This window comes from Lissotriton helveticus, chromosome 11 (genome assembly GCF_964261635.1).
Source record: "Lissotriton helveticus chromosome 11, aLisHel1.1, whole genome shotgun sequence".
NCBI lineage: Eukaryota > Metazoa > Chordata > Amphibia > Caudata > Salamandridae > Lissotriton > Lissotriton helveticus.
The window spans coordinates 425,718,316-425,790,404 of record NC_136072.1 but is presented as its reverse complement, the minus strand read 5'-3'; positions in this window follow the sequence as shown (position 1 = coordinate 425,790,404).

Sequence of the window (72,089 nt, the reverse complement as noted above, 5' to 3'; positions counted from 1 at the left end):
TTTGTGCTTTTCAAAGCACAACGTGACAGGCACCGGGGGGTACCATAGGTATCCCCCATGTGCACCCCCCACCCCGTAACGGGCCCCCGCAAGAGATTCCCACATGCCTTTCGGAAAGGCATGTTCCTGCCCACATCTTAATATGGCTGGCGGTGTCTAACAGACACTGCCACCACATTGAACCCTTTTCCCCCCGGTCGACTTGTCAACCGGGCGGAAAAGCGGCAGACGATCTTTTTGTCCACCGCGGACCCCCCAGCCATAGTAATGTGGCGGGGGGTCTTTGCAGCAGGGATGGTGGTCGCATTGCCCCCGCCGGGCCGGCGGTGGCCATCCGCCCGCCATCCTAATGGGGCCCCAAGAGTGTTCAGCTAAAGTGAGTAAAACATGCATTTCAGACTGAGTGATGCAATGGAATACGTTTCTGTTGGACTTGGCCCTTTTCCCCCAAATGTTTCGCTTTTCGCCCCCCTAATTTAAGGATGTCTCCCCCATGGTAAAGGTTACTGTATAGGCCATGTGTGGTGTGAGACGCCATGTTAATGTACCTGTCCTGGTGGGTAGGACGTCTGGAATCAGTGTCCCCCGGAATTGACTTCCAGGGGTACTACTCCAGGTAGGAGGGTGTGGAACTCTGGGAGGGGGTACAGGGGGAGGGAGGACTCGCCCCTGTCATCGGTTAAACCTGAGGGTTTCGACTCCAGGTTGGGAAGAGAGTGGTGTTCTGAGGGTGTCCCGCGGAGAAGGAGAGGGCGGAACCCCAGAAGGAGAGGTAGGGGGAGGAGAGCCTCGCCCCTGGTGACTGGTCAGCCTGAGGGTTCGGACCCCAGGTTGGAGGACCGGTGGCAGTTTGGAGCTGCAAGGAGGAGAAGGAGAGTGTTAAAAGGGTACTAAGGGCCTGGGGCTACTGCCCCCCACTCTGTGAGAGATCAAGGGCCAGAGACTTCTGGAAGGCCTAGAGGCCAGTCCTGGCCACATCCCGCTAGAGAGCTTCAGTGGGATGGTTTGGTTGGTGAAGGGAGGGTTGAGCGAGGAAACAATCGGGTTCCAGAGTGGAGAAGAAACTGCACGTGCTCCTGTAGTTGCGGGCCTGCGTCCACCTTTTTTCGCCCCAAGCATGGAAGCCCAGCAAGGCATTGATTGGTCTACCCTGGCTTTAGGCTTGGGGGGAGACGTGTTGGACTTGGCCCTTTTCCCCAAAATGTTTTGCTCCCCCCCTGATTTAATGATGTCTCCCCCATGGTAAAGGTTACTGTATAGGCCATGTGTGGTGTGAAACGCCATGTTAATGTGATAATGTGATGCAACGGTGTGCACTTATTCCCCCCCATTGTGTAAAATGTACCCTGATGGAATGCTGCACTTAAAATGGATGCCATGGCTGTGCGTTGTGCCACCTGACTGCAGTAGGTTAGCGGTCTAGATGTTAGGTACCCAGCCACCCCTGAATTTGGAGGGAAAGCCTGGCACCCAGGTTGATCTACTCCTCCCCCTGAGCCAGTTTAAACCAGTTCCCCAGAGAATTCCAGAAGCTTCTGGCACTGTCTAGTAGGTGGGGTGAGTGTCATATAAGTAAGGGGGATATGCCACCATGTGCTGAGACAGAGCTGGGACAGGAACGTGAGGGGACCTGCTGCCAGGGGATACCGCCACTTGGGCCTGTGTGCTGGACCCTGCACCCATCTAGCACCCCTCTACTGTCCCCAGGGCTAGTGGAAGCCCTACTGCAGGAGTTCAGGCTGCTGTGTAGGAGGAGGGCCACGCTACAGTGGAGGATGGTGGAAGCCTACCGCCCTGTTTTGATGAGTCCTCACTAACTGTTGACCTGGCCCGGTAGTGCCTGCTGCTCTGGCCCCGGCCCCCTGAAGAAGGAGGGCCCCCTAGGTCCCTGAGGGTGGTGGGACCTGGCGCCACACAAGCGCTGCGCCTAAAAGCACCTGGAAGGGAAGGAGCGCCCTGGACTGGACCCCCCAGGAGGTGAGAAGTATTACCCTGGGGCCCCTGGGGCTTGCTACTGGGACTGTCTGCCCCCTAAGCACCATAATCCTAAAGCGCTGTGCCTAGAAGAAGCGCTGTGTGTCTGGAAGCACTATCCAGCCTAGGACTGTGCCCTTGAAAGCGCTGGCCCGCAGGAGACTGCCTGGTGTCCCCAGAGCGCCGCCACCAAGACTGCTCTGCTGTGTGCCTGCCAATCGCTATAATCTTGGAAGCGCTCGGCCCACAAAGCGCTGTGGGGCCCAAAGAGAAACTGTGAGCTTAAAAGCGCCGCGGGTGCCTACCCTGCGTTTTGGCGCTCTTGGACTACGTAACACCGTCGCGGATGCCTACCCCGCGTTTTGAATAAGTTAGGAGTGGGTGCCCACCCCTCAGAATTGCCGCCTAAACTCACCGCGCGGCCCGGGGCCCGGAAGAGGGAGAAACCTTGCCGCCATCACCGCCGCGCTGAGGGGAGAAGGGGCGCCACTGGAGATCGCTGCTGCAGCCCCTGTGGGAAGGGGAGGGGTGCGGTGGTATCGAAGAAATGCCGCACCAGGCCCCGGAGCGTTCTACGAGGCCGACGTCATCAGCTGTACCAAGAGGCAGGTGCGGCCCCATTGGTTCCTCGGGACGCGCCTACCCGGAGCCGCCCTCTGATTGGCTCTGGCGCCCGGCCCTCGGGAAGCTGCACAGCCATTGGCTGGAGCTGCCCCGCCTCCCTCAGGCCACATCCCTATTGGATCCCGGGCCGAGGTAGAGCCGGACGGCCCAGGGCCGCCCGGAACACCAGCGAAGGGGGCTCCCAGGAGAGGGAGAGCCCCCATCCACCCCCAGACCTGCCGGAAGACGCCAGCGGAGTCCCGTGGGCTGGAACCTGAAGCCCGGATGGAGGAGCCCGGTGAGTGGGGCCGTATGGGGGACTGCCAGAGGCTTATGAGGAGCTGTCAGAGGGAGAGGGCAACAGGGCACACAGCCGGTGCTCACCCCCCTTTTGTGTCCGTGTGTTTTTCCATCTGCCCCACCTGATAGTGGGCAGCTGCAACGCGCTACCTCTGTTGCCTTTGGAGCCCAAAAGTCAACCCATTGCCCAGCGAGTTAAGGGGTGATGTTCCCATCGTGACTCGGATGTGGGAGCTGCATGCTTGAAAAGTTCCCCTGAGGTTCGACGTCCGTAGCCTGCCCCATGATTTAGGTATATGCCTGAGGTTAATGCTGGGTGCTTAATGTCTCTTTTTGAAGGAGACGCTAATGTAAGTCACACTGTGCGTTATGCCTAATGCCTTATTTTCAGGTGGGATGCCTGCTAATATGTGCCTACTGATGCTCCTGGGCCCCAATATCAGTTCTGTCTAAGGATTCAGGATTTATGTCTACCGAAGTTCTATGCCTAATGTGTTCCTGTTACCCTTCTAGGCCTAATGTGCCAGGCTCATGGTAATGTTGCCCCTGCACCAGTGTGCCTAATGTTGATGTCATGTTTATGCGCACCGTGTTGCTGGCCTAAGGAGTTTATGCATAATGGGTTTTCATGCCTAGTGTTTCTTTCTCTCACATTGGTGTTGCTGATGTTTCATGTCAATTGCTAACACCTTGTCTTTATTTCAGCCCTGGAAACTAACGGACTTACCTTTTTTTTTCTTTTTCCTATTACCCCTGTAAATAATCCCCCTGGTATACATTGCCCTGGCGCCCGTTGGTGCCGCATTGTGATTACTGTGTCTTACTTTTGCAAGTTGGACCTAATACAATAGTTATTAGTTTTCATCCAAAGTGGTGTCATGTCTCTTTTGTGGTGTGCCTGGTGTGTCATCTGTGGGTACTGCATGGATGCTTCATACATGTCCTCAGGAGTTTGGCCTGCCCGCTCTGCTCCATGCTACCTCCCGTAGAATTGGTAACCCCATTTCTTACAGTTTCCAATTGTAGTGGGAAGTTAAGCACAGAAATACATGCAGAGATTACAATGAAATGTCCTTTAGTTTTAGGATGGCTGTGACTAATATACTGATGTTGCTTTTTGTGACACGGGGCCAGCTACTTCTATCTTATTCATTCATAGATCGAGTTTGAGACATACCTAATCCGTCTTAGTGACTCTATGCTGGTCAGCTTTATTTAATTTATTATTAACTTGAGTATCAACTGAGCATGTTAATGCATTTATTATCCATTCCAAGTGCTTCCAAACTTCCAAGAAATCATTAATACCTTGTCCAATTTGTATATTAAGTAGTGAATCTTAAGATTGTCACGTGTGGCAGCCTGGATCCAAAGCTCCATGCGTGTGCAAAATTTACAAATTCCACACATTTCAGAAGTGTTGACATTTCTGACAGTTTTACTGTGGGAACTGGCTCTTGCAGAAAATGGGTAAAGGTATACTGGTTTGAGAAGAATATGTCATGAAAGTGATATTTTCTACTTGAACTAGTTTTGTTACCACTATCGGGCCGCACAATCAATTTTCACATAATATGTCACCAAGTGACTGTTGTGAAATCTCAACAATTTTTGCAAAATCTTCCATTTAACATAATTTTTGTGAAATTTAGCAGCTAATCCATTAGGTTTTTTAAGAGTAATTGAGACGCAACACGACTCCAGATTGGTCACTCATATGATTTTAGTTTAAATTGCCCTAAATTGTATACTTTTTCTTTTGATCAAATTCTTGTTACGAAAGATCGAAGGATAGTGTATAACTGGATAACTATAGTGGAAACCCCAAACTGTGAAATGGTTCAGACTTTTAGCATAAAATACGAATTTGTAAGTGAGGCCTTTACTGGATTATGTAAACTGCAGGGACTAAATTTAATGAATTCACATTTCTGAATAGATAAAAGGTGAGCAGCACATCCCCCAATTCAGAAAACCGGGATATCCTCTAAATAAATGTATAGAAGTAAAAAAAACTGCTTCCTGGTCGGCAGTTAATGGAAGCAGATAAGAGAGCTGAAGCAGCGTTCCAATCTCTTTATTTTAAAGAGCGTTGATGCAGGACTCACAGAATCAATTTACTAGGGTTATACTTGTTGCCATTTAAAACATGTATACCATACAATATGTTTTTAATTATGCAATTTCCAATACATATTTTCTTACTTAAAAAATACAACTCAAAATGAGTGTGAGGGGTTAACTTCATATGAACGTTAATAGGTAACATACCAATGAATAAAGACTAGTTCAACCCATTTACAATGTTGTAATTGTGTAATACACTTGAATAAAGCGTATCTTATTTGAGATGGTTTGGCTTGGGTAGGAGGCAGCTCCCCTCGACGGCGGCACATCGCCACTGCCAGCGAGGACAAAGACATCTAATCGACAGCAGTGCTGCTCGATTATGATGCATCGCCTACATCCAGTGTTGCACAGCGAAGACACATCTCCGAGTGCACGGCTCAACAACGACGCATCACCTACGAATCCTAAGGACCAGAACCAATGCATCGCCTCCCTGCTCCACGTATCTTGCCCTCGATGCATCCTGCGACCAAGGTACTTTCTCAGCGGGACAAGGTTAGTCCCTGTATCCGACCCATGCTCCATGATGATTGGCCTGAACTTTTGAATTCACCTCGGTCAAGTGTGCCTAGATAGCTCTGGTTGTCGCATTATGCTTTTAAGCATCATATATCAAGATATTATTTAAAAATAAATAACTCCGGTTTTACTTATTACATTTTTGTAATTTTGGTCTTGTTTGTTTCAATAAATTAAGCGATATCGTTCTATCTAGGTGTGCACAGGTTAATTTATGGTGTGTATCTGACTTACCCTTACTAGGATTAGTGTCTTTACTTGGACAGCGTACATACCTCTGCCAACTAGAGACCCAATTCTAACAATGGGAATGGAGAAAGTTATAATTTTCAGATCAAGTTGTCAATTTCTTTTCAAGTGCTGCTAGGAAAGCTTTGAAGATCGAAAAGTTTTCACTTCTGAAAGGAGAGTGTTTTTTTTGTTGTTGAGGAAGTTAAGGGCACCAATTTTTTGGAGTGATAAAAAGAGGAAGTTGATACTGTAAAAGAGAGATATGTTTTATAGGTGTCACAAGTTAGAGGAGAGATGCGGTGGCAAGCAGCATGGATGCCATGAGAGTCATATACTTTTTTGGATGAGGGACAATGAGGATGAAGCAAAAGTATTTTTAGAGTACAAGAACTTTTGATTTTACTAAATGTACATTTATAGTATTCTTACTTATAAAGTAAGGGCTTTCTGCCATCCACTTCATCCATTAATCTGCTATTGTTTCATTCACATATTTCTTGCATCCACCGCAGCATACAGCTTGGGCAAGGGGCCAGCCCACCTTGTCCACTGGGTGACAGCAATGTGAGTATAAGCATTCAGCTCATTTACTATCAGCTTCCATATTCATAAGGAGCAAATGCAGGCATGCAAACAATTTATTTCTGCAGTCACAATCGACGTGTCACAGATCAGCCTGACAGCGAGCTCATGTTTGCGTGTTGGTGAGATCACTAAAAAGTCTGCAGACTTCCCCAGCACAGCAGCATAATTGTAGTTTTAGTTATTGTGCTCAACACAGAGTGGCTTCTAAGGGATGTTCCACTGACGAAAGCTATCCCAGCTGTACAAAGTCACTTCCAACCTACAAGCTCAACTCCAAGAAGGATATACAAAACAGTATAGCACAAGCATGGTGCAAGGACAATAAAGTGATTTCTATGAGCATCTGATTAGATTAATTGAATTGAATTGAATTGAATTGAATAGGGAGCATCCTGGCGCTATCCAGTTAAGGTCATGCAGGCCAGAGAAAGTTGGAACCTATATAAGAGAATGACAGACTTCGTCTGGTATACCAAAGATCCGGGAAACATCCTTTTCAACGCAACTTTTACCACGCAGTGCCTTTACGACGCAACTATTACAACGCATGTCATTACAACGCATTGCACTGGGGGGCACTCTAGGATAGGGAATGGATTTAATTTACTATCCAACACCTTCCCTACTATCCACGGGGACTGGAGTTGGAATAGTAAATTAAACTATTCACTATCCAGCACCCCTTAACGCTATGCGTTGTAACAGCATGCATTGTAAAAACTGCGATGTAAAGGCATGCGTGGTAAAAGCATGCATTGTAATGTCATACATCTCAAAGATACAGGTCTTTAAAGCCTTCTTGAACTGTTTTTCTGTTTCGAGGCATCTCAGTTTGTCTGGCATAAGGTTCCAGGCTTTGGTTCCTAAAACTGTTACTGATGTCTCTCCCCGGGTTTTGTATCTATAGCAGGGGGTTTGGAGGAGATGCGCTGAAGAACATCTGAAGGTTCTAGTTGTAGTATAAGGGGTAAATCTGTCTGACAGGTAGGTTGGACCCTGTTTGTGTGCTGCTCTGAAAGTGATTAGGAGGATTTTGAATACAATTCTCTTATGTAAAGGGAGCCAATAGAGAGATTTCAGAGCGCTCGAAGCGGAGGACCTACGCGGAAGTTTCAGGACCAGACGGGCTGCTGCATGCTGGACCACCTGTAATCTCTTCAATGTTGATTTATTGATCCCTGCCAGAAGACTGTTACAATAGTCTAAGCGTGAGAGAATCAATACCACAGTCACTGTTTTCCTAGCCGTTTTCCTAGCCGTAGGAGTTTTGATTAAACCAAAACAAGTCCCTGCCACTTTTAGTACATGAGGTTTAAAATAAAGGGGAGCATCAAATAGTACTCTCAGATTTTTTGCCACGTCAACAGTAACAGGGAGAGCTATAACATCATCCAGCCAACAGTCCCTGGGTTGACGTGGTCAGATACATTTTTTAATCCTTTTTTGCACTGCAGATTGTGATTTCACCAGAATCACAAGTTCCGCTGACATTGGGACTCGAATCTGGCTCCCCAGCAGTAGTGGTAGGTGGTGGGAGTAGCTGCCGGGCGGTGACGTGGGGAGGGGCAGGGGCAGGGTGGGGGTGGTAATCTATGGATGACGGAGGATTACAGGTAAGTAAACATATAAATAAATAAAACTAATGTTGTTGCGCGCACTGCATCCCCAAATGCAATGCAGTGCACGCAACGAAATTCGTTTTATTTATTTATATGTTTACTTACCTGTAATCCTGCATAATCCATAGATTACTACCCCCCAACCTGCCCCTCCCCTCGTCACCGCCCGGCAGCTACTCCCACCACCGACCACTACTGCTCCCCAGTTCTCAAGTGCAGAGTTCTGACTGTTAAGCCACATGTCCTCCCTGACATGTTATACTATTTCTGTCCTTCAAGTGCCACATTCTGCATGCTCATTCCGCACTGTAATGTTCTCTCATCACGCCCCATCAGCCTCCTTCTGCCTCCATTTCTTTGAACCCTAGGTGGAAGCAACATGATTGGCTTTAAATCCGTTCTACTCTTACTTCTGCTAGTCCTCAGAGTCTCCACAAATGTTGTTTTTGCCCTTCCCTTGGGCACCACCCATCTCCAGCACCATTGTTTTCTCCTTAATAGATTATTTGTTATAGGTCTCGCCTGCCAACAGCGTATACACCGTCGCTGGAAGGGGTATTATTTACTATAAGGGCTTTGAAGCCATTGCTCACCATTCATTCTCAGCCTTGTCACTTTTCTTTGCTGCCTCACAATTGGCAAGTACTTGCTGGGTGTCAATTCTTTTTCTTTCAGTGAAGCATGGACCAAGAACGCATTGATTCATCTTAATTAGTGTCCATCCGCTGCTCTCGCTGTGATTGAGATACTATTTCTTCTTCTCCTCCAACCCCCCCTTGAGCGTGGTGCTTTTTCTCCCTCGCACCCACACCTTCTCCGTGTTGCTTTTTCCCATCCCACCATGACCCGCATACCAACATCTGAGACAGTCGTCATAGAGACACCCAATTTTCAACTCTGGAATATCTTTGGTTTAAATCTTTGAAAGTCTGTTCTATTTGCCTCTTTTCACAACAAGTTGATTACTACTAAAATTCTCTATAATGATGTACCACTGAGCAGGTCTGCTGCTACTCCTGTTTGGAAAAGGTTTTTAACATTTCTAACCCCACAAGGCCATTCCACACTGCTCCACGCAATGCCACTTCATTCAATGCCACTCCACTCAACTCAATGCCACAACACTCAATTAAGTGCCTCTCCACGCCACACAATGCCACACAATGCCTCTCCATGTCGCACAAAGCCTCGCCACACCCCACAATGCATTCCAATCCACTCCACATTACTCTCCGTGGCACTCCATTCCACATCACACAATGCCGTTCTATTCCATGACAAACAATGCCACTCCACGCCACACAATGTCACTCCATTTCACATTGCACAATGCCACTCCACGCTATGTAACAAAATACCGTTCCACTCCACACAACACTGCTCCACTCCACTCAAAGCCATTCCATTGCACACAAACAATGCCACTCCACTTAAGGCCACACCACTCCATCTCTCTCCATTATACTCCACAAAATGCCACTCAACTCAATGCCACTCCACACCATACAATGTCACTCCACTTCATTCCAATCTGAGCCACACAATGCCACTCCATGCCACACAATGCCACTTCACAGTAATTGTATTTATATAGTTATTACTCCCCCTGATGAGGCACTGAAGTGCTTGGCAGAATCCCACTCCACTAAATGCCACTCCAAGCCCCACAATGTCACTCCACGCCACACAATGCCATTCCACTCAATAACACTCCCCTCCAATCAATGCCACTCCACTCAATGCGACTGCTCGCCACACAATACCTCTGCAGTACACGCCACAGAATCCCACTGGACGCCACTCCACCAAAGCCAATAGATTCTCACATAGGCGAGGCCTAATGGTTTTGTCAATGCTTGCTTGTTTTGCTCTCCTGGAGTGAGGTCTGTATGATAGGTAACCTTTAAGTTCTGAAACGTGGCTGATATGATGGGCAGGGAGACCAAGCACTTTCAAATAGAATTTCATTTTTCTGTTTTCTACGTTCACTGAAACAAGATACAACTCATCAGAGGTGAAGAGAAAGCAATCATGATTTCATCTGGATAGCATCTACATGGGTGATAACTTTTCATTTCTCATCTGATGCAAAGAGAAAACATTTAACTTGTCTATCAGATGGCACTATGCTTGTTCTGCATAATTTTGTGCACTTACACTTCAGAAGCAGTTGGAAGCTCCACGTCTGCCAGTGAAATAGGAAGCTGCATATGTATGGGAAGTGTGGCTCAATGGTTAGAGCGGCAGACCCTGATGCAGTAGTCTGGCCGGGAACAGGGTTCAATTCCCGCCTCGGCGGGTCTCGGGCTCAATTTCATCGGACCTGATAATTCTCGCCTCAGTGCCTATTCTAATCATGAGTCCCACTTTGCACCTCTGGGCAATAGCTTGCTTAATCTCTACAATGGCCCCAACAACGCTGAGGATGCCTAACTTCACCTTGGGGGTGCCCAGGAGTGGGCTCCTGACAGGGAAAGGCCAGGAAGGGTTCCTCGGCATTATATACCCCCTCCCCTGTCTAGTGTGTGTCATCAGCCTGGGCTGAGACAGCTTCCCAGGCACACATACAGACAGTTTTTGAGCTGCTGTAGAGTTGGCTGGTCTGGCATCCGAGTACTTCATAGGTCTTCAAAAGACTTGTTGACAAGGCCTTGTTGGTTTTTTACCCCTTCTTAGAGCCCTGCATTTCCACTCTGCCTATTGCTGGAAGAAGTAGCCCTCACGCCGGACATTTTTAGTCCCCCCCCCAGAAATTTGGCTCTAGTTGTGCCTCTGGGTGTAACAGTATGAGAGTGCACATGTGAGAGCATGTGTACAGTTCATAATGCAAGAGTGAGTGAGTGCCACTGTGTACATCAGCGAATGTGTAAGAGCCTCAGTGCTCAGTAGAGTAAACAGGTGTGGGGCCATGTGTGTGGTCCACGCATATGTGTTTATTTTAGAGACCACACATTTTGTTTCTGAATGCTTATGCAAGCATGCTCATGCAAGTGGTGCAAATGCATGAACAAGAATGAGCAAATGTGCACTTCCATGCTCACACCTTCACGCATGTATTAGCATGCATGTACATATATATCTGTGTGTATGCAATCCATTTCTTAAGTATCTGCACATGCATGAGTGCCTGTGCGAGCTTGTTCATGTACAGCTGCGGCCCGTGGAGGGAGTTGCGGTGGGGCAGGCAGGCGGGCGGGGGAGGAGCAGGGTGGGGGGTGATAAACCCCGGAATCTGGATGATAGCAGGTAAGTAAACATTTAAATTAAGAAAACGAATTTCGTAGCGCGCCTTGCGTCGCAAAATGCGATGCAGGGCACGGAACGAAATTCGTTTTATTAATTTAATTATTTACTTACCTGCAATCATCCAGATTCCGGTGTTTATCACACCCCACCCTGCCCCTCCCCCGCCCCGCCTGTCTGTCCCACCGCAACTCCGTCCACGGGCCGCGGCTGTTCATGTACATATACAATCAAACAGGTGTGTATCACCACTTGTGTGTGCGTGTGCATTCTAAACCTAATGTTTTTGTAAATGTCCATGTCTGTATTTGCATAGATTATGCAGATATGTCTGAGTCCATCTAATTTATAGCATACTTGGTTTTAAGGTTTTAGCTATGACCTTTTCGTTTTTCTAAACTTGTGTGTGCAATATAATTACTATAGGGACTTTCAGCTGTCAATCTTTATCATGTGGCTTTTTGTTGTGTGATTCAAATATTTATTCGCCCACTACAGTATACAACACAAGCAGGGGCGGCTCCTTCGTTATGGCAGAGGAGCGTTGCCCTACTGCTGGAACCAGCAAACGCATGTAAAATAAAATGATCATAAGGCAATACATAAAACTGCTTTATCATTTCATTTTACAATGGGGCTGCAGCTGAGAGTTGAGGGTGGGTCAATCTTATGAGGGACAGCAGCAGGAGGAGTGGTGAGCACAGGGCACTGCAAGTGCACATGTCGGTTTGGCTGGCCGTCTTAGGGCGGCCAAATCAACACAAACACTTGGATATCTCCAGGCTGTTGCTTGGAGATATCAGCAGGTCTCATGAGCACAGGCGCCCACTGCCTGCTGGAGCGTGAAACCCAATCCCGGCGTTTCTCTCATGCTGGGTAATACCAGCATGAGAGCAGCGTTTGGATTGGCGCAAGGGAGTCTGGGAGCCTGTGTGTGCATCGTCAGGAGCTGAAGAGGCAGCGAGGTTATGGGTGGCAGGCTGCAGGTAAGTTTTAATTTTATGTTTTTTTGCCTCCAGCACTGCCCCATTACTTTTCCCTGCTAGCAGCCACCTCTGAACACAAGGAAATAGGTCAGCCCTTTTCAGCCAGTGGCTAACTTCACTGTGAGTAATGGATTTTTGCTGTTTCATAAATGTGGAATATAAAATCTCTGCTTTTAAACCAAAATAATCAGAAAGTACAGTAAAATGAATCTTTGGATAATTTCTCAAATACAATTCTTGAGTGAGAATGCCTCTTCCACAAAACTCTTGTAAAGGGCTTGGTTTTTGTGCTCACTTAAAGAAATGTGGGGATGGTATTGCACTTGTAAGGGTCGCTGCTAGCTTACCAGTACCATACCGCAGACAAGAGATAATATAGTTTGTACTGAACAATATATGGGACAAAGTATCCCCGCCATACATTAGGTGTTAAATTTCGCAGTACAGGTTCTGTATAGATTCTGCATGTCACAAAAGAAAATGAATACAACGTGCTAATCGCCCCTCGCCCCCTGCCATGTAGGCTGGTTCCTAGTAAACACACCAAGTCCGTAGTTGGTCTTCACAGCGTAGTCTTTATTAATTTAAGTTACACCCACTTTAAACGTTGACTCACTGTCTGTCAACCCTTGACCAACTTTATTATTTATTGCACAGCAAACACACGCATAGTAAAACAGAAGGCTTATACATTTTAGCCATGGGCTGGATATTTGTATTTACATTCCTGGATCTTCCAGAAGCACATTGCCGCGGGCTGTGCCAGCAGGCCACAACCAAGATACCCTGTTCTCTATTCTGTGCTGACAGCCCACTGGCCACCAGAGCAGCAGGTAGATTCACAAACTGCTTATAACAAGCGCCAGCTTCTCGGGTAGGGCCAGAGAGTCCAGGGCCACCAGCAGGTCAGCCCCCTCTTCAGCCAGCCCGGATCCCCCACTAGACTGCACGCCTTGTTCTGGGGCCAAGCAGCCGCCGCCAAACGGAGTCCCTGTCATTACTCTTGCCCAGGATCCCGCCTAACCGAACACTATTCTTAGGGGTGGGTGACTTTTGCGATGCTTCGATCTGTTTAACCCAAGGCTTGAGGACGAAAGAGGGCTTCCCCTTCCTGTCCTGAGAATTTAAATCCCCCGGCAGTCCGGGGTCTCCCGCGCCCCCCGTGTGATGCTCTTCCGGGGAATCCCTGCACTGCCCTCGTCCGGGTTACTTGACCCAAAAGAGCCCCTGACCTGGCTCCTGCCCGTGATGCCACTAAAAGCACCACACTCCCTAGGTGGGGTGGTGCTCGTCAAGAGCAAGACACCAAGGTTTTTTAGCAGTTTGAGGGAGGGGTGATAGTGTGACTGTATTATAAAAAAAATACTTGCTGCTGTACATTAAAGGTATATTGCAAGTCACCTTAGAGATCGATGAGAAATGAGGCAGACTTACTTTATAAGGTCATGGAACTCTGAGTTGACTTGCAATAGCCTTTTAATGTACAGCAGAGAGCATATTATTTTTATAATACCTAGTCAAACCTTCACCCTTCCCACAAACTGCTCAAATCTTTTATGTCTCACTCGTTCGTGTTTATTTCAGACTAAAGAATCTGTACAGAACCTGTTCTATGAAATCTAACACACCAAAAGGCAGTTAGTGTTGTTTGCCAAAAGTTATTAGTATGAGTTTGTAACAGGGCGAGGCTGAGTGACAACGAGGGGTGGTGGACTCCGGGAAATGACCCCGTACTGCCTCCTTCGTTACAGACGGACTCCTGGTATTCAGATCAGGACGGACTCGAAGAAGAGGGACACAGCGCCTTTAACTGGGAATACACGGAGGAGGAGGACACACCTTCGGCATACGTCAGGGACGCCAGATTGGATAAACCCCAGGAAGTGATGGACATCACCCCGGAGGAGAAGGCGAGGAGCGTTGTTGGAGAGCGGAAGACCAAAGTGCCGAGCCACGAAGAAGTGCACCGAGGAGCCGGAGAAGCGACCCACGGAGAGCCAGGAGGCCAACGACCCGTGAGCCGCCGTGCCACTCTCCCGGGGGAGGAGCGTGGCTATCCCAGGTACGGGAGCGGATGGCGGCTTGGGTGGGAAAGCGTGTGTAAATAGTGTACAATAACCCCGTGTTTGTTCTTCCTCGTCTCCCCAACCTCTCGTTTCCATTTCCCCGCGTTTACCCCTCACTGTCTGTAAGAACCGCCACACTTCACACTTGTATAGCTGTACTTGTTCACCGGTGATTCCCTCCAGTCACTACACACGGTCCCAAGGGAATACCCCAGTACACAGTAGAACTAACGGCTCCCTCTCTGTTGGTCTTCCTTTGCATGGGTCACCGGAGCCAAGAGACTTACCACATCGACCAGACCAGAGCTTGAAGGTCCCATACCGACAAACCGGAAAGACGAACAGTCCAACACCCGAACGCCAAAACGGATCCCAGTCAGTTTGCAAAGGAAAGGCTCACCTTTAGAACCAGAAGAACTTTGATGTTACAATCGAGACGTTTGATTCCAATAAAACCTTCTTTACCCCCTCGACCCGGTGTTACTCTCGTTCCTGACCCGCAGCCTGGTATAGCAGTCACCCCAGAACCCCAAGCCCAGGTTACAGAGTTTCATGTAAATCAGATTTTAAAAAACATTGCGTTGAAACATAGAGAGGTTCGATTTTTCCTGTGATTACATATAGTGCGGACATAAACATGTTGCCATAAATATATCTCCTATCTTGTGAATGCTTTTCGTTTTAGAAAAACATATTAGAAGAAAGAAAGGCCAGTCCCCATTTTCCTTCTTTAAATTGTGGATGCCCAGTGATTTTGCTTCTGGCGCCAAAAGCGAGGCTTGTGATGACAGAACTCAATTGTAATAATATATTACAATTGAGTGGCTGCGACATTTCTTTATTAAAAGCGACTAGACACATCGCAAGTCGTCTACAATATGGAAATTAGAGACTAGACACATCATACGTCGTCTATAATACGGAAATTAGAGACGGCCTTTTAAATTTTATTTTTTTTATTTTAGAGGACCCCTGTAGGAAGGTGGATACCTGACTATGGTTACCCCAGATTTTTTGCCTTGTGTTTTGCTGGTTTTCTACTTAGTTGGCCTGGGATCCTGCAAATCAGGGCCCCAGGCTATCTGCTCTCTCTTTAAATGGACTCCATGTACTATAGGTACATCACCAATTTGGTACTGGACACCTTATCAGCCCCTGTACAATGCACTATAGGTGCCCAGGGCATAGGTGCATCCAAGGCCTACCAGGGGCTGCAGCATATCTTTTGACACCCCTGGCTGGTACTTAAATCGACACAACTGGCTGTTCCCACAGCTGGGGCAAGGTGGTGTACTCACCCTTTGCTTAGATATAGTATACCTATGTCTAAACCTATATCTGGACACATAGACACCTATAAGTCACTCCTATGGCAGGCCTTTACAATCCTGGAGGCAGAGTGCTTGGTTTTATGTGAGATGGTGCTCTAGCATGAGCTGAGACTGTATGCAGTGTTGGAACCACTTCCTTAATGCTGTTCCAGTGATACTGCCATACCATATACTCTTAAGTGCATTATAATCCTTGCGGTTAATGCTAACTTTGGTTTGGCTTTATCAAAACATGTCATGTTTGGTGTCATACACTTTGGAATACTACCCCCTCGCCAGTCCTGGTGATGGGAATAGCATCCCAGCCATCTAGAGGGAGAAGACATGTTACTTTACTCAAAACGCGGTTAATTCTAACCAGAGCATAGCATCACAAAATGGATGCTGCTGCCACAGACACATGTCTGACCTCCTGCTGCTGACCGAAACTTGGCTGGGGAGGTCTGGACAAAGGGTTTCCTGTCACAGGGAGGTGTCACACCACCCCAGACAGGAGATAGTGGATTGTAGCAGGGAGGGTTGAAAGAAACTAGACACTGCCTGAGGCGCACAAGGTGCCCCAGGCAAAATCCAGTCAAACCGGTTCTGGGGAACTCCAGCCCCAGTACTGGCACGAAACTGGACAAAGGGAAAGGGGTGTAACCACCCCCTTCCTGGGTCCCACCCATAGGAGGGACCTAGCAGGTAATCCAGCCCCTTGATTTGGAATAAAGGTAGGAGCTGTGCAGATGCACATCAGATTATCCTGACTGAAACTTATGAAATGAAACTCTGGACCCTTCGACATCCCACTCGATGTGGTAGACTGAAGAATCTCCCTTGTGGTCAAGGAGTGACCACCCTGTGCAAAAAGGCACCATCCAGCACCTTGATGTTTGCTTTGTTGCAGTTCCCGCCAGAACTCAAGCAACAGAGATTGACCAGACCCAGTGTGCCTGCCTTCTAACAGCCCGATGCACAGTTCCGGCAGAGCTGAGACCCGTGAAGGTGACCTGAAGCATGGGGCCGGCCATCTTGGAAAAACTACAAAGCGCTGACCGTGCAGCATCCAAGGCTCACTCGAAGCTGTGCATTGGATTTTGAGTACCGCCAGCCCTGAGCAGCTTTTGCACCGAAGCTCACCCCTCCACACTCCTCGAGTGCTGCGTGGGGCCCTTTTACATTTTCCTGCTTGACGCATTGGTCCGGTTGCTTGCCCATTGGCTAGTGGCCCCAGTACCGACGACCCTTTGAATTTGCTTTGCTAGTCTGGTTGCTCTAGACTGGCCCTCGCTCCCCTGAAAAGGAGCACTCGCTCAGACCTTGCTGGTCCGAGTAAGAAGCCATCTTTGAATCCTGCGTGGGTTGCATTTGCCAAGGCCTATTGACTCCGATCTTGAAGCCGACACAACCGACAGCGAGAACCTTTGTGGGACAGATCGTGATTCACTCCAGGACATCATCGGTGCCCCAGAGACCACGTGGCAGCGGAGACAAGCTTCACAACAAGCACCTGATTGCGCCCAACATTGCCTGGTTTCTTCCTGGTTCCTTCCTGGTCACTGGCTAGTGACCCAGACTCTGTCCCCTCTGCTTTCAGGTACTCTACATCTTCGATCCACCCTTGGATCACACCGGACACTTCTCTTCTGGACGCCTGCAGCATCTTCATCTCCAGGCACCATAGATCTTCGTGACGAAACCCGACACATCTTTGCACCTGTGCACCCGCTCCCTGTGGGTGAGGTAGCTCTTGAACGCCGGTGCTCCTGTAGTGGTTTACACCTCTAGTGTCTAAGTCTAAAGTTTTGTCCTTCTAGTCCAGTCGGAAGACTCTTAAAACTGTAACTCGATAACTTTTACGCACCATTGACTTTGCATTGGTGCATGCGTGTGCTTTCTGCACTGCACCCGAATCCCGCGGGCTACTCCCGTCCTAACTGCTGTTAGTCCAGTGTAGTCCCAGCGATTCCCAAGGCCCTAGGCCTTACCCCATATCAATTAGTGATTGTTATACCACTTTTTTGATATATGGTTTGAGTGGCCACCGGCCTCATCCATAACTGTGCAACTTGTATATGTTATACTGTGCTTTTGTTTAAACGCTTGTGCTTCACTGCTCATAAAGAGTAGTGGGGATTATTCTGAGAATAAATACATATATTTTTATAATATATAACTTGTGTGGTGTCCTTTCATTTGATATTACAGGATTGCATATGGTAAAACAGCTGGCTTCACATGTCCTCTTGAGTTAAGCCTTTAGGCTGCTTAGTCCATGCTACCTCTAGGATAGCTTGTCTTTAACGTTGACTTACAACCTCCACCATAAGGAATTGTTTGGACTGATATAAGGTGCCCCCAGAATTGGAGACATCATACATCAGGCCAACTTCTCACATTGGTGAATAGCGGTACAGATTTGAGCTTGCTGTTGTTTTACCTTTGCAATCTTTTATCAAATTGAAAGATCACATTAAGTACCATAGGTACATATAAACAAAGCTTAGCATATTTAAGTTCTACTGAACTTACTAGTTGTAGGTAGAAGGGCTTAGCACACCCTGACTACAACTCACTAGCAAGGAACAGTAGGAAAACACTTAGTGTTAAGTAAGTGCATCACTTACACCTCACTAGAGTCATGTCTGGCATAGGTGAAGCTCAGAGCTCTCTACCTGTGGTTGTTGACCATCCACAGGCAACCTCAGACTATGACAAATTCAGCCATAGGGACTTGAGTGCCTTGTGCACTGCAAGGAGGCTGAAAAAGGGTCACAACCCTACCATTCCTATCCTGATAGCCATCCTGGAGAAGGATGATCTTGAGAAAGGCAGAATAGTCCCCTCAGGGTCAGGAGAAGGAGTGAATCCCCCAGATCCTGAGCACACCTCCCCAAAAGTAGAAAATGAGGAGGCAGACCCTGAATCAGAAGGTGAAGAGTCAGATCATGATCAGAGGGGAAACCAGGTACCAGTTGCAAGGCTTAGCCAAGCCAACTTGGTCCTACATGGGAATGGAGAAGGACACTTCTCCAGACCCAATAGCAGAATTCTCCCAGGCAATAGAAGAGAGAGAACTCCTTCCAGGGATTCTCACATTTCTAGTGCCTCAAGAGAATCTCAGAGGGGAATGACTTCTCCTCAGAGGAAAGTGCATAAGGCCAGGATGAGAGCTGTTAAACTCCAAATAGAGCGGGAGGAAGTAGCCCTGGCCCAAGCTAGACTTGCTTTAGCAAGAGAACAGAGATTGAGTGGGGAGACTCCCACTGGTGGCAGCAATATCCCAAAGGATAAAGACAGGTCCTATGACCATAGAAACCTGAGTAAGATTGTGCCCCCCTACAGAGATGGGGATGATATCCACAAATGGATAACTGCTCTGGAGAGGGCCTGCATGGTACAGCAGGTCCCCCAAGAACAGTGGGCAGCAATCTTGTGGCTCTCCTTTTCTGAGAAAGGGAGAGATAAGCTCCTCACAGTTAGATCTGAGGATGCTAAAAACTATACAGTCCTGAAGAGTGCTCTCATTGATGGGTTTGGCTTAACCACTGAGCAATACAGGTTGTTGTTCAGGGATACCCAAAAAGCACAGACTCAGGACTGGACTGCTTTTGTAGATTGTGCTACTAAGGCTCTGGAAGGTTGGCTACATGGCAGCAAAGTACGTGACTATACAGGATTGTATAATTTGATTATGAGGGAGCAGATCCTAAGTAATTGTCAGAACCAGCTTTTACACCAGCACCTCGTGGACTCAGATCTGACCTCTCCACAAGAATTTGGTAAGAGGGCAGACAAATGGGTCAGAACCAGGATTAGGCCTACGAATCAGGGTAATGACCAAAAGAAGGATATTTCCAAGGCTCAAGAGAAGGGTGGGGATAAATCTAAAGAAAAGTCTCCCACAGTGCCCCAAAACTCTAAGGGTGGGGGTGGGTCCCAAAACACTTCGTCTGACCAGAAGAAACCTTATTGCCAAGTCTGTAAACAGCCTGGCCACTGGAAAACTGATAGCAGTTGTCCCAGGAATAACAATAAGGAAAACATACCTCCAAGTAAAGCTCCAACATCTCCTATTACTATTAGTAGTAATCGCCCAGGTGGTGGGAGCACCCCCAAGAATTTGGGTGGGTTTACTTTTGGAACTCAGGTGGATTCTGGCCTAACCAGGTCCCCTAATACAGATACTCTTGTCTATGAAAATGGCATGGGGTTTGCCAACTTCACTGATTGACCAAACACGTTGAGCAAGTATAGACAGGAGCCCATCATCAATGGTCAAAAAGTTGAGGCCTACAGAGACACAGGGGCTAGTATCACTATGGTGACTGAGAATCTAGTCCCCTCAAGGCAACTTTTACCTGGTGCCACATATCAGGCGACTAACATTGATGGAGTGCAGAAAAATAATCTCATGGCAGTAGTAAATCTCAGCTGGGGAGGTGTCACTGGCCCAAAGAGAGTGGCAGTGTCAGCAAACTTGCCTGTAGATTGTCTACTTGGGAATGATTTGGAAATCTCAGCCTGGGCTGAGGTTGAACAAGAAACCCATTCTAAAATGGTAAATGTCCATGGAAAGGTTAGTGGGGCTGTGATGGCTACAGCCCCAATCCAAGATGTCCTTCCTGAAAAGGTTGGTAGGGCTGTGCAAGACTCAGCCCCATCTTCAGCAGAATCCCTTCCTGAACAGGTTAGCGGAGCTGTTATGGTAGCAGCCCATACCCACACTGAGTCCCTTCCTGAAAAAGGTTGGTGGGGCTGTGATGGCCACAGCCCAAACTCAAACTGATTCATGTGTTGTGAAGCCTGAAACTATGGATCACTCCACACAAACAGAGAGCATTGAGGAGGAAGACAAATCTCCCTCCCACCAGACATTAGGAAAAGATCAGTCTCCTCAGGGAACGGATCTTACCCCTTGTGAAGAAACTGCCCCAGAGGTAGTCAGGCCTAGCCTGGCAGAGCCACTGATGTCAGTGGGCCCTTACAAGGTGGGACCCAGTCTGGAGCAGGTAACCAGCCCCTCTCTACCCTGCCTCAGTCAGCCCAGGGCTGCAGAGGTCAAGGAGGTCAGTGAGCCCCAAAGGGCCCCCTGTCAAATAAAACACCCCCATCAGCAGATTAGGGCCACCAAAGCTATCAGCCCTAGCAAGGTAAAAACGTTAAGAATACCTGAGGGATCCCCCTTACCATTAGTTAGGGACCTCCCCCAGATGGACACTGTTGGGCACAGCCAAACCTGGGACCACAAGGCCTCAAACCTGACCTGTCCCTCCAGTAAGCCAACCAAAGGGACCCAGCCTACAGCTGTAGGCAGCCAGAGGTTGACCCTGAGAGCACAGTGCAACTCAGTCATGGAAAGAAAGGCAGGAGGAAGTTGAGCCCTACATTAGTGGAGCCTCACTTCAGTACTCCATCTCAACACCAGCCTTTTACTTTGCCAAAACACACCACAGGTAGTGATTCCCTATGGTAGAGACCCTCTGATACCCTTAGGGTGAGGGATTGCTTAGTGGACCATGAAACAGGGGATAACCATGCTAGTGCAGGCACTTCCTTATATGGCCACTTAGGCAATATAGGCTTACCTGGTCAAGGATAGCCTTACCTCCTTTCGTTTGGGGGGGCTATGTAGAAGGTGGATACCTGACTATGGTTACCCCAGATTTGTTGCCTTGTGTTTAGCTGGTTTTCGACTTAGTTGGCCTGGGATCCTGCAAATCAGGGCCCCAGGCTATCTGCTCTCTTTAAATGGACTCCATGTACTATAGGTACATCACCAATTTGGTACTGGACACCTTATCAGCCCCTGTACAGTGCACTATAGGTGCCCACGGTATAGATGCATCCAAGGCCTACCAGGGGCTGCAGCATATCTTTTGCCACCCCTGGCTGGTACTTAAATCGACACAACTGACTGTTCCCACAGCTGGGGCAAGGTGGTGTACTCACCCCTTGCTTAGATATAGTATACCTATGTCTAAACCTATATCTGGACACATAGACACCTATAAGTCACTCCTATGGCAGGCCTTTACAATCCTGGAGGCAGAGTGCTTGGTTTTATGTGAGATGGTGCTCTAGCATGAGCTGAGCCTGTCTGCAGTGTTGGAACCACTTCCTTAATGCTGTTCCAGTGATACTGCCATACCATATACTCTTAAGTGCATTATAATCCTTACGGTTAATGCTAACTTTGGTTTGGCTTAATCAAAACATGTTGTGTTTGGTGTCATACACTTTGGAATACTACCCCCTCGCCAGTCCTGGTGATGGGGATAGCATCCCACCCTTCTAGAGTGAGAAGACATGTTACTTTACTCAAAACACGGTTAATCCTAACCAGAGCCCCAGCAATCCAAAATGGATGCTGCTGCCACAGACACATGTCTGACCTCCTGCTGCTGACCGAAACTTGGCTGGGGAGGCCTGGACAAAGGGTTTCTTGTCACAGGGAGGTGTCACACCACCCCAGACAGGAGATAGTGGTTTGTAGCAGGGAGGGTTGAAAGAAACTAGACACTGCCTGGGGCGCACAAGGTGTCCCAGGCAAAATCCAGTCAAACCGGTTCTGGGGCACTCCAGCCCTAGTCCTGGCGTGAAACTGGACAAAGGGAAAGGGGTGTAACCACCCCCTTCCTGGGTCCCACCCATAGGAGGGACCTAGCAGGTAATCCAGCCCCTTGATTTGGAATAAAGGTAGGAGCTGTGCAGATGCACATCAGATTATCCTGACTGAAACTTATGAAATGAAACTCTGGACCCATCGACATCCCACTCGATGTGGAAGACTGAAGAATCTCCCTTGTGGTCAAGGAGTGACCACCCTGTGCAAACAGGCACCATCCAGCACCTCGACGTTTGCTTTGTTGCAGTTCCCGCCGGAACTCGAGCAACAGAGATCAACAAGACCCAGCGTTCCTGCCTTCTAACAGCCCGATCCACAGTCCCTGAAGAGCTGAGACCCGTGGAGGCGACCTGAAGCGTGGGGCTGGCCATCTTGGAAAAACTACAAAGCACTGACCGTGCAGCATCCAAGGCTTCCTCGAAGCTGTGCATTGGAGTTTGAGAAGCTCCAGCCCCGAGCAGTTTTTGCACCGAAGCTCACTCCTCCACACTCCTCGAGTGCTGCGTGGGGCCCTTTTGCATTTTCCTGCTCGATGCATTGGTCCGGTCGCTTGCCTGTTGGCTAGTGGCCCCAGTACCGACGACCCTTTGAATTTGCTCTGCTAGTCTGGTTGCTCCAGAATGGCCCTCGCTCCCCTGAAAAGGAGCACTCGCTCAGACCTTGCTGGTCTGAGTAAGAAGCCATCTTTGAATCCTGCATGGGTTGCATTTTCCAAGGCCTGTTGACTCCGATCTTGAAGCCGACACCGCCGATAGCGAGAGCATTTGTTGGACAGCTCGTGATTCACTCCAGGACATCCTCGGTGCCCCAGAGACCATGTGGCAGTAGAGACAAGCTTCACGACAAGCACCTGATTGCGCCCAACATTGCCTGGTTCCTTCCTGGTTCCTTCCTGGTCACTGGCTAGTGACCCAGACTTTGTCCCCTCTGCTTTCAGGTACTCTACATCTTCGATCCACCCTTGGATCACACCGGACACTTCTCTTCTGGACGCCTGCAGCATCTTCATCTCCAGGCACCATAGATCTTCGTGACGAAACCCGACACATCTTTGCACCTGTGCACCCGCTTCCTGTGGGTGAGGTAACTCTTGAACGCCGGTGCTCCTGTAGTGGTTTACACCTCTAGTGTCTTAGTCTAAAGTTTTGTCCTTCTAGTCCAGTCGGAAGACTCTTAAAACTGTAACTCGATAACTTTTACGCACCATTGACTTTGCATTTGTGCATGCATGTGCTTTCTTCACTGCCCCCGAATCCCGCGGGCTACTCCCGTCCTAACTGCTGTTAGTCCAGTGTAGTCCCAGCGATTCCCAAGGCCCTAGGCCTTACCCCTGATCGATTAGTGATTGTTATACCACTTTTTTGATATATGGTTTGAGTGGCCACCGGCCTCATCCATAACTGTGCAACTTGTATATGTTATACTGTGCTTTTGTTTAAACGCTTGTGCTTCACTGCTCATAAAGAGTAGTGGGGATTATTCTGGGAATAAATACATATATTTTTATAATATATAACTTGTGTGGTGTCCTTTCATTTGATATTACAGGATTGCATATGGTGAAACAGCTGGCTTCACATGTCCTCTTGAGTTAAGCCTTTAGGCTGCTTAGTCCATGCTACCTCTAGGATAGCTTGTCTTTAAGGTTGACTTACAACCTCCACCATAAGGAATTGTTTGGACTGATATAAGGTGCCCGCAGAATTGGAGACATCATACATCAGGCCAACTTCTCACATCCCCATATTAGGGTGACCAACCGTCCGTAAATTTCACGGACAGTCCGTAATTTCGGCCGTCTGTCCGTTGTCCGTGAAGGATTCTTTAACAGACGCCATTTGTCCGTCATTTTAACAGTGCACCGGTTGCCTCACCCTAAAGCCCCTTTTGTATCGCTTTGTTCGCCCTAAGTGTGGCAGGGTATGCTCAGACTTGAGTCCCTTGCTCACTTGGCCACTGGATTCAAGATAGCCTGGCTGATGAGGATTATGAATCCGAAACCGGTCCCAGGATGCTTGTTTCCGTTCCATGGAAGACATGGCTTGGCAGTTCGGGCTGGACTGTTCCCATGAGGCACAGGGTCAGACTGATTTGTATATAGCCATGTCTGAAATGGGGTGGCTGAGTGGGCTATAGAATGGTGATGGATTAAACCCAGAACAGTTGACTGGGGGTGAGTGTTTGATTTGCTCAAACTCTCCGTCCATCATCCCCTTTTGTATCACCCTAAAGCCGGCTCAGCTTGCACCCACCTCCCTTCTTCACTCCGATGCTGCACCAAAGCTCCTCAGATACTTAGCAGCATTGGAGCGTCACAGCGGGATGGCAACCCTCACACCTCCAGCCCTTGATGACCTGTTAAGAGGTGCTTCGAAGGTGACTGAGAGGGAGGGGTTGCAGGTTCAGGAGCAGCGACATCTATTCACATGCAAACAGCGCTGAATGCATCATGTCTCTGCTATTTAGAGGGGGCTCACACATTCCATTTCTACCCAGGGCCCCAGACATCCTAGACTCAGCCAGATTACACCCCTGATTACACTGAGGCAGCATGTGCTTCTCTACACCGAGCTTAATTACTGTCACTAAATTGTAAGCAAACCTCGGTTCTTCAAACATGCAGTCTATAATGTAATACAATAAAGAAATGGCACAATCACACCCACACTGATTAACAAAGTATGGAGAACAATCGGTTCAATCAGTTCTCTTAGAGTATCTCCTGTAAGTACTGTACATCACAGTGGGGGATGGCATTTTGGACAGAGAGCCTGTCTTCTCGTTGTCTTGTGCAGGAGGGGGCGAGGAGCCCAAGATGATACTAGAATACTGCATGCCCACCCCTGTGCCCACCCTGGTGGATCCTGTTCCCTCTCCTGTGATGGCTCCTGCCCTTCCCTCAGTGATGGCTCCTGTCCCCCCCATGTGGTGGCTCCAGTCCACCCCCCGCTGTGATGGCTCCTGTCCCCCCATGTTGTGGCTCCAGTCCACTCCCGCCTGTGATGGCTCTTGTCCCCCCCTGTGGTGGATCCTGTCTCCGCCCTGGGTGGCTTCTGTCCCAGTACTGGAACGGCCCCTGCAGCGAGGGTGAAGTTCTTGATGGGCCTCTTCTCAAAAGGGCTCAGCTCAAAATTAATATGGAAAGGTGGGCGAGTAAGTAAGTGAAAGGATGGGTGAATGGCTGGATGAATTAGTGAAAGGGTGAATGGATGAATGAAAGATTAAATAAATGGATAATGCGAGAGGATGGATGGATTGATGAGTGAGGGGAAGGATGGAGAGAAAATGTAAATAGCTGGATGTATGGGTGGAAGGGTAACTGGATGATGGATGAGGGGAAGGATGATGATGGATAAGGAGAAGGATGGATGGATGGGATGGATGGATGGGTGAGGGGAAGGATGGATGATGGATGAAAGGAAGGATGGATGAGGGGAAGGATGGATGGATGAGGGGAAGGATGGTTGGATGAGGGGAAGGATGGATGGATGAGGGGATGGATGGATGGATGAGGGAATGGATGGAGGGGAAGGATGGATGGATGGGTGGGTGGGTGAAAGGATGGATGGATAGATGATGAGAGGAAGGATGGATGGATGGATGATGAGGGGGTGGGTGAAAGGATGGATGATGAGGGGAAGGGTGGATGGATGGATGATGAGGGGAAGGGTGGATGGATGGATGACGAGGGGGTGGGTGAAAGGATGGATGGATGGATGATGAGGGAATGGATGGTAGATGAGGGGGTGGGTGAAAGGATGGATGGATGATGAGGGGAAGGATGGATGGATGATGAGGGGAAGGATGGATGGATGATGAGTGGGTGGGTAGAAGGATGGATGGATGGATGATGAGGGAAAAGGATGGATGGATGATGAGGGAAAAGGATGGATGATGATGAGGGGAAGGATGGGTGGATGATGAGGGGAAGGACGGATGGATGATGAGGGGAAGGACGGATGAATGGATGGATGATGGATGGGTGAAAGGATGGATGGATGGAGAGTGGGTGGGTGAAAGGATGGATGGATGATGAGTGGGTGGGTGAAAGGATGGATGGATGAGTGGGTGGGTGGATGGTGGGTGGGTGAAAGGATTTATCTGTGGATTGGATGGTGGGTGGGTGAAAGGATGGATGAGTGGGTGGGTGGATGGTGGGTGAGTGGATGGTTGCGTGGATGATGGGTGGGTAGGTGGATGAGTGAAATGATGGACGGATTGATGGATTGATAAGTGCAAGGGTGAATGAATGGGAGTATGAGTGAAAGGGTGGATGTAAGGATGGATGAGTGAGTGAAAGGGAGGGTAGATGGACAAAAGGATGAATAGATGTGGGAAGGAGTGAAATGGTAGATGGATGAATGATAGGGTCAATGGATGGATTCATGAGTGGATGAGTAGATGGATGGATGGGTGGGTGGATAGATGGATGGAAGGAAGGATGGCTAAGTGAAAGGGTCGATGGAGAGAGAAAGGGAGGATGGATGGATGACTAAAAGAGTGGATGGGTGGAAGGATTAGTAAGTGAAAGGATGGCTGAATTGGTGAAAGGGTAAATGGCTGAATGGATGAGTGAATTGATGGATGGGATGAAGAGTGGATGGATAAGTCTACAGATGGATAGGGTGAAAGGGTGGATGGATGGATGGATGGATAATGGAGGATGAGTGAAAGGATGGATGAGGGGATGGATGAAGGATGGATGAGTGAAATGATGGATGGAAGGATACATGATGGATAGGTTTGCAAATGGTTGGATATGTTTGGAAATGGCTGGGCTTACTTATATACGATTGCGCGACCTCTGTTGTGTCTGTAAAACGTACCTATTGTCCTGAAGTTTTGTCCTGAATTTTGACCTCTTGTCCTCAATTTGTGTCCTGAATTTTGACCCTTTGTCCTGAATTTTTACACTCACCGTACTGAATTTGCACCAATGCCAGTTGGTCACCCTACCCCATATATTGTATCTAAATTGTCATAATTCGTATGCCTCTCAGGACAAGGGCAGACAGTCTTACAAAGGGAATCATTGAAAGTGTTTTAAGGGTCCCTATCCTAATGTTTTTGACAACAATCCTCTCAGGCCCCAGCGTGGGTATGACAACGCGATACGTGGGTTCGCCACTTCCGCCACGTGAGTGGTGCTAATGATGCCGCTGATCAGCCTGGAGTGAAGGCCGTAGTTATGACATCAGCGTCACTTCCGTAATAGGTACAGTCAGGCGCTGCCCTCCGGCCTGAAGTGTGAGGTGCAGGCTCTAATGAAGACGCCTCTCGGAGTGAATGCTTTGGACGCTAATGTGCAGTGATGAGGACGCAAGGCAGTGAAAGGGTTTCTGCGCGGTGCCACTCTCGAGAAGAAATGCTGGTTGCGAGCAGCCCCTGGGCTGTGAAATGCACCGGTCGTGCCTGCTGAATACAGAGTAGCGCGGGGCTGCCTCCAGCGCCCGTCAGCACTTAGAAGAGATCCATCTCTCGCTGAGAAAATGGAGGGCGGCTGACGGCCAGCAGCGAAAGGGGGTTTTAGGATCAGAGAATCGTCTTGCTTCGCATCATCTGGGTTTTATTGGGATAGGTCGTTCCCAGCCCCGTAGAATCGCCACCTTTCTTAGAAAAAATATACAGCCTTTTGTATTCGTTTTGCTGCTCTGGGACAGCCAGGAGCTGGTAGCTGTAAAATCATTTGTAAGGTGGGAATTATTTCTCTGTTTGCTCCAGTAATCATTCTGAAATGGATTTAGACGGTTTTCAAATCATTTTTAAATGATTTCTTTATAGGTTTATTGTTTGAGGTTTATGTTTCAGGAGGATGAAAATACAGAATTTCACTCTTTTTGCCAGAGTTTTTACAGGCTTGGACCAGGCAGGAACTAATGAAAGTCAAGGTGGAAACCTTACTCTTCGAACGAAATTGTCCACTCACAATAAGAGCGTATTTTGTGCCTTGTAATGAGTAGAATCTTTTCAAAGCTCCACTCCACAGGATGCTGTGCCAAAGAAATTTAGCATGAAACTTCGCTTTATATGGAATTCAATCAGATGACTGCTTTGCAGGGCCACAGTAGAAAAACGGTGTTATTGTTTTTAAGAGAACGGGGTTAACATTAAGTTTGCACGAGTGTGTTGCCACGCATGACGTGCATACTCCTGTGGCTCACAAATTACCTTTTCCAAAAACATACTTTCAAGGGAACATTCGTGTGATTGTCATTACATGAAGCAAACGTCAAGGTATACCCTTTCCACTACTAGGCCAGCAGCACCTACAATGCCCCCTGTTGAATGCATGCCATTAGCAATCCCTTTTGGCTTCCCTGGACATTTCATACATTCAGCGGCCCCTATGGGGCACTGCTGCTTCAATAACCTAAAAATGTATTAGTCAAATATATGCTTGACTGTTCTCTCCCTCTACCCCCTCTCCCCTTCCTTTGCTACCAATAAGTACAGTACAGGTCCAAGGCCGAACTGGGAATGCAACCCAGCCCTGGCACTTGAGACGGACCGGCCGTGGGAGGTGTGGGGGGTGCGAGTGGGAAACACTGCTGCTGCTTTTGGTACAGGGGGCCGATATTGCAGCACTGCTGCAAAACCGGCCCCCTGTACCAAAACTGGCCCCCACCCTTCCGGCCCACTGGGAAAATGCTCGGTGCGGCCAGCCTGGCCCTGTATAAACCACCGGCTGTGCTCTACACACTATATAACATGAAAACGCACAGCTAGCCTCTGGCTCTCTTCTTCAAGGATATTTATGCAATCTATCTGAAAACCACTGGAAATACCGCACTGTCTACGATTCTTCTCTATGCAGATTTCACCTGGTAAGACCTGATGAAATCGGAGCAGGGAAAATGGTCTGGAAAGAGCGACATCTGCAGCAATCGTGTGCTGAAACTCCCAGGTTATCCCTTCACCTCTGAAGCACAGTACCGCTCAGTGGCATTACTACACCTTCCGTATCAATATTTTTTCCAGTATTATTACTGCCCAGAAATATCATAATATCTCAGAAAGAGGATTTTCACTAGTTTTATGTTTGATAATGTGCCACATACATATGGGTAGTTGCGACTCTATGTATAAATGTACTGTCACATCTCCGTCTCTAAACTGTTAGCTTTTTTGCCCCACCTTCAAAATGTGTTCCATTCCCCAACTTCCTCTATCCACAGCCTTCCAGTGCGAGTCCCATTGTCATTGGACTCGCTCTAGGCCTGAATCACAAAGGCAAACGTACACCTTTGTGTAAGGTTTCTCTTTTTCGGCATTCACAAACAGGACCGGCTTTAGGGAATTACGTCCAGAGTGGCTGCACTGGGCGCTGACCTCGGTGGGGGCGCTGTGTTTAGCAAAAACATATGACTGGAGAGATGGGCACTTTTGCCTGGTGGTAGTGAGAGAATCCTAGGAGGCGGTCTTGGGGCATGGGGGCCCCAAAAATGATTGTTGCACTGAGCGCCACCAGCGCTAATGCCACCCTGTTTACAAGACTGCAATTTCATAGTAAGTTTAGAATTGCTGAATCACTGCTGTCAGGGCGGAGAACTCTGCACATAAAACGACCAGTCAGGCCTTTTAATTTGTGGAGTTCTCCGCCCGACTGCCAAGTTGCTGAAGTCGTAAACTTCAGTTTTAAGTTTACGACTTCAGCAACTTGGCAGTCGGGCGGAGAACTCCACAAATTGCAGTTTTGTGAATGCTGAAAACACAAAAGTGTGCTTTTACTTTTGTGAATCAGGCCCTCTGTGTCCATCAGATGAATGCATTTTGACAACCGAGACGAGTGATTAGAAACAGCATTGTCAAAAAACAGTATAATGATGCGAAGAAATACCAGTAAAATGGCACCAACACAAGAACGGTCCCCATAACGAGGTTCCTTAAGTCATTTTCCTAGGGTATCAGGAGATGAATCACAGATGACTATTAGTGAAATAGACATCCACCTGTCAATCATAGTGAATTATGGGTGACAAGTATTTGAGGATACATTACTATTTCAGTGATATTACTGGGAACAATTTCACAATGCCAGTTTTGTCCCATCAGACCCAAGTTGACCGTCTAAATTTATTTTGTTCATTCTATCTTCAAATTCATGCATCACTGTATGAAAGCATGTTTTGGGTTCCAATTCACATATTACAAGTATAGTTTTATCAATAGTTGGTGATACCAACAGTAGCTCATCTTGGGTTAAAGAAAAGTTTCCGATGCAAAAATTCACTAGTTGGATAATCTTAACTGCAATACTGAAATGAGACACTAGGGGCAACATTTACTACTTCGTGCAACGCAGTGAGGCAATAAATTATGCTTTGCTGCAGTGCACAAAAATGAAAAACAGACTAGAGCCATATCCACTAAGAATGGATTGATGCTGGTGCACAAACAGGATACTTTGTGCAACACAGTTTTTGCACCATGGTGCAGAGGTGAATCTGCGCTGCCTAGAATAGGATTTATACTGGAATTATTATTCTTTTTTTGCTACTTCCTATGCTTAGACAAACTCAGGAGAATCCCCTGTATTGGATATGTGATATGCACCACGTGCAGGATTAACACATTTAAAAAAAAAAAAAGAAAGAACCACATTTCCCTTTTTTTTCACCTGTCTCAAGAAGGCGTTAGTTTTTTGCACAAAGCCCGCTCTGACTATTTTAATCGTTTAAGCTTTACATCAAAAGATATGGGTATTTGAGCTGATACTCCCCAGTAACGGCCCATTGACACACAGCAACACAAGAAGCACAAATGGTATTTTTGAGCTGGGAAAATGGCACCTTTCAAGGGTAAACCTCCTTTTGCTTTGGATAGTAAATATACTTTCAAAGACTTTAAGTCCTTTGTGTCACGTTGCACAGGTGCAAAGACTTAATGGTTCTGGGACAAGATGTCCAGAATGTGTGGCCTTGGGCTGGAACATACCCAGAGGTACATTAAGCTGTCTAATTAACTGACTGCTGTCTCATTTTTAGTTTGTCATTTTTCCTAACCTAGATCCACATTTCAAATGAAGCCCTTGCAACAAGAACCCATACCCCCACCTACCTGAAGGCTGGCTGATCATGCACTTTAGGGACATGGGCATCTTCCTCTTATCCAAAATCATTGCTAGGACAAAAACATGTCGATAGTCTTATCTGTTATCTATCCTTTATGCAAAGGTAATGGAAGAATAATTTCCTGTGCTACAAAAGATTTTTCTTCTACTTTGTGGATGCACTAGTGGGTGGCAGAAGGGTCTGGCACGGGTAGCAATAAGTGGTGGCTGCTGGGTAAGGGGGGCCTTGTTGACATGAATAAATGTGTCTGCCCATTGGATAATGATGACCCTGGATCATTGGTGCTCATCCTTGGCTTCATTTGTTACTGATCTATTAGGGCCTGGGCAGTAGCTGCACATAAGCACTTTACAGCTTCCCCTCATGAGACTCATTAGCAAGTGAAGGGCAGTACTCTAGTGGTCAGCTTAGCCAATAACTCCTTTGCACGTGCACACAGCATGTAGTCCAAAGATACTTGAATCACTGGCCTCATTCTATATATACTATACCTGTAAAAGCATAGTGTTTCACAACTGCTAAGCGCCAGGATACCCTCCTGGATGATACTGCGCTCTACACATTTACCTAATATAGCATAACATAAGTAATGGGCAGTGCGAGCATCAGGCTGCTCTGGAACCTAGACCTCCTTTGATCATCCATCCTCTACTAATTGCCAGTGAAGGTGGGGTCCTAGTGCTTAATTTGAGCTGGTGCTTTCTGGTGCTCAGGACCAGCATTTAATTGTTTTCCGGTGCTAGGCACCAGAACCTAATTGTCAACACCATACTTAGAACAGTCTACCACATGGTGGCGCTGCTCATCAAATTTAGAGATGAGCAGAACAACGGTTAATTAGAAATACAATATACATTAAAATTGCTAATGCCTGCCTCCCCAGCCATTCCTTTAGCTTTGGGGACCTGGAATAATCTGAACTTCCGCGTTTCCATGTGAGAGAGATGGTTAGTAGTTGCTTTAACAGCAATTACAAGGACGCTGGCTGGTGCAAGCTGCAGTGGCCTCCTGGTCAGAGCCCTGACACTTAATATTTTACAAATTAAGCACCGCGGGGTCCTAGGTAGAACAAACAGAACCAGTCAATCATGATATCTTCCACCTATCCTTGCCGCCATGCCTGCTGCAGGCGTTCATCAAAGAGAGATGAGGGCAGTAAGATTACCTGCAGTGCTAGCGGTCCTAGGAAGGTAAGTTAGGAGTTTGGCGATAAGTCTCAGTGTCTATTTCCATGCATGTGTGCACGTTTGTAAATAAATATGTGTGTGATTCCTCATATATGTGTGAATAGATGTGAGAGAGTATACACGTGTGTTTTTGGGGCGACTTGTCAAAAATCTATCTAAGTTTGGAACAAGCTGAGATCATGATAACACAAGGTAATGAGGGTGCTTGCTCTATGCAGAGATAAAGGCTCTCTAGAGAAGAGCTTAGATATAAACAAGAGAGCACCTGGAAGTTGGGACGGGAGCAGTACAGAAGCAGCCTGGAACAGGCAGAAAATAGGGAACTGGATGCCTGTAGGGGAAACTACGAAGCTAACACAAGTACAAAAAGGAAGCTAAAAGTAGGGAAAAATAGACACTACCAACAATTATAGTTGCCTGCTCCTCAAACGTGATCTCTCTGTGAGGTGAAAAGGATCTTACAAGAAGGCAAATAGCAGATTAAGCTCACAGAGTTCAGGGAGACTCCCAGCAGCTTTTATATAGAATGAGCAGTGGCTGATTCTCTGTGACAAAGGCACAAACCTTGAAGTCTAAATGGCACCATAGGAAGCAATGAAAATCAGGATCATCATATAAACACACACGATGACTAAAGAGAACAGTGGAAGATACATAGAAACAGGAAGTGGGCTCAGGGAAAATCTGGACTGGAGTATGGGTGAGGAACAGGACTGGAATACACAAAACTGAAATACAATGGAAACCGGCACACAAACTAAAATAGGACAGGTATATGCAGTCACAACAAGAATACAGAACTACAAGACAAGGAATCTGCATATAGAAGACAGGCCTGGAGGTGTACAGTCAGAACAAGGCAAACACAAGAACAAAGAGGCAAGATAAACAGGAGAAAGGCAACAGACACAATAACTAACCAGAATATTAACATGAATTCGAACAACAATGAAAACAGAAATCAAAAGGAAAACCTGGTGTATAGTAGCAGGATCAGCAGAGTTCAAGGAGGCTCAGCAGCAAGGCCAGTTGAGAGCCGCTGCACTCTAGGGTCATCAGTCAGAAATAGCAGGAGGCTTAGGGGAGGAGCACGTGTGCAGAGAGAGAGCCAGATGCAAGGACTCAATCAGGTGTAAGGAATCAGGGAACAACCAATGAGGAGACAGCAAAACTGGGACTTGTCATGGAAAAGATGAGGGAAACCAGCAGACACAAGATAGGACACAGGAAATCTAGAAACAGAGTATGGGTTGGAGCCAAGAGAGAGAAACAGACCAAAAGTCAGGTATAAAGAGGTTAAAAATAGAGAATAGAATACCAACACCACTAGTACCTGATCAGGGCAGGGTTTGGAGACAGAAAGGACCTCAGGGACCATGAGGTATCAAGAAGGAAGTGCAGAAGCCTGGACTGGAATATGAAGTGGATATGGGAATGTAGGGTGTTGAAGTGTATACAATCCTATTTAGGGGTAAAGGCAGAACACCAGGGGCCTTCGTGAACGCCACCTCGTGGCCAGATGGTAAAATCCTAACATGACTGGGGGTGGATTCTGGAGTAATTGGGGTGTAGTGCGATAGTGAAGGATTAAACCTGGTCAAGTAATGACCATAAGAGACATTTGGTGTACATTCTTTGTGCCATTCTAGTCATGACTGGGATGATATTGAACCATTTCTGACATAGACTTAGTATTTTTGGTTACATTCTAGCTACTCCTGACATAATACGAGCTCATTCTTGCTCTATTTTGGAATTTTGTGACAAGATTTTCTTTACCCCTGGCATAAAAATGGGCCATGCTTGACAGTGTGTCAATTCATGACAACATTCTGGCTCTCCCACAAAAAATTGCGGCAAATCATTGATATGTGCTTTTTCTTGACAACATGCTGGACATACCTACCATAAATGTCCCCTACTTTAAGTCTATTGAGGACATTCCAGACCACGTTCTGCATGTCACTGAATAATGTGGTGTTTTTTTTACATATTTTAGGTATTCTTCACAACATTCTGTCTTCCATTTGGCTAACATTAGAATATCTTTGACATATTCTTAAGAATCCCTGATAATATTCTTCTAGTTATCCCTGGCTAAATGGATGGCTATCCCTGGTGTCATGCGGGCATCCCTAACAACATATTAGCTATGCCGAGAATAATTGTGCCCTACCCTTGACAAAGTGCTGCCAGTCTTTGCAACTTTCTATCTATCCTTAGCATAATGGTTTTCATCTCTTGCATATTGTAGGAACTCTTGACATAACTTAGGTTAATAATTGCTAAATTATGGTCCTATTACAATAGGTCAGAACATTTACTTATCGTGGCCTGTCACTGTAAAATTTTGACAATTGTTAGACGGGGACCCTGAGGGTCGGCCGGATACCGAGGGAGAGATCCCCGAGGGGGGCCGTCTCCGGCGATCGTACAGACAAGTACCCTCCCTCCCCACAAACAGGCACCACACCAAGTCGAGTTCAAGGCTTTATATAAGGTTCTTAAGGCAAGGATATCAGCGATACAGGATAACTTGGACCCGGGGGTCCTCTCACTTCTAGTCTCTGTAGGGAAAGGGGGTAGCGGGACAGTCTTAGTACCGGATCGGTACAGGTGGTGGTAAAAGGTGAGCTCACAATCCTCGAGCTGGAGGGTCTGTGGATCGGGCCGCGGCAGCGCCAGCAGGCCAAGGTGATAGTCTCATAAAGCAGGGGGCCGCGGCAGCGCCAGCAGGCCAAGATGGTTTCACGAGGCAGAGGGCCGCGGCAGCGCCAGCAGGCCAAGACGATGGTTTCACGAGGCAGAGGGCCGCGGCAGCGCCAGCAGGCCAAGATGGTTTCACGAGGCAGAGGGCCGCGGCAGCGCCAGCAGGCCAAGACGATGGTTTCACGAGGCAGAGGGCCGCGGCAGCGCCAGCAGGCCAAGACGATGGTTTCACGAGGCAGAGGGCCGCGGCAGCGCCAGCAGGCCAAGATGGTTTCACGAGGCAGAGGGCCGCGGCAGCGCCAGCAGGCCAAGACGATGGTTTCACGAGGCAGAGGGCCGCGGCAGCGCCAGCAGGCCAAGACGATGGTTTCACGAGGCAGAGGGCCGCGGCAGCGCCAGCAGGCCAAGTCACGGATGAGTTCTTCTCGGGTCTCTCGACTCCAGGATACAACTGCCTTCCTGGTCTGGCACTGCCCCAGTTATAGGTCTGGTCCCCTTTGATGTCCGGACCCTCGCGCCTGGGGGCCGGGAGGTCCGGGATGAGGGAGTCCAGACACCCAGCAGGGGGGTGGAGCCAGCGCCCAGGCGGCCTGGGGTGATCGACACCTGGCGGAGGAGAGCCGTTGACGATTCCTTCTCCCATTGACTCGCCAAGTGGTCACTCTGCCTCCTGGGGGGAGGTTGGTGCCTCGATGTCGGGCCCGGCCGGGCCCAGGGTGAGGGTCGAGTTGAGGCCACGCGGCCTCGTGCTGCAGCGCCCCAAGATGGCGGCCGGGTCGATGTCGTGGGGTAGATGGTGACCCGGGCCAGCGGGGTCCGGAGCTGGTGTCTTGTAGTGGAGGGATTGCAGGGTACTTCGGGTGGTCGTTGGTGGACTCTGGCTGGGGATGCAGGGAGAGCCAGGGTCCTGGTCCCATTGCGGGGAGGGGGTACAGCTCGAACATGCGGCCTGTCCAACATGCGTCCCCCCCAGCTGAAGGCGGGGAGAGTCAGCCATCTTCCTGGGGACTCTCCTCGCTGAGGCGGAAAAAGCGTGACAGGCCGTCGGCGTTGGCGTGGTCCTGGCCTGGACGATGTTCCACCGTGAAGTCCATCGCCTGCAGGGAGATGGACCAGCGCAACAGCTTCGGGTTCTCCCCCCGCATTTGCATCAGCCATTGCAGGGGTCGGTGGTCTGTTTGCACCCGGAAGTGGGTGCCGAAGAGGTATGGCCGGAGCTTCTTGAGTGCCCAGACTACGGCGAAGGCCTCCCTCTCAATGGTGCTCCAGCGCTGTTCTCGGGGCAAGAGGCGTCTGCTGATGAAGACCACCGGATGGTCGACCCCTTCGGCGTTGAGTTGGGAGAGGACGGCCCCCACACCATGATCGGAGGCGTCCGTCTGCACAATGAATTCCCGGCTGTAGTCTGGAGCCTGGAGCACGGGGGCCGTGCACATGGCGGTCTTTAGCTTCTCGAAGGCTGATTGGCAGCCCGGGGTCCAGTTGACGGTTTTGGGGCTCTTTTTGGAGGTGAGCTCTGTGAGGGGCCCCACGATGCTGCCATAGTCCTTCACGAACCGCCGGTAGTATCCGGTGAGCCCCAGGAAGGCCCGGACCTCTGTTTGGCTCGTAGGGGGTTGCCAGGCCTGGATGGCAGCAATCTTGAGTTGGAGAGGGGCCACCAGCCCGCTTCCCACTTGGTGTCCCAGGTAGGTCACGGACCCTTGGCCAACTTGGCACTTGCTGGCCTTGATGGTGAGCCCGGCTTGCCGGAGGGCGAGTAGAACCTCCCGCAGGTGGCGGAGGTGGTCGGTCCACTGGTGGCTGTACACAGCAATGTCGTCCAGGTAGGCGGCGCTGAAGTCTTCCAGGCCCGCCAGTACCTGGTTTACCAGCCGTTGGAACGTTGCCGGGGCGTTTTTCATGCCGAAGGGCATGACTTTAAAGTGGTAGTGCCCGTCTGGGGTAGAGAAGGCGGATCGTTCTTGGGCCCTAGGGGTGAGGCCGATCTGCCAGTAGCCCGCTGTTAAGTCGAAGATGCTCAGGTAGCGGGCGGCCCCCATCCGGTCAATTAGCTCGTCTGCCCGGGGGATGGGATGAGCGTCGGTCCGGGTAACTGCATTCAGCCCTCGATAGTCCACGCAGAACCGGAGCTCAGGGGCAACGCCCGGGGCAGCTGCCTTGGGAACCAGGACGACTGGGCTCGCCCAGGGACTGTCTGAGGGTTCGATCACTCCTAGGGTCAGCATCTTGGACACCTCGGTCTGGATGCAGGCTCGTACCCGGTCTGGTACGCGGTATGCTCGGTGTCGAATAGGAGGGCTGTCCCCGGTGTCCACATCGTGGAGGCACCAGGGGGTGACTCCGGGGGTGAGGGAGAACAGGGAGGCGAACTGCCTCAGGAGCGTTTGGCAGTCTTGGCGTTGCTCCGGGGACAGGGCCTCGGAGAGCTGGACCCCTTCCACTGAGCCATCCTGCTCGAAGGCCCTCAGTAAGTCCGGAAGGGGTTCGGAGTCTTCTTCTGTCCCAGTATCGGTAGCCATTAGGAGGCTGAGTTCGGATCGCACAAAATGGGGTTTGAGCCTGTTGGCATGGAGGACCCGTAGGGGGTTCCGGGCAGTCTCCATGTCGATTAAATAGGTGACGGGCCCCTTGCGTTCGATTACCTTGAAGGGCCCGGACCATCTGTCTTGGAGGGCACAGGGCTCAACCGGGGACATCACCCAGACCTGTTGTCCAGGTTCGAACTCAATGGAGGACGTGTGCTGATCGTACCACCTCTTCATGTCCTCCTGACTGGCCTCGAGGTTGGCTTTGGCGGTGTCTCGGAACCGCCGGGTCTGGTTGCGGAGAGCCAGGAGATACCGGTAGATGTCCGGGGGCGTTTTCTGGGGAGGCTGCTCCCAACCTTCCTTGACTAGGCTGAGGGGGCCCCGGACGGGGTGTCCGTACAGTAGTTCAAAGGGGCTGAAGCCGAGGGACTTCTGCGGGACCTCCCGATAGGCAAACAGGAGGCATGGCAGCAGTACGTCCCACTGGCGTCGAAGGGGTTCTTCTAGACCCATAATCATCCCCTTGAGGGTGCGGTTGAATCTCTCGACCAGTCCGTTTCCTTGCGGGTGATAGGGGGTCGTGAATTTGTAGGTGACCCCGCATTGCTGCCAGAGGGACTTCATATATCTGGAGATAAAGTTCGTGCCCCTGTCACTGACGACCTCCCGGGGGAACCCCACCCGGGAGAAGATCCCCATCAGGGCCCGGCCCACCACGGGGGCCGTCACAGTCCGAAGAGGGATGGCCTCGGGATAGCGGGTGGCGTGGTCTACTAGGACCAGGATGAACCGGTGTCCTTGGGCTGTTCGAGGGTCGAGGGGCCCCACAATGTCTATTCCCACTCGTTCAAACGGGGTGGTGACGACAGGAAAGGGTTGTAATGGTGCTTTGATTTTTCGGCCACTTTTTCCGCTGGCCTGGCAGGTGGGGCAGGCCTTGCAGTGGTTGGTGACATCCTTCCGCATGTGGGGCCAGAAAAAATGGGTCACCAGGCGGTCGTAGGTTTTATCCTGCCCCAGGTGTCCGGCAAGGGGGACATCGTGGGCTAAGTTCAGGAGGAAGTCTCGGAAGCGAAGGGGCACCACCAGCACCCGACTGGCCCCTAGTTCTGCAACTTTCTGCTCGCTGTAGAGCAGGTCTTGGTCCCAGTAGATCCAGTGGGCCCCCGAGGTATCCCCGGTGCTCTGGGCCAGGGCTTGCTGCCGGAGTCCTTCGAGAGAAGGACAGGTTTGTTGCTCGGCCCGGAATTGTTCCTGCGTGGGGCCTCCCTCCTGCCGCCATTGTGCCAGGTCAGGGACGTCCCGAAGCTGGTCGGGTCCTTCTTCGGTTTGGGTCAAGGGAATGGCTTCTGGGGCGGCCTCCTCTGGGATGAGCGCGGGAGGAGGTTCTGGCCACTCGGGCTCTTCTGGGCTGGGGACCGCGCGGGCGGTCATGGACCGGGTCGTGACGCAGACCCATTCGGGGAGGCCAAGCATCCCCAGGTGCTCCCTCCGTTCGACAGCTGCCCAGGGAGAGCTTTCAAGGTCGTTTCCTAGGAGGCAGTCCACGGGGGCATCATCGCGGACAGTTACTTTTAGCATCCCTGTTACTCCTCCCCACTCGAAGGGGACGCAGGCCATGTGGCATAGGCTTTCGGAGTTGTCGGCTGATCGAACAGGGCAAAGAATGTTCGGCAAGATTTGGTCTGGAGTGACGAGGTGGCGTCGGACCGCCGTTACACTGGCCCCGGTGTCGCGGAGGGCTTCCGCCCGGCGGCCATTGATGTTGACCCATTGACCGTACTTCTGTGTGTTGGCGGGAAGGGGGGCCCGCGGAATCATGTCTCTCTCCCCTAAGCAGACCAGTGCCATGGCGGCGGGTGCCCATTCAGAGGGATCGGTCTCGTACTCCTCTTGGTCTTCCGGGATTATTTCTTCCCCTAGGGCCGCCGCTGCAACTTGGCGGGGAGTAGTGTTCGGATTCTTTGGGCAGTTGGGATCACTGGCGTAGTGGCCGGGTCGCTGGCACCTGTGGCACGTAATGTTGGCCCGGAAACCGGCCCGGACGGCAGGGCTTCCCCGGCCAACCGGGGTCGAGGGGTTTCTGAGGGGTGACGAGGGGCCGGGGTCTCTCCCCCGACCCTGACTTCCTCCTCCCCCTCGGGGGCGATACGATCTGGATACTTCGCTGGGTGCGCTCCGGCCAACTCGGGTGCTTTCCCACCGGTCGGCTTCGGCGGCGAGTTGTCGAGGGTCGGTTAGCTTGCTGTCCAGGAGGTGTTGCCGGAGCTCCACGAAGCAGTTGTTCGACAGGTGTTCCCATACGATAAGGTCAAAGAGTTGGTCGTAGGTGGTTACTTTGTTGCCCTTGATCCACCCCTCGAAGGCTCGGCTAAAAAAGTTCACGTACTCCACCCAAGTTGTACCCGGAATCCGTTTGCAGTCGCGGAACCGTTGGCGGTACATCTCAGGTGTGAGCCCGTATCGAGTGAGGAGGGCGGCCTTCATGTGGTCGTAGGAGGTCATCAGCTGGTCCGGGAGTTGCAGCAGGGCGTCCCGCCCTTCGTTGACAAACCTCCCCCATAATCCGGCTCCCCAATCGCTTCGGGGAATCCGGTGGGAGGTCATTGCCACCTCATAGGCTTTAAACCACTGCTGGATATCATCGTTCTTGTGGTATTCCCGGATGACATCTTTGGGGATGTGAACCTTGGGTTCGGTCGAGGCAGCCGGGGTCGGTCGTTCGGGGAGCCCGAGGTCTTTATTCTGTTTCTGAATCTCCAGTGCTTTGAGATTGCGCTCATGTTCGTATTCTAGTCTCTTTTCCTCTAGCTCCCTCTGTCTTTGCTTGTCTTCCCGCTCTTCCCTGAGTCGTAAGTGTTCCAGGGTTATTTTTTGTTCTGCCAGCTTGAGTTCCCCATCCAAGCGAAGTCGGGCAAGTTCTAATTCGTGGAGTCTGGTTTTTTCTCTTTCTCGGATCTCTTCCAGGGAGAGATCCGTTCTTTCTTTAGTTGGTGCGGGGCTCGTTTCGGTTGTTTGTGTTCGGGGTACGGCCGTACCCGTTTCTGCCCAAGCTTCTAGGGCTCGTTTGAAGTCTTCCTTTGTGCTAAGACCTGTGGTTGGAAGTCCAAGTTCTATGCAATATTGCTTCAGTTCCCGGTGGTTGTAGTCTTCCAATTTTTCCATCTGAAATTTTTCCGTTGTTCCGCTCTCTATTGACATGGTTGTTGTGTGTGGTGGGGCGAGTGACTTTCTGTACGATTATGCGTAGGTTCGGATCCCGTCGCTGGCCACCAATGTTAGACGGGGACCCTGAGGGTCGGCCGGATACCGAGGGAGAGATCCCCGAGGGGGGCCGTCTCCGGCGATCGTACAGACAAGTACCCTCCCTCCCCACAAACAGGCACCACACCAAGTCGAGTTCAAGGCTTTATATAAGGTTCTTAAGGCAAGGATATCAGCGATACAGGATAACTTGGACCCGGGGGTCCTCTCACTTCTAGTCTCTGTAGGGAAAGGGGGTAGCGGGACAGTCTTAGTACCGGATCGGTACAGGTGGTGGTAAAAGGTGAGCTCACAATCCTCGAGCTGGAGGGTCTGTGGATCGGGCCGCGGCAGCGCCAGCAGGCCAAGGTGATAGTCTCATAAAGCAGGGGGCCGCGGCAGCGCCAGCAGGCCAAGATGGTTTCACGAGGCAGAGGGCCGCGGCAGCGCCAGCAAGCCAAGACGATGGTTTCACGAGGCAGAGGGCCGCGGCAGCGCCAGCAGGCCAAGATGGTTTCACGAGGCAGAGGGCCGCGGCAGCGCCAGCAGGCCAAGACGATGGTTTCACGAGGCAGAGGGCCGCGGCAGCGCCAGCAGGCCAAGACGATGGTTTCACGAGGCAGAGGGCCGCGGCAGCGCCAGCAGGCCAAGATGGTTTCACGAGGCAGAGGGCCGCGGCAGCGCCAGCAGGCCAAGACGATGGTTTCACGAGGCAGAGGGCCGCGGCAGCGCCAGCAGGCCAAGACGATGGTTTCACGAGGCAGAGGGCCGCGGCAGCGCCAGCAGGCCAAGTCACGGATGAGTTCTTCTCGGGTCTCTCGACTCCAGGATACAACTGCCTTCCTGGTCTGGCACTGCCCCAGTTATAGGTCTGGTCCCCTTTGATGTCCGGACCCTCGCGCCTGGGGGCCGGGAGGTCCGGGATGAGGGAGTCCAGACACCCAGCAGGGGGGTGGAGCCAGCGCCCAGGCGGCCTGGGGTGATCGACACCTGGCGGAGGAGAGCCGTTGACGATTCCTTCTCCCATTGACTCGCCAAGTGGTCACTCTGCCTCCTGGGGGGAGGTTGGTGCCTCGATGTCGGGCCCGGCCGGGCCCAGGGTGAGGGTCGAGTTGAGGCCACGCGGCCTCGTGCTGCAGCGCCCCAAGATGGCGGTCGGGTCGATGTCGTGGGGTAGATGGTGACCCGGGCCAGCGGGGTCCGGAGCTGGTGTCTTGTAGTGGAGGGATTGCAGGGTACTTCGGGTGGTCGTTGGTGGACTCTGGCTGGGGATGCAGGGAGAGCCAGGGTCCTGGTCCCATTGCGGGGAGGGGGTACAGCTCGAACATGCGGCCTGTCCAACAACAATCTTTGGCAATATAGTGGTAAAAATGCCTGTCCCAGTAAGGAGTTTTACATCAATATTTAAGAGTGAGATTGGTCAATAATATGTGCATTGAGAGGGATCCTTCCCTAGCTTGTGAATGACAGTTACAGCTCCTTCACACATGGTGTCAGTGAGGCAGACAGTTTGCTCTGTCATTAAAGAGGCACACTAGTATTGGTGCTAGTTTAGAGGAGTAGATCTTGTAAAAATTACTATTTTACCCCTTCTGGCCTCAGAGCTTTCCTAAATTTAAGTTTTACTATGGCTGTTATTACTTTCTCTGCAGATATAGGGTCATTCAATGATTGTTACCAAGCTTGAGGGATGAGCCATCTGACATGGTGTTCCAGATATTGGGAGACCTCAGCTTGGTTCCCACTGCTTTTTGAGGTATAGGTGCTGGTACAAGTCAGAGAAAGCAAGAGGATGAATCTTCTTAAACTGATGTCTCCTCTGAAGTTGTTACCTTATGGACTCATTCGTGGGGGAAGTATGGCCCTTAGTTGCCTTGAGAGCAATCTTCCCACTTTCTTTTTTGTGTGTTTATTATTGAAAGATATAATCCAGACTGGGGAGCAAAACAGGTTAAATACCAAAAATTCAATACATATAAAGAAAAGTAACAAGGTGATCAATCTCTAAATTAGACAAAGAAAGGGAAGCATTGTGGAAGTAGGTAGAATCTAAACACCCATGTTGTCGCCAGCAAGTGTTTCACCTATCCAAATAAAAAATAACTTTATTCTGAATCTTTTTTATCGATCCATAAAAGTACATAGTTTAAAAACGTCTTACAATAAGATTTTGTATTTCTTCCATGATACCATACATTACAGCTTAAAAACTCAGGCCATATTATCAAGCAAGGGCGATACATTATCGCCGCTTTTATCGGCAGGAAACTGCTGCTAAAGCGGTGATAATGGGCTTGATAATATGCACTTGTGAATTCCCATAGAAGCCCAGGTTCTGGTGTTAACCTGGGCTTCTATGGGACTTCTCAAGTGCATATTATCAAGCCCATTATCGCCACTTTAGCGTCAGTTTCCTGCCGATAAAAGCGGTGATAATGTATCACCCATGCTTGATAATATGGCCCCTCGTTCCATAGGTTATTAAAACCCATCATTCAAAATTATCTTTCTCATAATTAAGATATAATCAACCAAAGATCATCATTCAGTCATCTTCATAGACTAGATTATCCAGTAGTACTAGAGGTTTCCTTCTTCTAATAGCTAGGTTATATATCCAATCAAGAAGGAATGTCCCCACGAAGAATGGACAATATAAAAGTGTCCAACTTCAATGTGTATTTCCTAGAAAAAAACCTATTATTTAACGGACAGCACGCCACCAATTGGGCGGGAAAGGCAAAGGTACAAGGTTTGGCGTTATACTTCTCCAATTCGCATTCGAGCTACAAGGTGTTATCACCGACACTAATATTTGAAGGAGACCAAAGTACAAACATTAATCATAAAATACAATGAATAAAAGAAGATAGATGATTCCCACACTATGCGTTTTATAAAACTCTGTTACAATTTATTTTGATACAAAAACAATTTTACATCATCACAATATTTAAAAACATGTCATACAATTTTTAAAAAATTTCATGTTACATTAAAAACACTAAAGAATCAAAAAAGTCGACGCGGCGTTTCGGTATTCTGGTGGTAGACCTTCTTCAGGACTGATTCTTATTCCAGTAGGATTTCTTATGACTACTGGGCACTGCTTTATGCTTTGCAAAAGGAATCCTGAAGGCTTCGGAATAATAGACCTGCCCCCGGTTTCTCTACACACTTCTTAATTTGTGGTGTCACTTATTTAAAGACGAAATATTCGCAACCCTTTGAGTTGTCGTTTATATTATTCCATCTTCTGCTGAGCAAGTATCTCTCTGCTCTGTCTTAGGTTATACATGTTTCAGGGTATTTGACCACCAGGAGGAGCCACCGTTCTATTGGTCGTGGTTGCCGTATTATTGGCTATTCGATTTGGGAGACGGCTATCTCTTCATTAAGCCCCATTAATTCACGGTCGGTCCGTTTTCAATTTGGTCCGTTCCGCGATCATTAAGTCGGCCTCCCCGCTCCTCGGTTCCTGGCAGCCCGTCCTTGCTCCTTACGTCCGGGATCTTCCGAAACGAGAAAAAATAGCCAATAATACGGCAACCACGACCAATAGAACGGTGGCTCCTCCTGGTGGTCAAATACCCTGAAACATGTATAACCTAAGACAGAGCAGAGAGATACTTGCTCAGCAGAAGATGGAATAATATAAACGACAACTCAAAGGGTTGCGAATATTTCGTCTTTAAATAAGTGACACCACAAATTAAGAAGTGTGTAGAGAAACCAGGGGCAGGTCTATTATTCCGAAGCCTTCAGGATTCCTTTTGCAAAGCATAAAGCAGTGCCCAGTAGTCATAAGAAATCCTACTGGAATAAGAATCAGTCCTGAAGAAGGTCTACCACCAGAATACCGAAACGCCGCGTCGACTTTTTTGATTCTTTAGTGTTTTTAATGTAACATGAAATTTTAAAAAAATTGTATGACATGTTTTTAAATATTGTGATGATGTAAAATTATTTTTGTATCAAATAAATTGTAACAGAGTTTTATAAAACGCATAGTGTGGGAATCATCTATCTTCTTTTATTCATTGTATTTTATGATTAATGTTTGTACTTTGGTCTCCTTCAAATATTAGTGTCGGTGATAACACCTTGTAGCTCGAATGCGAATTGGAGAAGTATAACGCCAAACCTTGTACCTTTGCCTTTCCCGCCCAATTGGTGGCGTGCTGTCCGTTAAATAATAGGTTTTTTCTAGGAAATACACATTGAAGTTGGACACTTTTATATTGTCCATTCTTCGTGGGGACATTCCTTCTTGATTTGCTAACTTTCCCGCCAGTCCCCAATAAGTCTGTGTGGGGTCCTCCTTCTTTTTATAGGTTATATATCCTGCAGGAGTTCGACATACTAGTTAATTATCAAGGGTGCATATGAAATTCATGGCATCCTTATAAAACAAGACTTTCTTTGACATAAAAGTTGGTTGTAAAAATGTTCGTCTGATATCTCAATAAAACCCCCAGAACAGCTTGAATTGCATCGTGGACTAAGTGGTTGTGCCATCACATGGGCATCTGTAGATTATTTTCAGCCATTTTTCGTGTTTTGGGAATGCCACCAGTTCATGAATTGTGCCCAGTCAAGTAAAATCTATCTCGGGTATTAGTAACTTTGACTGGGTATTCGGGTAGACCAGACAACATTATACTAGTCATGTATTTTGACACTCTTATTTTTTTCTCTTCTATACTGGCTCTATCTTGAATTTGTGGTAAGGGGACTCGGGCCAGAGTACCTGCTTGTTTCTGAGAAGTGCCGGTACTCTCCAATTAAAAGTATAGCATTTCTCTTGAGAAGTGCTGGTACTCTCCTTTACATAAAAAAGTGCCAGTACTCCGTACCGGATAGTACTGGCCCATTTAAAGCAGTGAGTCCAGTGGCACATTATTCCTGGCAGATCGGGCTGGACTGTTCCCGGAGGCGCGCCTGAGGCAAGCCCGTCTGCGCCCGTCCGCGCCTGGACCGCGCCAAGTGCCAGAACCCCTGGACCCCGCGAACACCATGACGCCAGACGCCGATACGACGCCAGTCACTCTTCGCTCTCAATGCCAGCCGAGACCACCGCTGCCCTTATCAGCAGCAGACTGGACTACGGCAACGCACTCTACGCAGGAATCCCGGCCAAACACCTGCAACGACTACCACGTTTCCAAAACGCTGCCGCCCGACTGATCCTCAACATCCACCGTCGCAGCCACATCACCCCCACCTCAGAGACCTACACAGGCTCCCTGTCAACGAGAGGATCACCTTCAAGCTCCTCATCCACGCACACAAAGCTCTCCACAACACCGATCCAGCCTACCTGAACAGCAGACTCAGCTTCCACACCCCCACCCGCCAGCTCCGCTCCGCCAGCCTCGCCCTCGCCACCACCCCCCGCATACAACGAACGACCTCCGGCGGCAGATCCTTCTCCTTCCTCGTCGCGAAGACCTGGAACACCCTCCCCACCCACCTGCGGCAGACCCAAGACCTGCTCACTGTCAGAAGACTCCTCAAGACCTGGCTCTTCGAGCAGTAGCGGCACCCCCTCCCCTCAGCGCCTTGAGACCCTCACGGGTAAGTAGTGCGCTTTACAAATTCTTTGATTGATTGATTGATTGAAGACTGATTTGAACATGGCTGGGTCCAAACAGGGGTGGCATAGTGAGCAAAAGAAAGAATGATGGATTAAACCCACATCTCTTGACTGGGGGCGAACGCTTGAAAATGTTCAGCACTCCGACCATCATCATATGTTTTCTCTGGGTGGAATACCAGGAATAAAGGTGGAATACACTACAGCAAGTCTGATTTCTGCATGTTCCCCAAAACATGTAATTAATTATTTCTTCCGTTGGGGGGTGGTGGAGAGACATGCTAGGCTCAAAACCTTCGGTGCCTCAGTGCCTTTACCTCATCATTTGACCTACATGGCATTTTAATCGCCTTTGTGCACCAACAATCCCTCCGTTGCTTTAAAATGTGGACAGGCGCGGGAGAAAAGGGACACTGAGGGGGTGGGAGAGCGGCCAGCCAGAGACAGCCATGAATCACGTCTGAACAGCTGCAGATTGCAGACTCGGGGCCGCGGTGACGGCCCGAGCAGACAGGCAGACATAAATTATTAAAGGGCCCCGGCCCCGGACAGTCACCGCTCCCGGATAGTTACTGCTCTGCCGCGGACGGGAATGTGATGATTTGTGGGCCATGCTGGAGCCAGAGTCCCAGCGCTCCCGCGGCATTTAATATTTCAGATGTTTTCATTTTCGACGCTCGGTTGTTTACTGATGTTACTCGTCGGCCTCACACAGCTTGGCATTCCCTCAGAATCACTAATTAGACTTCAGCGAGCTGCGGGGGAGACGAAGATGAGAGACGATGGGTGAGGTTTTATGGTAGGGAGGAGAGGAAAGACGCTAAACACTACCAAGCCCTGAGTGGCCTCTCGTCAGAAGGGCGGCCGGTGGCAGCTGCAGGTCTCAAAATGTTTCTTGCGTTGAGCTAAGTCCCTCTTTCATGATTATCAGCTACTATCACATGGCGTGGGTCTGTAGGCTGCTGCGCCACTAATTTCAGCCCGTGCAGCACTACTTGCGACAGCCCACAGGTGCAGGCCTTGACTATTTCCTACGCTCGTGCCGCTCCTTCGTTGCACTGAGAGTTGTGCATTGCACGCGCCCGCGCCCCACACTATGAACCGTGTCCTGTGTTCACCGCGGGTTCTGGGCAGAGTCCGGGGGCCTCATTTATGAGGCCGTGCGTCACTTTTACGCCGCTGGTGCGTCACTTTTTGTGACGCACCAGTGGCGTAAAAAAATGCGCCTTGTTGCGCCATATTTACAAAGTAACGCATCTAGGTAGATACGTCACTTTGTAAACCCCTGCGCCACATTTTACCTGCGCCAGGTATAATGTATGCAAGGTTGACACTAGAAAGGGTCATGGAAGTGACGCAGTGAAATCTATAAGATTTCACTGCGCCAGTTCTTGGCCGCTAATGCGTCAAAATCTTATGCCTGCTTCATGGCAGGCGTAAGACTGACGCAGGCATTAACAGCATGGGACTTGCCCATGTGAAAGTACACATTGCTGGAGTTGCGTCACTTTTGTGACACACTCCAGCAATGCTTCACTTTTGCGCCTACAGATACGGCAGAAATACTGACGTATCTGTAACTCCTTGCGACATGATGCGTCATACTATAAATATGACGCATCAATCATGGCGCAAGGAGTGCCCACTGAGAAGTGACGCATCGCTGCTTTCACGCAGCGATGCGTCATTTCTCATAAATGAGGCCCCGGGTGCGTAACATTCAACCCACCCACACTCAAGCTAAATCCTATCATACCTCGAACTTCTGGGAGTTTCAAGGGCCCTCAACACATTCTGCAGGTGGGACCTCCATTGCCTTGGGTGACCACATTCCATGACTCCTTAACCATGTACTGTGGGTAGTTGTATATAACTTGCTCTTCTGCTGATCCCCGGTGGACCCCTCAGTGCGATTACAATGGATGATCGCATAATGCCAGTTCCTATGGTTGGGTCCTTCTGTCGTCAGGAGCAATCCTCCAAACATATATTGTGCCGCTTGCTGTGGGTTGCTCCTGTGCCACCCCAGTATGGACTGCAGAGAATACACTATAATTGATGAACGAGTGCACCTTCCAGCGGTAGCATCCTCTATCAATTGGTCAGTTTCCTGTACCCCATAGTTCTGGGGATGAAACTATATGATACAGAGCACTGCAAAACAGTAGGCTTCTGCCTGTGCAACTGTTTGAAATTGGGTTACTGGTTGACTGGGGTGTGAGCTCTAGTCCAGCAGCAACCATTGTCCTAGTCAGGGTAAGGCACAAGGAATCCCCAAATAAACCTGATAGCTTGGCACAGAGCAGTCGGGCTTAATTTATGGGCAATTTGCAAAGTATTTGTGCAACACTTCAAACAGTAAAATATCCAACACCAGCTTAGAAAAATAGAGCATAAGTTAATAAATAAAAGGAGACCCAAACTACAAAGAATCAGAATTATTAATATTTAAAGAATAAACTGTAATATAGCACCTAAAAGCATAAAGTGCCATCTGTGGCTATCTGGCCGCACAGGTCTGAGTCAAAGTCAAAAGTTCAGGCCGCCGGCGATGGAGCGCGGTTCAAATACAGTCCCAGATTAGTCATGCTGAAGTTTTACCTTCTCAAGTTTTGTGCCAAAAGTCCCATTCATGTGGACGAAGGTCACTGGGAGCAAGGAGATCGTCGCAGGTGGCAGTTGGCATGGCATGAAGAGCAGCCATGTTATCGCTGACATACGGGCTGGAGCTTTGTCACGTTGGCAGTGTCCTGCAGGTTGACAATGCTGCTGGCGGAGAGAAGAGCTGGCAGCTGCTCGCACTGATTATCCTTGTGAGTGGCACAGTTCTGGTGAGAACAAGCCCATTTCCAGTCTCAAAGAGCCCAAAAGCTTGATTTAAGAGCCTGCTTAGCCACACCAAGGGTCTAGGACCAGAGGGGTACCACTTGGGGGCCAGGAACTTGCAGAAGATGAGTCCAGGTGCTCCTGGGATAGCCTGTTATGTCCCTGAGGCTCAGATCAGTAGGCCAGCATACTAGCCCTTTGACTCACTCTGGGGTCCTGGGTTCGAGATGGAGTTGCACGTCCAGTTCATTTTCCACAGGCAAGAGGGCAGCAGGCAGGAGGGCAACAGTTCCTTGTAGAGCAGCAGTATGGCAGAGTGGCTATCCTTGCAGCAGCACTTCATTCCTTCTTCCTGGCAGAGTATCCACAGGTCCAGAAGTGTACTGAAGTGGTGGTGTCTGAGACTCTTATTTTATACACTGGTGCTCTGGTCCTGGAAGGTGGGAGAAGCTTCCAGACAGTGTCTTTGAAGTTTATGCAAAAAGAACAATTGATAGACAGAATGCAGAACAATGTCATACATTCACCCCAGTACAGAGATCTGGGCCTAAATCCATCGTATTTTTTGCTCACCATGCCATTCCAGTTTGGACCCAGCCATATGTAAATCATCTTTGACCCTGCACTCAATGGGAACTGTCCAGCCCGAACTGCCAGGCCAGGTCCTCCCTGGATTGGAAACAAGTATCCTAGGACCGGTTTTGGGCTTTCAGCCCTCATCAGCCAGGATAGCTTGACTCCAATGGCATGGAGAGCACAGGATTCAAGCTAGCCTGGCTGATGAAGGGTGATGCTCTGAAAACGGTCCCAGGATACTTGTTTCCGGTCCAGGGAGGACCTGTTTAAAAGGCTACTAAAGTGGGTGGCACAATCAGTCCGGTAGACAGACTAGTAGCATTTAATTTACAGGCCCTGGGTACATGTAGTACCACTTTACTAGGGACTTATACGTCAATTAAATATTTCAGTTGGGTATAAGCCAGTGTTGTTATGTTTCAAGCAGAGAGCACAAGCACTTTAGCACTCATTGGCAGTGGTAACGTTCACAAAGTCTTAAAGCCAACAAAGATAAATTCAGCAAAAATAGGAGGAAGAAGGCAAAACGTTTGGGGATGACCCTGCGGAGTACCAGGTCCAACAGCAACCATGACTTGTCTTACACTTTTCACCTACAGCAGTGCATATCTGCAGCATATTAGGCTCCAGGCAAGAACTAAGATAGACATCAAACCTTAATATAGCATAAAAGGACACATTTATTGTGACAGATCTGCAGATAATAAACCAATACATAAATTGAACCAAATCTATTTAGTACAAAGTAAAAACTTAAATCCTGTCCTAAAATGTCCCCAAAGTGCAGAGAATCCCCAAGAACTCACACATACCCAATTACTACATTTCCTTTTTATCATCTCACAACCATTACTTGCCACAGCCACATCACCCATGCAAATCATCAACCTTTCAAAGCTATCCTCACCTAAACCTGTTCCAACTTGCCAAAGATCTATCTCAGCCTCTCACTTCTGTTCCCACCTCTGAAGGGTTGCTACAACTGCTTGTGGCTCACCAGTCCCAAAACTATCACCACACAGGAAAACCCTGATTTTAAAACCACTGTAAAAATCAATTTCTCACTATGGCATTCAACACCATAACTTCTCCCTCAACAGCTGCTCCTCAACTTTGAGCAACAGCAACAAGTAATATGAATTCCCAAACAAAGGTAAATGTACTCCATAAGATCATAAGAAACAGGGGTTTCCTTCCTACATGTGCACGTGCCACAGAACCTTTACTTCTGAACTTGCACAAAAAACTCTCATTGTCCTATTCAACATGCGCCTTACCTTATCCAAGGCATTGTGCTTCTTGGCACCTTGCCACACCCTTCGTAGGGCAAATTCAGCCCATACGATGCACGCACCAGCCCAAAGTCTCTTCATTCGTAACAAGTCCACTTTCATTTACTTCAACAACTTTAGGCCCAGATAGCTGGACATGGCAGTTTTTGCCCAGGTGGAGTACCAACAAATCCAAGCATCCTCTGCCCACAAATATTTCTGTCAATAACGGCAACAGCTGTCCCCTTCATATCTCATTCTTATCCTACCATAACACCGCATGTCTATTGGTAGCCACAAGGGTCTGCCATATGAGGATGCGGTGTAACGGCCAGAGCTGCGACCTTGGAACTGGAGAACCAGGTTCACTTAATCCCCCGTGCCTACCAAAAATGAATGTTCCCTTGTATAACATAACTGATGCTCATGTAAAGCACTCCAATACCTTATAGAAAACTGCACCCAAAAAAAAATGGTTGGATCTCATCATATTTGGCAGCCCTCTGTACCAGGTAATGCCCACGAACCAAGTCACAATCTTGTCCGACAGTGGGCCTTGCACACTACCTACTACAAAATCAGAAAACACATGGCCAAGACATGTAAAGCCCTATACCTGTGAACCCATGCCCACATAATAATTATCACAGTACCTTGACCTACACATCCAAACATGCCTTATCTCCAGAGAATACAAAACCAACCTTGCGGCCTCAGATGCTGGTTCGAACCATGAAAGAATGTATGCCAAAACCTTTGCCATTTATTCCGAGTCAAACCAACACTTTTCTCGACAAATACCCAACATGTTGGGTGCAGTTACTGTTCTTCCACTAGCAAGGGAACATCCAACTTCTCCCACCAAACCTGGTAAACTTAAATATCTCTTCCACACCAAAATCGGAAATGAGCCTGTTACCTAACCAGTCTTCAACAAACCCAAACATCATTCTGGTCCATTTTAGTCCATTGTGACCTGATTTTCAGAATGTTATCTTCCATTGCTACCTCTTTGTTCCTCACACCTGGTTCATTATTTGATCCCAACAACTGAAACTTAAAAAGCACTTAATACTTTAGCAACATACAAAGTCTAAAGATTTAATCTTCAAAACAGTCATAACAACAACTCTGTAATATCACTACCAACTTTCTCAAAACCACAAATGTAACTGGTTCCCGTAGCTTTGCTGTATTCAAATTCACTTTCACTTGTCTACTCTTTTCACCAATTCACTTACTGCCTTATCAATCCCCACCACAGGATCCTGAAAAAAAGAGAATCCTGCCAGTCCACCAGCAATGGTCACTGGTGACATTCCCATATCAATTAAAGATAATCCAAAATGCTTCAAGTCTAATTGAGGCAACTGCATGCAATCTCTGTCATCATCTCTCTTCTTACCATCATTTTCCTGAAACTTACGCCATGCCTGTGAATAAGACTGCCAAGTGGACACTGACAAAGACTGCTTCACCAGATACACCACTCTCATAATCCCAGTGCCCAAATGTCCTAAGGTAGCTCAGTCTTCATCTCTTCCGCTCCAGGAGCCAGTCTCTGAAACCTCAGTTATTGTGAATGAGATAAAGTGTCAGCAATGCCATTACTCATTTTGAGAACATGCTTTGCCTTAAAACATTATTAAAGTGCAAACAACCCAAAGTGAACGTACGCAGCTGACCACTCTCAAATCTCTTGCTATCTGTCTGTTAAATAGATCTACTACAGTTATGTAATCAACATTGAACATCACTTATCTTTTAGCATGCTCAAGCTCCCCACACCACCAATGCAAACACCAATTGGAAAAATTTAAGGAAAGTGATGCTTCTCCCCTGCCTCAGCCAGCGCTACAACCACTGCTGTGTGCATCAGCGTCAGGGCCTGACTAGGAACCAAAACCGGTCCTGGCAAACTGCTTGTCCGGCCCCCCTGTAGGGGAGGGGGGTGCAGCCGAGCTGTTTGCGAGGGCCGGTTTTGGCCAATTTTGTTACAGGGGGCGATATTGCCGACCTGGTAACAAAAACTCCCCCCAGGGTCCCAAAACCTGCCCCCACCCTGGCGGCCCACCGGGGAAACGCCCAGTGCCCACTGCGGCCAGTCCGGCCCTGATCAGCATCTCATCCAGAACAACCCAAAAACAAAAGCACATGCTGCAGCAGAGAAAATGTTAACCTCACAATTTGTTTAATGTAGTGAAGTACATGCTCACACTGTTGAAGGTCTGTAGAAAATGCTGCCACACTCAAAAATCCACCCACACTGCAACATTCATTCATATCCTATGATGTGATAAAACATTTCCGGACATGGCTCAAAAAAAGCCTCCTGAAAAAGGTTCTGCCTGACCTGACTTCTATACATGCAAAATGTAGGTGACCCAGCAACTATTTCACCTTGCACAACTCAAACTTTCACTCTTTACAAGCCACTTCCAGCAATTAAACAATCTCCTGCAACTTCTCCCTCTGCAAAAATACTTGCATCTTTAGTGGTTCCTGGTCAATCCCCAGCAAAATCCCAACCATGGTCACTCCCTCAATCTTCTTGGGTGCTAAAGACATCTCGAAATACCCTCCCAATTTTAGAAAAATGGCAAAAACCTTTACAATCACCGAACTTCCACCCCCCTTGCCATAGAGCAAGGATTCATCCGGCTAATATGAAATCAGCTTGTAGCCTGCTCTTGCTTACATAAACCATTGTGGAAATAAGGCTTAAATATTCAAATAAGGAACAAGAATTTGCACAACTCATGAACAAAACCCTATCAACATATATTTTGCCTTCAAACTACATATGCAGCAATGAAAAATCTACTGGATGAATCAGCACTATTGGAAATAACAACATAAAGTTCCATTTTACCAACTCAGCTGTCTCTTCCACATTTCCTCCCCAACTTGACTGTGTCATCCACTGGTTCGTCCTTCGGAGCAATTAAATCAATAATCTATGTCTTCTTTGGCCATGACAGATGGTGAATCAACAGATACTCTCCTTCTATTTTCTTTGGTAAAACCACCAAGGGGGACATCATCAAATTCAGCAATGGCCCTCGAAAAAAGACCGGCAATCCTGCCCTTCTGTGCTTGTTTCAGTAGCTTTTGTGATACAGTGCACTTAAGCTCACTCAAATTATCCACCCATCACTGATGTCTAGGCCGTTGATACATGAACCAAACACCCCCACCCTGAACACCCATTCCTGCATGCCGGCCACCTTCCTGTCAGGATAATGCGCAAGGCAGTCCAATATCCATATCAGGCTAACCGATGTAGGGGCGTTTTGGAAAAAGCTGTGTCTGTCTTTTGACCAGTCTTGTGATGCTCTCACTTCTCTTCACCTGTGACGTGCCTAAAACATTGTGTAAGTGCATGCCTCACCCGACAGCCAGGCCATTCATGTCTGTAGTGAGAGAACTGGTGTACGTGCATTCCCCGTTAAATCCCCAACAAGCACCCCCTTACACCACCATCTGTCCTTTTCCCTATACTTCTGTCCCCAAACAGGTGGGATGAGCCAGAAAGGGCAAACACTGAATATTGTTATATGCAGGCATCAATGCACAGGTGCCATTCATTGGAGCTACAACATCCCACAGAATGTTTCAGTATTAAAAATTAAATGCTCACCATAAAAACTCAATGGTGCCCTGAACACATCATCAGCTCTAGACCATGCCGGGCACCTGAAATCTAACTGAGCATTCCTTATTAAATGGTGATACTTAAGTAAAGCCACTTGTCAGCGTACCGTTTTCCCTACACATGCACATAGATCCAAAACACTAATGTCAATGTCTCTATGTATACCAGGACCCGGGTGTGCCTGGCCAGCTCTCAATTTTCCTCTTTTGCTTCAGTCTCCCTGTTTAACAATTTGTATATGTCCACAAATTCTCGCTTCCATATTTTTTCCTTCACACCATTAGACGAATGTGCTCATAGAGGCTTAATTTGTCTCATATATGGCAGCCATCTTCTCCTTCTCCCATTTTACTCTACCTTCTCCCTTTACGTTGTCTCCTTTTTCCCCTGTCTTCCCTTTCTGCTAAGCTTTCTCCATTTCTTCTATATCCCTGTAAACATCATCCTTCCTGTCGCTAAGCATCTGCTTGGTCTCAACTCCAGCCCCTCCTTTCCCGTTTACTGTACCCCTATAACTCGCCCCTTGTCCGTTGTACCTTTAACCAGCTTCCCAGGCTTTACCTCTTGTTCCCTTTCCTGTGACGCCACCACATCCAACATTGACCACCATATATTAGTATCTTGATATAGCACTGTTTTCCTGCTTCCATCTGTACTCTTCTTCTGGAATCCCAAGAAGCATCTGCTCTTAAATGGTGCAGCATTTGCTTCTTGCCTGTGTCCTCACTTAATGCACCGAGACTCCTCCGGCAATTAACCTCCCCACTGCACTCCCCAATCCATCATCACAAAGCACTAGTCTCTTATTGCCACACTCCAGGGGCGCAGCTAGAGCTTGTGGCGCCCGGGGCTATCCCTCAGATTGCCACCCCTTTGGGGGGGAGGTGGGGGTGATGGGGAAAAAGGATGGTGAGCACTTGAAAGATGACCCAGAGACAAGTAGTAGTGCTGCTAATAGTTACCCCGATCATGCAAGTTATATGCACATACATGACACGGTCAAAGGCTACACAATTGAATACACCGGTGACTGGCAGCACAAATGGCACACTAGGCAGAACAGCCAGTACGAGTAACCACAAAACCGCACGCAGCAAAATTGAAAAAGGGAGGGGAATAAAAGCACACAGGTAAAGATGATCAAGATATGCAAACCAACAGGTACGCCCCAGCAAACATTACGTTACAAGTCAGGAAGGCCAACCTCCCCATCCTTAAGCATGACAAAGAAGCAAAACATTAGCACCAGGTAATCCGACTCGATCATCAAAACAAACATTTGATTACTTCATCGACGCACTGGAAGAAATGACACAAAGATAATCAAATATCTATAATACCTACCAGGAGATGGGGTCAAAGGGGCATTCAAGTAGTTCCCAAAGGAGGAAGTAGCACATACCAAATGGCAAATGACGCACTCCCCAAGAAGTTCGATCATACAACCAATATGCACTATGAAAGGTACACTTATAGCAAAGCAAGCAAGACAAAAGCCAGCCCAGGACAAATGATGCATGAATTCGCAAAGTGGATGGAAACCCTTAAAGACCCACAGTGACCATCTGCAGTGTCACTGTGTCTATCTGTGGTCTTGTGGTATTAATCTACGGAGTCATGATGTCCTTGTGTGCAGCATCATAGCATCCATAGGCGGTGTCAGGGCGACCAATTGGAAGGCAGCTAGGTGCTGCTCCGGGGCCCGGCCGGTTGTAAAGGTACTGGAGGAGGAGACACTCCGAGACAGTGGGACCCTGCGGGCCCCAGGGGGGGGCGTCGGGTCTTTCCTTCTGTCGCTGGCTACATAGTAAATAAAAGCAAAGAGTGTGTGCTGTTACTAATACATTGCGTGGCGTGAGGTAGTGTGTGCAGTGCATCTGACCTGAGCGGTAATATACCCCAGGCTGTGCTGGAACACCTACATTCCTGGCTGTATGGTCACAATGCAAAAACATATTCTGTGTAATCAATGCTGCGCGCTCGCTCCTCTCAGTACAACTTGACGCACTGCAGGCCTGGGCTGGCACTGCAGCTCTTTGTAAATAAATAAAAAACTAAAACTAAAGCTGCATCATCAATATTTTATTGAACTCATAGGATTCAAGAGTGTAATATAGAACAGTGGAGTGATAGGGAACTTGTTTTTATGTAAAGGGTGGTAAATGTAGGTTACAGCCTATCAGCAGGATTGGTGGAAAATACCTGCACAAAGAAACATCAGTTGTATATGAGTTGTTTATTTGCAGTTTTATATAGAACGATTTTGGGCCAAGAGCTTTAGAGCGCTTTACAAGAACTCTAGATTACATTATGCAAGGTGAGATTATTTTTTTTCTTGTAGGCTAGGAGAGATTAAGTGATTTGCCCAGAATTGCAGGATATTCAACCAATGTCAAGACACGCACCTGGTTCCCAAAAGCGAGCGACTGGACGTGATGTCACTAACGCGGTGGGCGGGACTTAGGCCGCGTTGCACTGCAGCCTGCACTCCTGACCTGCGGTAACTGCAGCTGGCAGGCACAGAATCACAGTGCAAACGCGGGACTTACATTGCCGAAAGTAAGTTCCGCGTTTGTGTGCACTGTGCATGCAGCGGCAGCCTGCAGCTACAGAAGCAGAAGCTGAAGCAGGTCACCCGGTCTGGTCACGCCACAGAACTTCTAGGCGGCCGCAACGGGCCTCTAACAGTGCCGGCCCGTGCTGCCGCTGCCGCTGCCGCCTCAAAATTGATGCCGCCTGGGGTGGACCGCCCCCCCCCGCCCTATCCCTAGCTACACGGCTGGCACTGTGCATGCAGCGGCAGCGTGCAGCTACCGAAGCAGAAGCTGAAGCAGGTCACCCGGTCTGGTCACACCACAGAACTTCTAGGTGGCCGCAACGGGCCTCTAACAGTGCCGGCCAGCACGGCTGCTGCCGCCTCAAAAATGGTGCCGCCTGGGGCAGACCGCCCCCCAAATAGCCCCCCTCCCTAGCTACGCGTAATCTCTCCCTCTCCAGAGTGATCACTCATCATCCTAATCTAAAACAAATCCTCGCAATCATCATTCTGCACTCCCTTCCTCATTCATTTCTGGTTGTTCCCCATCACACACATCACATCATACAATAACCATTCTGCATTCTTTGAAAAGTTGCATTATGAATAGTCGTGCTCCCTTCCCATCAGAAGGGGTGCAGAAAGCCACTTCCTCTCTTCATGCAAGTGCATTTGAGCCGTAAGATACCCAGCCTGTGTGGCATCCGTCCCTTGGCCTCCTTTGCAGAGATTGCACGCTGTTATCCCTTCAGGCTTCTCCTGCCTGAGGGGCTCCAAATTAAGTGGTCCTACAAGCTGCTCCAGCCCTAACTCCACCCAATCTTTCTTCCTGGGGTTCCTTACCCACCTAATACCTCCTTACTTTTCTCTCGATACCACTGCCTCAAGGCCAGGGCGAAGCAAACCCCCAGCCACTACTGAAGCCCTGGTCATTCCTAGCTCCTTCCCCTTCCTTAGCCCTCTCAATAAAAAATCTAAAACCATTTTAAAAGAGCGTAAGGTAATTGATCCAGGATGATAATAGGTGGAACATCAGAAGGAACGTAAAAAAATGAAAAATGGGGGTCAAATGTTTAAAAAGGAACAGGAAAAAGAAAAGACCCATGAACTCTTTATAAGTGAAGTAATGTTAGTATGGGTGAAAGAGTGAGAGAAAAGTAGGCTAGAATCCATGAATCAAACAAGCAATGGCAAAGCCAACAGGTCTGGCATTTGCCGCCAGCCTTTTGGCCTTGTTAATGCTTGTCTATTTTGCCAACATTTTCATTAAATGATATTGTTGCAGGACCTGCCAAGCCCTTACCAATATAAACAAAATATAAAAAAAATTATTTTTGGTCTCAAAAAGAACTCATTGCCATAAAGTGTCCGTCACTACTTTGTGTTCAAATGTGGCTGAAGTGGGCTGACCAAATGCCCTATGTTGTCTGTTGTAAAGGGCGGAAACAAATGTGAATGACAACAACAAACCAATGGTTGTAGTGCACTTATAAGTATTAATGTCCGACCCAGTTCAGGGGGCGTTGGTGCAGCAGGGGCTAATGGTTCACAGCTGTGGGGGCTGGGATCATTTGCCTCTATCCTACCATAGCGCTGCAAAACTGGGCCAAGTACAATGCCTTCATCAGTTGATTCTCAGTGATAACAAAGGCAAGTAGTTATAGGTTTCTCAGGAAGATAAGTCTGGGGTTACAGCAGGGCCTGAACTCAACATACCCAACACAGCAATATTGTGATCGTCCAGCCCAATACTCTGGTGAGGAAAAGTATTTTTATTACATTCTAAAGCTTAATTCTATGTAAAACACAAAAAGTACAAGACGCCTAATATACAGGTGTGACACTAGTATGCTAGACCACTAACTCTATCCTTTCCCATACTTGTAGTCCAAGGCCTAGTGGAGAATATCGAGTGCAGGTGTGTTGCTTTCACCTCCGCATCTTCATTGGGGCTAGACCTGTCAATCAATCTCCCACCTATTTTCTGGGTGGTGTCTGGCCACTGTGGGCCTTCCGCTTATTTATTTATTTATTTATTATTGACATTTATACAGCGCGGCGAATACCCGTGGGCGTCTCGGCGCTAATTAAGGGCATAGATCGGCAAACTGGGTAATGAAGAAAAAAAAGCTATTGGTCAAATAACCACGTCTTTAGCTGTTTGCGAAATGTGAACAAGGAGGGACTTGCCCGGATGTGTGCAGGAAGGGTGTTCCAAAGTTTCGGGGCGGCGACAAGGAAACGCCTGTCGCCCCATGTGACTGTTCTAGTGCGAGGCACAGTCAAAAGGTTCTGATATGAGGACCGAAGGGATCGGGTTGGAACATAATGAAGAAGATTCTGTTTGAGAAAATGGGGACCCTGATTATTGAGTGACTTATAGACGATACACAGCGATTTAAATTTAATACGACTGCGCATCGGGAGCCAATGGAGATCCCTGATGATATTTGCGACTGGTGCAAACTTAGGGATCCCAGCCAACATTCGTGCAGCTGCATTTTGGATTGACTGCATCCTATTTATCACTCGGACTTGGGCCTTTAGTAATAAGGCGTTGCAATAGTCCATGGAGGACAGGACTAGTGAGCTGACCAGTGTTTTCCCGGCAGTGTTCGGTAAGAAAGGTAATATTTTCCTAATCAATCTCAATTTCATATGAGCTGTGGCCGCAGTTTTATTAGCATGTGCCATAAAATTGAGGCCAACATCAAAAGTGACGCCTAGATTTCTCACTTTGCTGGCTGGACTAGGCAGAGGACCGAAAGATGGTGGCCACCAGACAGGTGACCAGCCCGGAGAAAGGTGACCGAAGATGACCACTTCAGTCTTTTCTGAATTAAGTTTCAGACAGTTCGTGGCCATCCAGTCACCTATTACCGTCATTCCAGTCGTGAATCGATTGGCCACTTCCTCACCGTCCCCTTTGATAGCCAGTACCAGTTGGGTGTCATCAGCGTAGGAGGTCAGGCTCATCCCGAATGCTTTGATGACACTAGCAAGGTCCGACACGTAGATATTGAATAGTGTCGGACTCAGGGATGAGCCTTGAGGGACCCCACACGGCAGAGACACCTTCGATGATTGATAGGGTCCTAGAGATACTGCCTGTGATCTGTTGGCCAAGAACGATACGAGCAGGTCCAACGCAGTTTTCTGGACCCCCAGTCGTTCGACACGGTCGACTAAGATCTTATGGTCGACCGTGTCGAAGGCCGCCGAAAGATCCAGCAGTACCAAGACTGCTGTCCCCCCCTGGTCTCGTATGGCTCTAATATCGTCCGCAGCCTTTAGGAGAGCAGTTTCCGTGCCATGACATTTGCGGAATCCGAACTGGGTGTTGTCGAGCAACTGGTGCTGCTCCACAAATTCCGACAGTTGCTGATTCATGGCTTTTTCTGTTACCTTAGCCAGAAAAGGAAGACTGGCTATCGGACGATAATTTTTCAGGTCATCTTTATTCAAGTTGACTTTCTTTAGAAGAGGTTTGACCAACGTATGTTTCAAAGACGCCGGGAAAATTCCGGAGCTAAACATGGTATTGCAAACATGGGTTATGACCGGTATCAACGTGTCCATAACTGGCATAAGAACTTTAAGCGGACACGGATCCAGAGCTGAACCTGATTTAATCCTTAAGATAATGCTCCTTGTCTGATCCATAGTAAGATCGACAAAACGGGTCAGTGTGTTATCCCGTGAGGAGGAAGACAAGGATAGCGGAGTAGTGTCCGTGTTTGAAGAAAAAGCCTGATAGATGTCATTAACTTTTTTAAAGAAAAAATCAGATAAGGCGTCGCAGAGATGTTGTGAGGGAGGTGGTGTAAGATCGTGCATGCCACCCGACAAGCGTTTAGTAATGTCGAATAACTCTTTACATGAGTTTTTGGCAGTCTCAATTTGAGCTGCATAATAGGCTTTTTTCGCCTCTGCGATCATCTGTTTGTACCGGGCCAGTGAATCTTTGTATGATGATTTGCTTTCTGGGTCATAGCGCTTCCGCCAGAGTCTTTCTCTTTGTTTATTTAATTGTTTCTGTTTTTTGAGTTCATCTGAGAACCAAGGAGCACTAGGAGAGGCTCGATTCTGGGAGATAGATTTTACGGGCGCTAGCTCAAGTGTGGCCTGATTAAGCCAGTTATTGAACTGGTTTGTGGCGACAGTAGGGTCATCTGACAGCAGTGGCAATGTTCTAGCCAGGAATGTGTTCAGCGTCCCCACCTTTATGTCCTTCCATGCTCTCACCTGTTTGGGGCTATTGTTAACAGCCTTCCTTTTAGAGGCGTCAGGAATAGCTAAATGACTTATAATGGCGTGATGATCGGTCCATGCCAAGGGGAGGACATCTGCAATATGTAGCGTCTCAATATTGGTAAAAATGCCGTCGAGAGTGTGACCAGCATCATGGGTAGGGACAGAGATGCGTTGATAAAGACCTAGTATTTCCATGTCCGCTAGGAGACATGCAGTGTCTGTGTCACTGCTTGACTCAAGATGGAAATTAAAGTCGCCTAAAACTGCAAAATGGTCTTCCAGAGCTATGGATTCCAATATAGACCCAAGGCTGAGTAAGAAGGAGGCTCGTGCTCCCGGTGGGCGATATATCAGTACGCCTTTAAAATTGAAAAGGGGTGTGAGCTTAATACTGAATAGTAGAGCTCCGCAACATATAGATGGTATCGGTGTGGTCCTGATTGGGAGGTGGTCTCTAACTATAATTGCTACCCCACCTCCCCGCTGACCTACTCTATCCTGTCTATGAATGGTGAAACCACTAGGGACTGCTATAACCAAGTCAGGGTCCGAGGCACCATCCGTCCATGTTTCCGTTATAAACAGGACGTCCAGGTGGGCGTCTATTATTAGGTATGCAATTTCTTGCCTATGTTTGCACATGGAACGGGCATTAATAAGTGCTAAGTGAAAAGAGGTGATAGGAGGAGGCGGAGTAGTCAGGGCCTTAATTTTATGGTTGACAATGTGTGTCTGAAATGAGCAATGTGAGCAGGATAATCGGTAGGGTACATCGGTAGATGAAAGAGGGTCATAGGTAACACAGAAATCGGTGCCTGGTGATCGAAGTGCCGAAAGAGATGCGGATGAGTAGACCAATCTGGTCGCAGTACCAGGGGTTTTAGCACTCGGCACGGGCCCGGCGCGGACGGGCGCAGACGGGCTGGACTTTGGCTTGACTTCGGCGCGCTTCCGGCGCGCCCGCTGCGCCAGCCCGCTGCGCCGTCTGTAGGGGATACACATTTATAGGTGGTGAGGAGGGCAGGAGGCAGCCAGCGACTAGAGCGCTGACCTGCCTACCTCAAGATGGCGGACGTCAATCGCCCCAGCACCTAGATCGGCTGGCGAGCGAAGACGGCGATAGCAGTGCCCAGGTAAGCGCTGGGAGCGCTAATCAAATAGAGCAACAGTAGAAATACACCTGCATAACAAAAGGGGGTTAAGCATCCAAATACTAATTTTTAAAAACCCACGAAGCAAATCGTGCCAGTAGCTAAAATTGTAATGTGCAAATGCGCAATGTAAAATTTTATCAAGGCAGGTCTATGTAGAGCCCTTCAGCGTGACCGCTACCCTTAGATCGGTGAGGTCGACTGCCCGGTGTTTAAATAACTTCCGGGAGGGCAGGAGGCAGCCAGCGACTAGAGCGCTGACCTGCCTACCTCAAGCCTGTTCTCGCCGGAGCAATGCTAAGCTTTGGTCAAGTCACACTGTAGTCCGACTCAGGCCAGTGTCGGCTGCTGAGTCACGTCTTGAAGACAGTGGGAGTGAGCCGTTAACTTCAGACGGTGGTTCTTTGCTGGGGTTTATAGGTTTCAGCAGGAGGTGGGCCTCGCTATTGCAGTGGGCCTCCATACTCTCATCTTGTGAGTCTTTGTAGCAGTCCCCTTGGCCTCCCTGGATTATGGCAGGGATGCAGACCTCCATTCAGGGGCAGGTCTCCGGTGCCCACTTGACAGCTCCAATGTGTTTTGAGTGCTTGGACAGCTAATTGCGATTGGGTGCACAAACAGCATGGTTGCAGCCAATCAGTACTTCGGCATAGATTGCCTTGAGGCAGCAGCTTTGCCGTCTGAGTGACATAATCTGCCAAGAACACACTGGGTCAGCGCCTGGCAGACATTCATAGTACCTTAGAGTCGGCAACACACGTTCACAGGATACTACTTCATCAGTGGCGGAGATCGCTTGGGCAGTAGTCAGCAAGTGCTACGGACAACTACTTCTTGGCATGCATCTGGTGCCTCAAGGCAACGTCAATCCAAACTTCAGAAGTCCAGGACAATCAGGCACGTTCAGGCAAGTGCGACAAGTCGTGATGACTAGGATGATGTTGGGCATGCTTGGGAAGTGCTTTGGTTTCTCTACTGGGTTTTTTAACTGTCTTCCAGTTGACAGCAAGTCAGCGATGCTTGTTGCATCTCTCTGGTGGACAGACCACATCACCTGGGCCCACTTTTGTAAACACCAGCAGTTTGCTTCTACTGCAGGGTCTTCTTTCTCTTTCCCTCTTGACCAGGCAGGACTCCTCAGCATTTTTGGGATAAGAGAGGCAGTTCTTCCTCCAGATACAACTCCAAGAGATGTACCCTCACCTGTGAAAAGTTGGCTTTTAGGCAGAAACCAGCTCTGGTTGTGCAGTAGTCCTCTGGGTACTCTTTGCTTTGGATCACTTCCTTCTTGGTGACACAAAGCTTGGAACTGTAACAAGAATGGGTCAACAGATCCCACTCTTATACAGGGATGGCAGACAGCCGATGTGGAATCTCTGTATGCACTTTGATAACCGGTTTGAGTTGATTCCCCTTTTATGAGTCCTTCTCAGGTTGTCTTTCAGACTAGGCCTGTCTTGAAATTCAAACTCAAAACAGGAGCCAGGATTCGTTCTAGATGGCACCACTATTAACCATCCTACCTTTTAAAAGAACATGGGTGGCTGAGAGTATGCACTCAGTACACACTTGCAAACTAGTTTACATATTGTCCGATAAATTAAGGATATACAACAACTAACTAGAATTCAATAAGTCAAGTGTAACAGATTTCAGCAGGTCTAAGCTGCCAAAATGTATCGGGATAATATGAGGTGAAAAAACTGCTACATGCTAAACACTGATTCTGAATGTATTTCCCCATTTTCCATGGACAAAAATCTAATTGGTGCTAACCTCACCTAGTAAGTAAAATAAATAAGCCTATGGTGGTAGTATTTACTGATTACTGTAAATAAGTAATTTACCAAAACAGAACAATTAATGAAAAGTGGCTCGGCCTGGGGTGTAAGGTTGCAAAACAAAAAGTTAAATCTTGAATAAAGTGTTATAAGAGAAATGAAGACATTAACTGGAGGGAGTGAAGATTCTGTGACTTCAACCTAGAGGAGAAATAGTGTAAACTAAAGGAGGGAGAGAGAAGTATGATAGACTATGCAGTTAAGGTGACCACCATGTCACAAGTTTAATGAGTAGTTAAGTCAGAGAAGGAGTGAAAGAATGCAGCCCAGGAGTTCTATGGTGGGCCATACAGCAAAAGGGTCCAAAAGGCTAAAGGATTTTCACATAGGAGCAAGAGAGGAGCAGTCCATAGTAAGACAACAGATTGGTGCAACATATGCTCAGAGGAGCCCACCTAGGAGCAAATAGAGTAATCCAAAAGATAGGAGGAAACCAAAAACATTGAAATGAAGAAAAGCATGAAGTCCAATCTTTATGACACAAAGAGCAACCCAGGAGGTTGGAACACATTTAGGGACCAAGATTCAATGCATTCTACCAAATGGTGAGATGGGGGTAGCCGAAAGAAAACAGAAGGAGACAGGTGCAGCCCAAGAGGAGTAGTATATCTTATAAAAATGTAAGGATAATAAAAGAGAGAGGTGAAGGCAGTAAAGGTTCTCAAGGACTAAAGGTAGGTCCACTACAGAAGAGCACAGTTTCAGACAGAAGTGCTATATAAGGTTAACCCAGGAGGGAGTAAAGGCCACTCGTTTTTTTTCCGCTAAAGCTCAGAATGCAATTTACTGAGGGAAAAGGCATAACAAGAGGGGGAATAGGGTGTAAAAAGAACTGGATGGAGATTCTGTCTCTAGACATTCCCTGGCCCTAGTAGTAAGAAGCCGTAAAAATATGGCCTTAGTCTCTCTGCCCTCTAACTGGACATCAGAGTTGTATGCCTTGTTAAAAGGGTTTACGTAGGGACTGTAGCTGGTGAATGAATGAATTTGAGGGAGGGACAGAAACAAAGAGCAGTGCAAAATAACCCCCAAAGGGCAAATGCTGCAAAAATTGGGTTGGGCCTCACCTTGGGAACATGTGGGGTGCCAGTAAAATAAACTTATGACAAAACAGAAGGCACAGTGGGGTATAAAAGAAACTATAAGGCAGTCAGATACTAATTCTAAACATCACTCACTGTTATGCCTTCAAGAAGAAACGTAGTGTACTTATTTAAAAAGAAGATAGTTTAGTCGGCACAGAGTACTTTTCAAAATCAGTTCAACAAAGCCAGCTTTTATGACGGTTATCATTTCAATGCTGTATCTACCATATGTTCAGGACATGGAAAATTATGGGGTACAGTTGGATGGTTCAGGAAAATCTCACCCTTGCTGACTATACTCTGAAGAAAATGGTGATGACTATCACTAATGGTGATAAACGGTGAAAGACAGAGTATTGAAATGAGATACAGTGAGAAGGACAGGCATGAAGACACTTGTCATGTGACTCCCAGAGGGCTAATGGGGGCAGGCAAGGGCCTTTCCTCCCCTTTAGAAATGTGTAGGAAGAGGGGGATGTTGATGTAGAAAACCTGTAACAAATCAGAAGTCACTGCACAGTGTCCAGAAGGCAAGCTAAAAAACAGAACTTCTATTTTTCACTCTTAACACTGACCAATAATAACTACCCTAAATAAGGGCCACTCATCACACATTTTTAACAATGGTGCCGCAGCGCCGTTTGGGGCTGGTGTTGATCTTTCACTGGGACAATTTGAAAGCCTGCCTTTGTTTTCTCTGCTGCCACGGGACCTCCAGGGGCTGAGGGAGACCTACGAACTTTGCTGAACTCTGCCGCCCTAGCGCTCTGATACCAGGCACTTGGGAACTACAATCACCAGGATTCCCTGTGTCCCCGCTCACCTGGCTGACTGACACGCTCTCAGTCTAGGCGTGTTATAACCCGCCCATAATCCCCGCAGTGCGGGAGCACGCGGGAGTGCGCCGGGCTAAGCCCGGGCAAAGGGCGGGCCCTGTGTGGCCCTCAGAGGACTGAGGAGGACGGGACGGGCCACCCCCCTTTGGCTCAAAAATCGAAGGTAAACCCCTTGTTTGGAAATTCCCCAACCAAGCCATGTCTAAGCCCCAAACAGAGGTTAAGTTTGATATAACCCCTGTGTACACAACTAGCCAACTGTTTCCCTTGTTCAGAGATGTGGGTAAAAATGCACTTTGCCATTCCACGATCAGTTCACCCTGTGAAGATTCAATCGCACATCTACCATCTAGTTTCTCTTGGCTGGAAGAATTAAATAGCCTGTGTAAGGCAAAGTACGCTCCAGCAGAGTCTTCCCCCACGTTAAAAAGCACCAACCTACCACTTTGTCCAAGGGAGCTGGAACCCTTCCCTGAAACACATAAAGTTAACATCCATAGTGCAACACCTCCCAGTGCTACATCTGCCAAAAGGAAGCACGATGGGGACGATCAAAATGGGAGCTTAGCCAAAACTCAAAAATTAGATAAACCATCTTTAAGTCCCACACCACCCGTAATCAAGTCTCCTTTTACCCCGGCAATTGTCGAAAATTTGGACGACTTATTACCATCATCCCGGAAGGCCTTACTGCCCATGATCGAACATCTGATCAAATCTCTACTACATCCTTTGATTGACAAAATTACCACGTTGGGGGATAGGCTGACGGGGTTGGAAAATTCAATCAAATCTCACCTGAAATCTTCCACACATGCTGTAATACCTTACTGCCATCCGACAACTGCTTCTTTAAACCTGCCCAAACTGATTACATCCCATGAAGCGGTGCTTACCCAATTATCAGTCCCCACCTCCATACCTCCAATCATTCCCAAAGTCCCCCCAATCCAACGACAGCGCGTCAGATTCCTCCCAAAATTGAGCGTACCACCCACATACATTTACCACCAGAGGCAGCCCCTTTTGTAATTGTTCTCTCGGGAGTCCCTGAACTAACACAAGGTAAAGCTGAGAGACATTATGAGCTGATGAATAAGGTCAAGTTCTGGTTAGCTAAAAACAGACCTCTGCCCCACCACCTTGATGGTAGAATAATAAGCGTCCGGAGGGTGGGCTGGCTTGGTCCCCTCAAAAAAAGGCATCTCGGGCGATCTGATCCTGATACGATTTAGGAGCAGACACATTGTGCCATATATGCAAACTTGGTTACCTCAAAAAGGTGATGGACTTATTTGCACCTGGAATCTACATGACTTCTACCCAAATACGTCCTACATGCTTTCCCCCAGACCCCAGGGTATGGACAACAACTTAGTAGGTAGAGGAACTCATTTAACTAAGGGCGGTAGTTTTCCTGTGGTTTTTAACTGCCTCAAACCGTTGCACAACAGTTTTATGTACCTTAACTATCACATTTTTTAGAACACTGTTACCACTAATGATGTCGGAAAACTGTGTAAAGTATGTTATTATGCTCAAAGGGAGGCCTAAAGTCCCTTTAATCTTTTAACTGTGTAACTTAAAATCAATATGTGGTTCTTGTATGCACGCTTCCTTTTATAATGCAATGTATTTTTTCATCTGTATGCTTTTATGATTTTAAACTAAAATCGAATAAAGCCTTCTTGATTTGATTTGATTTGAACAATCGCAAGGTCATGATTTACACAAATGATGTGAATCTTGTCTTGTTTGATGGCAGCTTCCTGTCTCTCTCAACCCTTTTTCTCCTGCCTTTCGGATTTCTGTTGTTGCTAACTGCTCTAATCATGAAAATATCTCTATTGGACCTCAAATACCTAAGTGGCCACCCATCAACTTTGCCTCCTTCCCAAAAACTCCGTCCAAGCAGACACATTCTTTGCTGTGGAATCTACTGCATTACTACCATTCAGAAGTGAACCATTCTTTGGAGAGCTACAACATTTGTGAAATTTGACTGGATATGCTGATTTTGACAGAAACTGAGCTCAATGACTCGTCAAATAATGTTTAGGATTTCCTTCTCCCCCACATTACTCCATTCTCAGATGAGACTGGGAAGACAGAAATTTGAATGGAGTAACTCTTATCCACAAAAATATTATAGGCTGAAGTAAACTTCCCACTGTTCACTACCAATTCCTCCAATGGCTTTCACTTGAAATTCCTGCTCCCAAAGCCTCTCCCACATCACAGCTGGCAAAAATAACTAATTCATTGAAGACCGTGTGGAATTTATCACTTCCAATTGATAGCCATGGAAGACTTCATCTTCCTCAGTGGTTTCAGTCTGCACTAGAGTTATGATGACAACAAACTTGTTAATGTTCTCTAATCAAATCTCAGTGACAATGACCTCTTCCAACATTGCCAAAATCCCACAAACTGTAAAGGTTACATTCTTGATCTGTTAATCTCAAAAGATACACTAATGTCGACTATGACCCTATAACAACCAATTTTTCAGACCACCTTCAGATCACTTTCAAGTTTGCTTTTGTCCACCAGAAAACTTTAGATCAACAGGAAAAAAAAAGATATGGTTTTGTGGCACTAAAAACTTTAATACTTGCGTTCTTGCTCACAAGGCTCATTGGAACCTTCCTATTTCTGGTTATCAGCAATATATTAAGTGTGCAACTGCTGAAAACAATAAGTGTATGACATAATAGAGGAATACGGTCAACTGAAACACAACAAGCATTTACAATGCAATGGTCTCGGCATTATTAAAGGTAGAGCTATTGGCATTGCTCATGACTTTTTTTGGGGGTGTTTTTTTTAAAATCATAAATAAATGGCATTGTCATTTACATTGCCAATAGCGTAATCGTTAAATAAATGGTATTGTCATTTACATTCCCAATAGCCTAATTGTTCGCAATGCATGACCTATTGCATGCACTCTGCACTCTGCACTCTGAAGGAGGACCGCCCGGAGGAGCCGGCGCAGGGAGCATGCGGGCACATAGGGCTGCCGCGGGCTCTACCCCCGGCTCTCCTGCTGCTGGCGCTCCGACAGCCGCCAGGGGCTGCTGCTGCACGGGGAGCCCAAGGTAGGCCCCGGCCTGGGGGGACAGGGCACAGTGCCACCTGTGCCGGGAGGGACCGTGAGGGGGCCAGTGGGTACTGCATGCCTGGGAGGGAGCATGGGAGAGGGGGTGACCTGTAGAGGCTTATTGAATGTCTGTGAAGGTGTTCTACAGACTACTTTGATGGTGATTGTAAAGAACTATGAATAAATATAAATAAAGGAATATAAAATTGTGTATAGAACTGCACAGGAGCGCGGACAGGGGACGTAACTAAATCAAGGGATAGTGACGATGGAGAAATTGTGATTACGAATCACGTGGGATACTGATGACGAAGAAAGAATAGACAGGACACGAAGAAATAATGTTCGAAGACTACTGAATGAAGGGATGGCTACCATGGAGGAGGAATGGCCCCTATATGAAGGAATGGCGAACACAAGGACAGGATAACGACTGAATGAATGAATTTGGGTTTTCTATAGCGCATGGCTGCCCGGGAGCGTCCCAGCGCTGAGATTGCAAGAAACAGCTGAGGGTGGAAGTAGAGGGATGAGGAGAAAGGTTATTGAGGGAAAAGGTGAGTCTTGAGAAGTTTCCGGAATTTCATGTGATTCGGCTCGGAGCGAAGTTGGATTGGCAAAGTATTCCAGATGGTTGCGGCCATGACCGAGAACCGACGTCCTCCAGTCCGGGCTTTTTTAATTCGATGTACCGTGGCCAGGTTGCCTTGGGCTGATCGTAGGGACCTATTGGGTTTGTATAGGGAGAGCATGGTTCTCAGCATTGGGGGTCCTTGATTTTGCAAGGCTCTGTGAGTGGAGCATAGAGCTTTAAATTTGACCCTTTCACGGATCGGCAGCCAATGTAGTGCTTTAAGGGCAGGTTTGGCTGATGCTCTGCGAGAGGTCCCCGTGAGGATCCTTGCGGCGGCATTTTGTGTTCTCTGTAGAACATTAATCGTAGCTTCCGGGGCAGCCAGGAAGAGAGCGTTGCAGTAGTCTAATCTTGACAGAATTAGACCTTGAATGAGCGTTTTTTGGGATGATGCCGGGAGAAGTGGAAGAATTGTTCTGGTTGACCGTAGTAGACCCACACATGTACCGGCTGTTTTTTTTGCCTGTGTAATCATGGAGAGGTTCTGTTCCAGCCAAAAGCCCAGACTCTTAATCTCAGTTTTGAGTTCTGGGCGGGGTCCTAGGCATGGAGGCCACATGGTAGAGGGTAGGGGTGGTAGTTGATGTCCCAGAAGCATGAGCTCAGTCTTTGAGCCGTTGAGCTTCAGCCTTGAGTTGGACATCCAGCCATGAATACCTTCTAGGCAGTCATGGAGGTTTTTCAGTTTGTCTTCTTCTAGCGAGAATGAAACAACCATTTGGGTGTCGTCAGCATATGTGACGGCTTTTATCCCAAAAGGGGTGACCACATCCTCCAGGGGGGCCATGTATGTATTAAAAAGAGTAGGGCTCAATGACGAGCCCTGGGGAACCCCACATTGGAGGGGGAGGATGTCTGATCGTATGTTCCCTTCGCAGACCTGAAAGGTACGGTTTTCCAAAAAGGATGAAAGCCAACGAAGTGCCGTGCCCCTCACTCCCAACCCAGATAATCGCTGGATTAGGATCTTGTGGTCCACCGTATCAAATGCAGCGCTTAGATCCAGGAGGATCAGTAAAACCGATCCCCCTGAATCCAGGATGCATCTGGTCTCCTCGACCACTTTCAGGAGAGCTGTCTCGGTCCCCTGCCCCGGACGGAAGCCTGTCTGTGAGGGGCGAAGGAGATTGTTAGATTCGAGAAAGGCTGACAATTGCTGATTGACCGCCCTCTCAGCAATCTTGCTCAGGCCTGGTAAAAGAGAGATTGGACGAAGGTTGGACAAATCTGAGGGGTCGTGGCCTGGTTTCTTCTGTAATGCCTTGACAATTGCGTGTTTCCAGTTGGGGGGGACTACTCCTTGGCTAAGGGAGGCGTTGATAAGGTTAGTGGCCAGGTAAGCGATAGTGGGTCCAATTTGTTTAAGGATACGGATGGGGGCGGGATCGTTGGGGGAACCACTTTTCAAGTCTGAGAGGGCTTTCAAAAAGTCCTCATTGGACAGCAGATTAAAGTTATCTAGAGTTGGACTGGTGGTGGGAGATATAGAGGCAACCAGGAAACTGTTATCAGCTTTGGGTGGGAGTGATTGCAAGATATTGATGATTTTATTTTGAAAGAAACCAGCTATTTGGTTACATCTAGCAACCGTGGGTTGTTGATTAGAGGGGGGATTGGGTATTTTAAGGAGCTCTTTGACTATTTTATACGTCTCACGAGTTGAATTAGATGCTTCTTTAATTTTCTTTTCAAAAAAGGAGGATTGGGCTGCTTTACGGGCTGCTTTGTAGGACCTCATTGCTGTTTTATATTCTTCCTTAATAAGAGGATCCCAGTTTTTCCTCCAT